Source organism: Tachysurus vachellii, chromosome 25 (assembly GCF_030014155.1).
Source record: "Tachysurus vachellii isolate PV-2020 chromosome 25, HZAU_Pvac_v1, whole genome shotgun sequence".
NCBI lineage: Eukaryota > Metazoa > Chordata > Actinopteri > Siluriformes > Bagridae > Tachysurus > Tachysurus vachellii.
In genome coordinates this window covers 2431710-2502211 of record NC_083484.1, presented here as the reverse complement: position 1 = coordinate 2502211, position 70502 = coordinate 2431710, and the positions used below count along the sequence as shown (strand labels likewise).

General features: G+C 39.9%; 6 protein-coding genes across 10 annotated transcripts in view; 2 read left to right on the top strand and 4 right to left on the bottom strand.

The window, feature by feature from the left end:
* Positions 1-971, bottom strand: part of naa50 (N-alpha-acetyltransferase 50, NatE catalytic subunit) — a 5260-nt gene extending 4289 nt beyond the window's left edge. The window contains exon 1 of one of the 2 annotated variants that reach the window (XM_060861572.1): positions 780-971. In XM_060861572.1, the coding sequence (XP_060717555.1) occupies positions 780-787 (8 nt within the window). In that variant the 5' untranslated portion in view covers positions 788-971. The remainder of the gene's footprint in view (positions 1-779) is intronic. The other variant, XM_060861571.1, reaches the window with a different exon arrangement.
* A 1393-nt stretch (positions 972-2364) lies between these two features.
* On the top strand, positions 2365-12485 carry atp6v1ab (ATPase H+ transporting V1 subunit Ab). Its single transcript, XM_060861737.1, has 15 exons — positions 2365-2521; positions 5955-6051; positions 6194-6322; positions 6462-6676; positions 7475-7612; positions 8090-8241; positions 8849-9011; positions 9099-9207; positions 9300-9422; positions 9785-9899; positions 10047-10110; positions 10199-10402; positions 10926-11020; positions 11113-11284; positions 11890-12485. The coding sequence occupies exons 2-15, from the start codon at positions 5970-5972 to the stop codon at positions 11980-11982; spliced, it is 1854 nt and encodes a 617-aa protein (XP_060717720.1). The 5' UTR covers positions 2365-2521; positions 5955-5969; the 3' UTR covers positions 11983-12485.
* Positions 12486-14269: 1784 nt separating this feature from the next.
* Positions 14270-26095, bottom strand: flt3 (fms related receptor tyrosine kinase 3). The gene is made up of 25 exons (XM_060861133.1): positions 26068-26095; positions 25460-25642; positions 25132-25238; positions 24559-24689; positions 24309-24427; positions 23495-23618; positions 23264-23397; positions 23044-23177; positions 22437-22575; positions 22136-22313; positions 21956-22053; positions 21114-21219; positions 20814-21010; positions 20633-20730; positions 20392-20524; positions 19674-19778; positions 18742-18852; positions 18483-18636; positions 18229-18323; positions 17120-17229; positions 16635-16757; positions 16039-16150; positions 15815-15914; positions 15060-15165; positions 14270-14974 (listed from the first exon to the last, which is right to left on the bottom strand). Exons 1-25 carry the CDS (start codon positions 26093-26095, stop codon positions 14825-14827), a joined length of 3075 nt encoding a protein of 1024 aa, XP_060717116.1. The 3' UTR covers positions 14270-14824.
* Positions 26096-26709: 614 nt separating this feature from the next.
* Positions 26710-40669, top strand: pan3 (poly(A) specific ribonuclease subunit PAN3). Of its 2 annotated transcripts, XM_060861294.1 has the most exons (18): positions 26711-27331; positions 28605-28726; positions 30373-30445; positions 30533-30603; positions 31025-31169; positions 31283-31512; positions 31602-31706; positions 32292-32349; positions 32602-32763; positions 32851-32967; positions 33504-33605; positions 34470-34635; positions 35885-35972; positions 36113-36252; positions 36434-36563; positions 37560-37624; positions 38222-38360; positions 38439-40669. In XM_060861294.1, the coding sequence occupies exons 1-18, from the start codon at positions 26965-26967 to the stop codon at positions 38577-38579; spliced, it is 2421 nt and encodes an 806-aa protein (XP_060717277.1). In that variant the 5' UTR covers positions 26711-26964; the 3' UTR covers positions 38580-40669. The 2 variants fall into 2 exon arrangements, with proteins under 2 accessions (XP_060717278.1, XP_060717277.1); XM_060861295.1 differs by lacking the exons at positions 37560-37624; positions 38222-38360; positions 38439-40669 and having other exon boundaries at positions 26710-27331; positions 36113-36272; positions 36434-36564.
* flt1 (fms related receptor tyrosine kinase 1) lies at positions 40562-66741 on the bottom strand. Of its 3 annotated transcripts, none has more exons than XM_060861290.1 (30): positions 66433-66741; positions 63968-64064; positions 63373-63584; positions 62251-62375; positions 60073-60235; positions 59848-59984; positions 59547-59718; positions 59333-59450; positions 59071-59240; positions 58823-58970; positions 54742-54862; positions 53768-53876; positions 52454-52765; positions 51034-51180; positions 50604-50735; positions 49984-50087; positions 49319-49454; positions 49140-49244; positions 48945-49058; positions 48641-48729; positions 47045-47159; positions 46837-46934; positions 45779-45901; positions 45585-45696; positions 45315-45414; positions 44635-44740; positions 44465-44562; positions 44022-44088; positions 43826-43917; positions 40562-43081 (listed from the first exon to the last, which is right to left on the bottom strand). In XM_060861290.1, the coding sequence occupies exons 1-30, from the start codon at positions 66488-66490 to the stop codon at positions 42919-42921; spliced, it is 3843 nt and encodes a 1280-aa protein (XP_060717273.1). In that variant the 5' UTR covers positions 66491-66741; the 3' UTR covers positions 40562-42918. The 3 variants fall into 3 exon arrangements, with proteins under 3 accessions (XP_060717273.1, XP_060717274.1, XP_060717276.1); XM_060861291.1 differs by having other exon boundaries at positions 62251-62371; positions 66433-66476; XM_060861293.1 differs by lacking the exons at positions 40562-43081; positions 43826-43917; positions 44022-44088; ... (15 more) ...; positions 53768-53876; positions 54742-54862 and adding an exon at positions 56001-57507.
* A 2570-nt stretch (positions 66742-69311) lies between these two features.
* The window catches only part of LOC132840477 (suppressor of tumorigenicity 14 protein homolog), a 12909-nt gene continuing 11718 nt past the window's right edge, over positions 69312-70502 (bottom strand). Inside the window, exon 19 of the mRNA XM_060862148.1 lies at positions 69312-70435. Within this exon, the coding sequence (XP_060718131.1) occupies positions 70268-70435 (168 nt within the window). The 3' untranslated portion in view covers positions 69312-70267. The remainder of the gene's footprint in view (positions 70436-70502) is intronic.

The following is a 70502-nucleotide window of genomic DNA, read 5'->3' as shown; positions in this document are numbered from 1 at the left end:
ATCCAGACACGCCCACTTCAGGTTTGCGTTTATATTACAAACAGGTTTCAAATAAAATCTCATCAAATTTGACCAAGTGATGTTCTTATTGAGTTCATTGTCCGACTCCTAAAACCTCTCATCTGAGGATGTCTTACTCTCAGGGAGTTTAAGAAGTACATGCCTCATTAACATGAGTTAATTTAACTTATTAACTACAAACTCACTCATTTAACTCACATTTCTTCCTCATATCTCTGAGCGAATAATCAGTGCTTAGCGTTAGCTTTCTGGCTAACTGTCCTAGCTAGGTTAGCCACGTTATTATGAACATAATGTGTTAGCTTTGTTCCGTGTGAGCTGCTTATTATTCATAATAAACCCATTTAAACCTCTCTGAAGACTTAAACCACTGATGAACAAATGTGCCATGCTAACCATGCTAGCTTTGCACAGTCTGACTCAACATTTTTTACATTTACTTTCGACCACAAGCTAAGCTAATTTTACTACTGTACAACCCCAGACTTGCACTTAACCCTGAGTTGTTTATTTATGTGACCTAAAGGGATCGTTGTGAAGTCTAACAGAACGTTCGGGTTTAAAATAATCTGTTGTTAGAATTTCTCGGCTTGGCTTGAAATTCTTTCGCAGGTAAGTTAGCGTTAGCGTTAGCATTAGTGTTAGTGTTAGCATCGCTAGCAACTCCCCCGCCCTCCCCTGCTGAAAAAAGAGATGAAGGAGGAAAAACTTTTTTTGTGACGGCTTAAAGGTGGATAAAACCACACGCCGTTACTCACCCTTTCATCTTTATCTCAACTTATTTGTGGTTTAAAAATCACCGAGGTCGTCGTAATGTTGTCCAAATACGAAAGAAAGGGAAATTTGTGCTAACTTTGGGCTACGAGCAACTCTCGGTGCTGTTCCCTCCACATGTATGTTGCTAACAGACTAGCAAATGCTGCTGCTGTCAATTTGCTCGCCAGTGTGTTTTTCCCACAACCGTATTCGGGCAAACTCCGCCTCCTATGATACAATTGGTTAAATCCAGCTGACCGCTTGATCTACTATTGGTTGAACACTGACTAGGCCTTGTGGTATGACTTATTAACCAATCTCTGAATTAGAGGCGGGGTTTAATGAAAATGGGTAGGAGAATTAACGCAGCTCCGAGGAACGGCAACAAACAGAAAAGACGGCGTATGGACACAGGAAGTGACGCCAAATACTTTTAATTAAAAATTAAAAGTCCCTAAAGAAAACTGTTACAGGGAGTTTGCAATTTATAAAATGATAAATTACCTGAAAGCCTGAACTAAAAAACATGAAATCACTTCAGTTGTATTATTAGAATTTAGTTATTTAATTTGGTTTGAAAAACCTACACCGAAATAGTAATAACACACATCATTTTGACCCAATTTGTTTAATATTGAACGTTGTTTTTTTTGTTTGTTTGGTTTTTTGTTTTTTTTACAACAAAGTTTGTTTCTAAAAATGAATGGTTTTATGCGTGTGAATTAATTATGTTATTTTACCTATTCATAATTTATACCTTTCTCATTCTGTCTATATTGTATCCCATCGTCAAGCATTGTCTTGTATAGTTTGTATAGTATTGTGTATGTCTGTATGTCTCACAAACTGCTGGAACCAATTTCCTTGTGTGTGTCAACACACTTGGCCAATCAATCTGATATTGATTCTGATTTTGATTCTGAACATATTTACACCCACGTACACTAGAGGGCGCTGCTTATATCAGTATTTACGCTTGCTCAAACTAGAGGGCGCTGTGTATATCTGTACATGCGCTTCATCAAACTAATGGTCGCTGTGTATATCTGTACATACGCTTGCTCACACTAGAGGTCGCTGCACACAACCGTATATTCGTTTGCTCCCACTAGATAGCACTTCTTATATCTTTATCTACGCTTGCCAACACTAGAGGGCGCTGTGCACATCCATATTTACATTTGGGAACTCTGTGCCAATCCGTTTTTATATTTGCTTACACTAGAGGGCGCTGTGAACAGCCGTATTTACAATAGCTCACATTAGAGGGCGCTGTGCACATCCGTATTTATATTTGCTTACACTAGAGGGCGCTGTGAACAGCCGTATTTACAATAGCTCACATTAGAGGGCGCTGTGCACATCCGTATTTATATTTGCTTACACTAGAGGGCGCTGTGAACAGCCGTATTTACAATAGCTCACATTAGAGAGCGCTGTGCACATCCGTATTTATATTTGCTTACACTAGAGGACGCTGTGAACATCCGTATTTACATTTGCTTACATTAGAGGGCGCTTGTGCACATCCGAATTTATATTTGCTTACACTAGAGGGCGCTATGCACAATCAGTATTTACACTTGCTTACACTAGAGGGCGCTGTGTGTTCCTGTTCCTGTTCCTTAAGCACCGTCGAGTGAATGAAGTCAGCTGATCTGTTCTCTTAGTCGCGTTATTTTTCATCTTTTTTCACCTGGCAGACGGAATCACGGACTTTCTCCGATCTTTCACATAATTTCAGGTATTTTATCTTTATATTTCAACCGCTTACGATCCCAGGATTGTTTTTATTTTCAAAGCTATTCGAAAGTCGTGCTGTTATTTTGGCCTAATTCATTTAGCTCCCAGGTAGCTAGCATAGGTAGCTAAGCTAAATTCATCTATTCCGATAGAAGGACAATTTCTCATACTAAACAATTGGTGTCACGTGTTTCTGTCACGCATTCACGTGTATATGTGAACGCAGTGTGTTCTGAGGGCTGTTTTTGTGATGCTGATTCGTCCCTTCTGTAACCTTGAGAATAAACGAGCTGCACCTTCGTTTTCACGCGATTTCATTCATCCTTTGCTCTAATAAAATACTTCTCTTTTTAATTTCGTGCCAGAATAAAACATGACAGCAAATAAACAGCAATAAACCTTAGAGTCCATCTGAGCAAAGCATCTTAAGGTTTTTAAATAAATAAATAATTAAATAAATAAATAAATCCTACGCATTTTGATATATTTTAATGATGTAATCTTATTTATTAATCTATTATAGTAAATAAATAAAAACATTCAGATTTGTTTTGTTGGATGAAAATCCTACAGCTGATGTGATGGTCACGTGACTGCAGAATCCCCCCTCGGGACCCCCCCCCCCCGCCCCCCTCCCGGGGGTTCAGTCCTGATCCGTGTTCACACCTTTAATCCGCATTTGTCCATTTCAGTCATTTTTTTAATCAGCATTTCAATCTGCATTGACAAACTGTTTGTAACTCCAGAGAGCAGCTGTGCTCTCAGGGTCCTGCAGGTCACATGATGTTCTCCAACTTCTTCATTTTATGACCTAATGTTTGCCTGAAGATCATAAAAGGAAGATCTTGTCTTTTTTTTTTTTTTCCTTTTGTGATCAACATTTTATTTATTTTCCAGATCTGTATATTAATATAAGCATCATAATGTATTTAAATTAAGATGACTATCTTTTAAACAGTAGTTTGCCTCTCTGTGAGAAACCGTTATTAATACTGTATACACACTGTAATAAACTGGTTATAAACACTGTAATACATTCAGTCTATCAGTTACAGGAGTCATGCGCCTGCTGCCGAGAGCCACAACTTCCTGTTTCTGTGGTCTTTTCAATTTCAGACAGTAAAATATTCACATTTCTGTTATCCATAAGTATCTTTGGTCTCTCTCTCTCTCTCTCTCTCTCTCTCTCTCTCTCTCTCTCTCTCTCTCTCTCTCTCTCTCTCTGAATGCTCAAAGCTTTGAAAAAAAGACAAGATTCCTACAAGGTCAGAGTCCCAGTTTGGTCGCATGAGATCGATGGGGTTTAATCTTAGTAACTGTTATCAGGACTAGAGAGTGGATTAGACTAACTGGGATTAGATTAAACCAAATCTGGGATACAGTTAGTTTCATTGATCTGTGTAGTAATTTGTATTTTTTTTTGTCATACACTGCTTACTTTTGAATATCACAGAACAAATCAGCCCAAACATTTGATTAAATAATTTGATATTAAGTGATTAATTCTCCTGCTCCAAGAACAAAAGATCTTCAGTCGTCATGTACTTCCTTCTTATGGAAGCTTCTATACAAATGTCCTTTACTCTGAGAAACTCCAGGCCATTGAGATAAAAGGAATGGAGCAAATAAATTTACAGGAATTTTAGCCTAAAACAAAGAGGAGGATTTTATAGTTTGGGTTAGAATGTTCTGTATGTTCCACGTTGGAGTTTGGAGGAGGAGAAGAGAGCGTTACTTGAAACTTGTTACAGAAAACGAGTTGGTTAATTTATTTTCAAGAATAATTTTACAGAGTGATGAAATCTGCTCGGTCCAAACGTATAACTAGTCTCGTTTCTCCTCACAGCCACTCGTGCTGAAGTGTCACATCCACAAGGACTTTCCAGAATTACTCAAGCTCTTATTTACTCCTCCTTCCTGTTTCATCAGTCAGTCACAAGCCGTGCTCATGCTCATGTGACCCTGCTGTAGAATCGCTCCGGATACAAGGACTGTCACTAAACCCATGAAACCTCTGTGATGAATTTTATTTTGTGGAAACTTTATTATTAGGGAGTTCTGTATTTCTGGGCTGTTTAACAGTGCAATTGTTCAGGGTTGAGATTTCACTCCTTTCGCAGATGCTTCACACTTTTACACCAGAGGCGTGTTCTCGATTCTGATTGGTCAGAAAAGTGATTCGTTAATAAACAGATTTTGTTAAACTAATTAGCTGTTGTTTAGTAAATAGATATGGTAAAATTGTTGATATGGTAAAGTTTAAAGTAAGGAGTCTCCAGTGTCGGTGCTTTGTAACAATCAGCACGGCTTTTCATTAATCGTCTTTTATTCCATCAAGACGTGGAGAACGTGTTCTTGCGGATGTTTAATTAATCGCAGGAATGAAGGAAAGGAAAAACGCAGGCTGCTCACATGAACGTGACTAACACGCAGCCTCGAGTCGACTCTTAAAATATCTGTCAGTCTGGTGTTGATGGAAACGAAGAAACACCCAGTGGTGCTCTACTAAAGATCCTGAAAGTTCAGCTGTTTGGAAGGAAACAGACACGTAATTCATTTTATGCCTGAAAAGATGGATGGAAATGATCTTTCCTATGAAGGGAGAGATGATGCTTATTGATCTGTAACTGAGGAATCGAGAGTTATGAGGTGCTGAGATTACAGAAGAGATTATTAATGTAATAATTCATTTCAGCTTAGTGATTAACGTCTTGGATTACTGATCGAAAGCTGGTGAGTTTGAATCCAAGGGCCACCAACCTACCACTGCTGGGCCCCTGAGCAAGGCCCTTAACTCTCAAATGCTCAGTTGTATAAAAATTGACATAAATGTATTGAACAATGATACATAGAGGCTTTACGTCATGTCTGTGTTTAGACGTGTCATTATATTTCTATACATTTTCACATTATAAATTTCACCATTCAGGCTCAGAAGCGAAAACATCCGAAAGGAGATAAAGTGTGAGTTCGACAATGATACAGCCGTCTGTGGCTCAGAGTCTGAGAGAGCAAACTAGTCATGTTTGCTAGGTGGGAGGGGCTTAGCCTTTCCCCGCTGTCAATCACAGTGACTAGCCAGTCATGAGTACCTGTGAATTGATGTACTGTATGTGGGAAAAGGGCAGACGGTGTTTTCTTTAAAGTGAAGTCTAACGTTAAAAAAACATTAATATGAGGTTTTCATGGAATTTCTACAAATCCGAGATGGTGGAAGCGATTGTGATGTGTTCGTGTCTTAATTTGATTATATTGTATTAATTTGATTTTATATATGTATATGAGGGAATTGTTTCTGAAAGCATGTGTTGTGTTGATATGAGAAGAAACACATGGTGGAGATGATGGTCTGAAGACACAAGTCTGATCAAACGTTATGACTGGATCACAGAAGGTCCTCCTTACACTTTGTGGTCTGATATCTGTGGTCTTAGATACACACGTTGAACATGGACTTCTCCAAGCTGCCCAAGATCCGAGATGAGGAGTACGAGGGAGAGTTTGGATATGTGCATGGTGTCTCCGGACCTGGTCAGTAAAAAAAACAAAAACTCCAATATTTCTTTAAAAATATTCAAGTTGATTGATCTGACCGTCAGGATTTACATTAAAGTGTATAGACGTTGCTTTGTTCTATAAAAGCCTGGTGTGTATCTGTGTGTTCATCCCTCAGTGGTGACGGCGTCCAGCATGGCCGGGGCTGCGATGTACGAGCTGGTGCGTGTAGGCCACAGTGAGCTGGTGGGAGAAATCATCCGTCTGGAGGGAGATATGGCCACCATTCAGGTGTACGAAGAAACCTGTATCCTTCACACACGGTCAATTAGACTCTTTTATTCAGAAGTCTTGCCGGAGCATCAGAGCTGCTACAGTGGATCTTAAAGTAATTAAGGTCAGTCATTTGTTCAGCATGGTGAATATTTTTCCTGAGCTGTGTTCAGCCGGCGTTTCTGTTGGTGACCCGGTCCTGCGTACTGGGAAGCCCCTCTCTGTCGAACTGGGACCTGGCATCATGGGCTCCATCTTTGACGGTATCCAGCGTCCACTCAAAGACATCAACGATCTGACCAAGAGCATTTACATCCCCAGAGGCGTGAACATTGGTGCCCTCAACCGTGACAGCAAATGGGAGTTCTCACCCTCCAAGAGTTTACGGGTATGTACTGTACTCTGTAAGTCAACATGTTTTTTGATTGACAGTCTCTCAAAATGCATAATAAGGTCCTACACCTTAACCCTTATCAAGAAATCCTTATATTTGTTTATACAAACTAGACACCCCCCTAAATTTACATGTCCCCGCCCCTTTTCCTTTCAGTAAATGATCTGACCTGCGTCTGCATATTAGAATATAATTCTCTCTAATGTATGACTGAGGATTAAACAAACAAACAAAATTCTCCAAAAGGATTTCATCAGCATCATAGTTTTTTTTTATGATTTAAGTTTACAGTAGTTTAATTTAAAGAAAGGTTAATAAATTCTAATTTAACTTCAAGAAATGGTTTAAATACTGTAATATTGAAAAACTAATATTTAAAGATCCAAGAAAAAATACATGTAAGTGAGCTGAGACTTGATGCGACTGGTTCAGTTCACTCACTTTAAACTGGACGACTCTAATTAGAGCCGTATTCAGAGTTGTCTGTATCAATAATTAAGCGTATTCAGAGTCGGGTTGCTGAAGCTGATACGCTCACGCCTTTAATAAAGTCCAATTGGAGCCTGAGCCTGGACAACGACATGTTTGTTTACTGCCGTGATGTGATGGTATAAATATTTATCTATAAGAACTGAAGGCCATGACTGTTAGAGTTACTGCAAGACTTAATGATCACATAGCAAATAGCACACAGTTAGACCTCAATAAGCTCTTTATTTCTTGGTTCTTATTTCTTTAGTGCTGAGGGTCGAAACTATTTGAACAGATTCATTCTTCTGTTTTCTTTGACAGGTCGGGAGCCACATAACCGGAGGAGACATCTACGGTCTTGTGCACGAGAACTCTCTCATTAAACACAAAATCATGCTGCCACCTAAAAACCGAGGGACCGTCACCTATGTGGCACCACCTGGGAACTACGACGTCTCGGTGAGCCGTGTGGCTGTTTTATTTAAACGATAAAGTAAACATCAGGGGGCACGGTGGCTTAGTGGTTAGCACGTTCGCATCACACCTCCAGGGTTGGGGGTTCGATTCCCGCCTCCACCTTGTGTGTGTGGAGTTTGCATGTTCTCCCCGTGCCTCGAGGGTTTCCTCCGGGTACTCCGGTTTCCTCCCCCGGTCCAAAGACATGCATGGTAGGTTGATTGGCATCTCTGGAAAATTGTCCCTAGTGTGTGATTGCGTGAGTGAATGAGAGTGTGTGTGTGTGCCCTGCGATGGGTTGGCACTCCGTCCAGGGTGTATCCTGCCTTGATGCCCAATGATGCCTGAGATAGGCACAGGCTCCCCGTGACCCGAGGTAGTTCGGATAAGCGGTAGAAAATGAGTGAGTGAGTAAACATCGAGTCTGTATGGAGTATATATATGACACGCAAACGTATATGTATGTTGGTGTGTTTACAGGATGTGGTGCTGGAGCTGGAGTTTGAAGGAGTGAAGGAAAAGTTCACCATGGTGCAGGTTTGGCCCGTGCGTCAGGTCCGACCCGTTACTGAGAAGCTACCCGCCAATCATCCTCTGCTCACCGGCCAGCGAGTGCTGGATGCCCTTTTCCCGTCAGTGCCACACATAAGCATTAAAAAAAAAGTCTGTGAATCAAAGACTCTGTCAGTGATTTAACTGGTCTGATATACCTACTTGTTTATTTGTTTCAGGGAGGAAATTAAATGTAGGATTTAGAATGAAAAGGATTTGCATTATTTATTAAGGATTCATTATTTGCATTATTTAAAAAACTCTTCTGACAGAAAGGCTGTGTTCATTAACATGAGCTGTGTGAAGCATTTCCACTGATCCTTCATTCATTCACTACCTGCCTGGTCTGAGGAACAACACTTTATATTAGACTAGTAGTTTATTATAGTTTGGGAAACTACATTTTTAGAAAATGTCACAAGCTAAAAAGAAACTAAAATAATAACTGTCTGTGGATTAAAAAATCCATTATCAAGTGGAGAGTTAGAGCTGTGGGAGGGGAACTGAGTCGTAGGAATTGTTTGTAATTTAAAAAAAAAAATCTGCTTCAGATATCTGGATCACTAAACATATGAAGATTGCAGAGTGTGTGTGTGTGTGTGTGTGTGTGTGTGTGTGTGTGAGCACGCATGAGAGAGCGTGTGCATGTGTAAGAGCTGTGTGTTAAAATGTCTACTTTACTGACAGGTGTGTTCAAGGAGGCACTACCGCCATCCCAGGGGCTTTTGGATGTGGCAAAACCGTGATCTCTCAGTCCTTGTCCAAATACTCCAACAGTGATGTCATCATCTACGTGGGCTGTGGAGAGCGAGGTAACGAGATGTCAGAAGTACTGCGAGATTTCCCTGAGGTGAGAAACAGCACAGCAGAAGCTCGCTCTGGAAGCTGATTATGATGGAACTCTGTACGATGGTCAATGCTCTGGTTTGTCTAACAGCTAACCATGGAGGTGGACGGGAAGGTGGAGAGCATCATGAAGAGAACCGCTCTGGTGGCCAACACCTCCAACATGCCCGTGGCTGCTCGAGAGGCATCTATTTACACAGGTATCGGACCCAGCAGCTGGTTGGTCGTTGGTTTAGACTTTCAGTGTTTTTTATTTTTGTCTGTGTGTTTATTTTATTTGTCTGTTCTTCAGGAATCACTCTGTCTGAGTACTTCAGAGATATGGGTTACAATGTGAGCATGATGGCGGACTCCACGTCACGATGGGCTGAAGCTCTCAGGGAGATCTCCGGTCGTCTGGCTGAGATGCCTGCTGGTGAGATGATGATGATGATGATGATCATAACCATAACACATGATATAGTATTTAAAATGTCACATTGCTTTACATTATGTGTCAAAAAATGTGAAGGGACAATTAAGAGTAAATAAATAGCCAATTATTAGTTTGTTTGTTTGATACCCTGTGGCATTATTTGACTCTTTTTATTTTATTTATATTTCTTTCATGATCCTATATGTTTTGATTCCGGGTTTAACCCTTAATTAATCTTTTCATAGCTTTCTTCTAAAAAGGAGAGTTAATTACAACTTAATTTTTGTTTAATTTTAATTGCTAAACGCTCCTACAGGTGCAAAATTGTTTTAATGGTGTGTGTGTGTCTGTGTGGTTAACAGATAGTGGTTATCCTGCCTATCTGGGAGCTCGTCTGGCCTCGTTTTATGAGCGTGCCGGCCGTGTGAAATGTCTCGGTAATCCAGAGAGAGAAGGCAGTGTTAGCATCGTAGGAGCGTAAGTTATTCTTATAGCAACATAAATTTGTATTAAGTCCTCTAATGATAAAACTATGATGTTTTATAGCTGTATATTGTACAGGCTGAACTGATATTTGGTCTTGTTGTGGTTATTAGAAGAATAATGAGGGTGATTTTTCTGCAGTGTGTCGCCCCCTGGTGGAGATTTCTCAGATCCTGTGACGTCTGCTACACTGGGTATTGTACAGGTAACAACTCAGTGAACTCATTTTTTCATTCCTTCACTACAGTACCACAATTTTGCTTTCATAAACACTTGTTTTTTTTTCTTCTCAGGTGTTTTGGGGTCTAGATAAGAAACTGGCCCAGAGGAAGCATTTCCCGTCTGTAAACTGGCTGATCAGCTACAGTAAGTACACACGACCACTGGACGAATACTACGACAAGCACTTCCCAGAGTTTGTGCCTCTGCGCACTAAAGCTAAGGAGATTCTGCAGGAGGAAGAGGACCTGGCTGAGATCGTCCAGCTTGTTGGCAAGGTGAGGAAGATCGCATGAATCTGCAAGTTTTAAACATGAAGAAACTCTTTCAGAAATGAGAGAAATTACTACAACATGGTTTGAGCGCGTTGTGAAGTGAAGTGAAGTGACGTGACATACGGCTAAGTACGGTGACCCATACTCAGAATTTGTTCTCTGCATTTAACAAATCCAAAGTGCACACACACACAGCAGTGAACACACACACACACCGTGAACACACACCCGGAACAGTGGGCAGCCATTTATGCTGCGGTGCCCGGTGAGCAGTTGGGGGGGGTTCGGTGCCTTGCTGTGTGTATGTGTGTGTTTTGGATTAAAGAATGGATCAGTGTTTTCTTAATATCGTAAATATCGTTGCTTTTTTTTTTTGAGCTGGTAACAAAAATAGGGACTTTTTGATAGATAACAGAAAAAAAATACACCGTTTTGTTTATTTTGTTCCAAACACATTACTTTCAGTTGTTTGTACAGTACATAGAGCGTAAAATGTACCTTATTTATTTATTTATTTTTGCACCAGGCTTCCTTGGCTGAGACAGATAAGATCACCCTTGAAGTCGCCAAGCTGATTAAAGATGATTTCCTGCAGCAGAATGGTTACACCCCATACGACAGGTTTGTCTGTCCATGTAAAGCATTGAACAGTTACATGGTTTGATGTAGGAGCTCAAATCGACCTAAATTCCTATCGATTTCTTTCACACCAGGTTCTGTCCATTCTACAAGACAGTGGGCATCCTGTCAAACATGATCGCTTTCTATGACATGGCCCGGCACGCGGTGGAGACCACGGCTCAGAGCGACAACAAGATCACCTGGGCCATGATCCGTGAGCACATGGGCGAGATCCTCTACAAGATCAGCTCTATGAAATTTAAGGTGGATTTTTATAATTATTCTTCTTTATAGACGTTCGAGTTCTAACTCACTAATTCACAAACAGTCTTTTAAAAAGATAACCGATGCCTTCGAAATATCGATGGGTTTTTATTACGTTTTCTACCACATTGCTGTTGAATTCTCAGATCTGATGGTTGGAAGATAGAATCCAGCAGCTCAGAAATCAGTAATAATAATAATGATAATAATCTATGATGTGGTGAGTTTTTTTTTTTTTTTTTTTTTTTTTTTTTTTTTTTTTTTTTTTTTTTGTCTAAACACTTTGAGAAAGTTCTGTGTTCTGGTTACTCTAGAACATGTAAAGCTCTCCTTTTTTTCATTTGCACAAACACCACAACATTAACTGTGTCTAAATCTATTAAAAGATGATGCAATACAATGACATTGTATTACACCACCCCAACATTCATCATTTTCTTATAACATCTCAATCCTTTTTTATTTTTGAGAATAAAACGAAATGTTATTACATATCAAGATGAACTATTTTCATATAAATATTCTATATTTATATATTCATATAAATATATAAAAAGACTAAATGAACATTGATCAACTTTATCAACTCTTGCTCTTTCCCTCAGGACCCTGTGAAGGAAGGAGAGGCGAAGATTAAAGCAGATTACGCGCAGCTGCACGAGGACATGCAGAACGCTTTCCGTACCCTGGAGGACTAAGTCCCTATCAGCTGAACGCAGCTGTCGTTCTCTCTCCGACTTCGCTCCATCCACCGACATTCCACTTCTTTCTTTTCCCCCTTCCTTTAATGGAGCAACGGTAGAAGAAAGCGTTCTGTCGTCAAGAACCTCCTCCATTTTGTGTGTGTGTGTATGTGTGCGTATGTGTAGTAGTTGGTTGTATTTGTGTTTCCGTAAGTGTTTCAGATGTGTTTTAAATTTTTTCGTATACCGCTCTACTGCCTCATCCTCATGTGTTGATGTATTTTTTTTCCTCTGATTTATTTTTGTTCTCTGTACAGATGATTTGAGAGATGTGTTCAATTAAACAGAGTTAATATTTATTGGGTGGAACGTTGGTGGTGATATTTTGTTCTGTTTTAAACTCTATTATCCCATAAGACCGGTGTGTAATATATTTGCAGCGTCACACTTCTCTCATGTAATGCTTGTGTGACAGTGTTGAAGTCCTGCAACAATAAAATACAATTACAAATGTGTAAGTACTCGTGTATGTGAATGACTAATACATCAGTACAACTATGTATTTCACATTATTTGGATTACTGTGAAGATATCGGTATAAAACATGATTAAAAATAAAAGTGCAATAACACTACAAATCACAGAAGTGTAGTCACTAACAAAATTGCTTGTCTTTCAGTCGTAATGATATTTAAAATTCCCTTTTCTTTACAATAATTACTATTCTATTATTTCCTTATTGTTTCCTTATATAAGATCTATATACTATCTTCAGTTAAGGCTAAAAGATGATATTGATACCATATTTTTTTTTCTTTTCTGAGATCCTAAGTGTAATTTATTCCTAAGATGCTGCCTTAATTATATTATTATAATTAAAAGATATTTAGTGCTTTTTGTTTTCCTTTGATAATACATACTGATAAAGTTTTTCCTTGTGTCGAAAGTTTGGTGTTGCAGTTCCTCTGTCTTGACCATGAGAATGTGCATAATTTCAATTTCAGTTTTGTGTCTTTAAAAACTCCAGTTTCAGGTACTGAAATATACTGAAATCAACTTTTCATCGTTAGTCACGATTTTGCCACAAACAAAGACATTTCTCTCCATAGGCTTGTGTGTATGCTTACAGACTCACTGATGACCCCTAAGTGTCATTTAGGAAATGTAAAAGCACATACTGTACATTAAGGGAAGAACCGGGAGGTGTCTTGATATTGTACAGCACAATCAAATCGAGTGCTTGCTTAAATTATTAGTGCTTGTTAATATTATGAACAGCAGCTATGTTAATTCTTCTCCACTGCTTCTCTCGTTCTACCCATCCCGTGAGATCCAGAAATTGTACCAGCTCAGATCGCCTTCCGTGCGATGAAGATTTTGGACCTACACTGAGATGAGGCCGACTCTGTGAGGATCCTGAGGGATCTAGAGATTTACCAGCTCCAGTTGGACTCTGCTATACTAAAGAGGAAATTCCAACTCCATGTGGTCTTTGAGGACAATAATCTCATCAACCACATCCTCCAGTGTCACCCAGATGAGGTTCCACTTTGAGTTTGGTTCCTCTCAAGGTTTCTTCCTTTACCCTCTAAGGGAGTTTTTCCTCGCATCAGTCACCTGAGTCACCTCAGACTTGCTCATTGGGGATAAATACATACACATTAAAATATATCTAATATTAATCTGGATTTTTTTTGTATTATATTAATCTTTATATGGGGGCACGGTGGCTTAGTGGTTAGCACGTTCGCCTCACACCTCCAGGGTTGGGCGTTCGAATCCCGCCTCCGCCTTGTGTGTGGAGTTTGCATGTTCTCCCCGTGCCTTCGGGGGTTTCCTCCGGGTACTCCGGTTTCCTCCCCGGTCCAAAGACATGCATGGTAGGTTGATTGGCATCTCTGGAAAAATTGTCCGTAGTATGATAGTGTGTGTGTGTGCCCTGCGATGGGTTGGCACTCCGTCCAGGGTGTATCCTGCCTTGATGCCCAATGACGCCTGAGGGGCTCCCCGTGACCCGAGGTAGTTCGGATAAGCGGTAGAAGATGAATGAATGAATGAATTGAAATGCTCACAGTGTTTTATGGGTATTAACACACAGTCCCACAGAGCACCTGGTCTGAAATAGCACTTTTTTCTATTCTCTATAAACATCAAAGGATTTTTTCTTGTACCTGTTGGGTACATCCTTTTAGACACTAAGCTATTGCAGTGCATTGTAGAATCTCCTCTATGTTTTGTTTTTGTTTAACCTTCAGGTGTGTAAAAAAGAAGCAAGCAGACTAGTTGACAATTAAAAAAAAAAAAAAAAAGCACTGTGTCTGGGTTTATTGAAATAAAACCAAGCAAATATACAAAATGTTTACATTCACGGTTACAGACTAAGACAGATGAGGCCAGTGGAGAACACCATACAGTGAAAACTGGCAAAATAATGATTCAAAACAATGAATGTGTCACCAGATTTCCTGAATTACATTATAAAAATAATAAGTTTTAGAAAAAACTGACTGGAAGCATTTAATTTCATGTTAAAAGTTTGAACTTAATCTTTAAAATTCTAAAATAAAATAATGATATTCATATTTTTCTCTTTTTTTAGTTTTTTTTAATGTTTATTTTTTTTTTTTTTTTTTTTTTTTTGTATTCATTTTATATAAAAACTTCATAAATTTAATACATTTATTTAGACATCCTAGAAGTTGTCAAACCTTTTGTAAAATGCAGAAATTACTGTATTGCTAGAAGTTTGTATCTATTCCCGAGTATATATTCTGATAAATGTTGTGTATTATAGAAATGCTTTTGAGAATTGAGCGTAGCTTTGCACGGTTTTTAAAGGTGAGCCGTTATTTCCACGCTATTCTGTGACCGTGGTTTCAGTGCTGCAGGACGAATCTGTCACTGATGACTGACGTGTGTATTCTTTTACTGTTACAGGTTCTGAGGTCCGCAGTGTATTCTGGTACATGGAGTGACTGTTTTTTTTCCCTTCGACGTTATGGTAGAGCTGCAGGAACACATCAGTGCCGTTAGAGGAAAGATAAGTTTACACTGAAAGTAAAATTTGGCTTAATTAAAGAATAATTAAATACCCGTTCTTCAACATCACTCAGCTGATACTCCATGAAAGCCACGATTCTGGAGAAACAGGGTCTGTCTTTGGGTTCCAGAGCCCAACAGTGGCACATCAATTTATACCTAAGGGAGAGGGGGAGAAAAAAGTGAAGGAGGTGTGGCCTGTTTGCCTGTCAGTCTCTATAGGGAGGTGTGGCCTGTTTGCCTGTCAGTCTCTATAGGGAGGTGTGGCCTGTTTGCCTGTGAGTCTCTATCAGGAGGTGTGGCCTGTTTGTCTGCCAGTCCCTGTGAGAAGGTGTGGCCTGTTTTCCTGTCAGTCTCTATAAGGAGGTGTGGCCTGTTTGCCTGTCAGTCTCTATAAGGAGGTGTGGCCTGTTTGCCTGTCAGGCTCTATAGGGAGGTGTGGCCTATTTGCCTGTCAGTCCCTGTAAAGGGGCGTGGTCTGTTTGCCTGTCAGCTCCTGTCCGATTCCTCCAGTGTTGCTACATATTAACTATCACTAGACTAATATTATTACGAATGCTAGTTATGGCATCATGTTATATTAGGATAATTATCAGACAAAGTTTAATTAAGCGAATAAAATACCATGTTAAAAAAAAACAGAAATGAAATGATTATATTATATATGACTATTAGAAAATTAGAAAATGGTGGTCTAATGGTAGATAGGATAGATGGATAGTCATGCACCTGAATCATGACGTATTGCATCACATTTTTCACTCACTTCTTCTCAGTAATTTGAGAATAGGTACAGTCGGAGACTTACACAGACTCAGAGGCGTAATAAGGGCGCTCCATCTGAAAGCCTCTGTCGATCATGGCGTAGAAGGTGCTATCCACTTTTATACCAGGATACGGAGTCACACCTGATCACAAACATCACTGAAATGTCATTTAAAGCATATTTACTGAGTCAAGTTTTACTGTATCATCTAATGTCTGTTAGCTGTAGCTTCATGCTTGGTCTTATGAATGTTGTGAATGTTTTACCAAGAGAGAAGATCTCCCAGAGCAGGATCCCATAGGCCCAGACGTCACTCTGCATGTTGTACAACCCCTTAAAAATACTCTCCGGTGCCATCCACTTCACTGGTAAACGAGCCTTTAATGAACAGTGTCAAAGCGAGGGCTAAGTTCACAGTGTGTGGTGAATTAAAGGTGAAAGGTCACCACAGATCAGAGATGAATTTGAATTCATATTCAGAAAACATATTAGTTATAATTAGTTATATTAGTTATTATAATACAGCTCAAGTATGGTCACTGGTACACTGATATTATAATAAATGTAAACCTAGAAACAATTGTAATACAGAAATGTGTCCATTTTATTAGGAACACCCATACATCCATGCAGTTATCCAATCAGCCTCTAATATTCACTAGATACTGAAATTCCAGGAGTTTCTGAAATATGTACAGCTCATCTTGTACCAAGTCATCAGACATTTTCTTAATTCCTATGATTTTTTTGTGAACATTAACTGAAGCTCTTTGGAGTCATATACTTTGTTTTATACAAATTAATCCAATATTTTGTTGTAAAGTGCCAAAATGACAAATCAGCTGCCTGTTGAAATACTTACATTTCCTCTCACTACGTAGTTAGAGTCATTTTCGACATCTCGTGCCAGGCCAAAGTCACCGATCTTCACCAGTCTGTTCTGCGTCACTAAGATATTTCTGGCTGCGAGGTCTCGATGAATACACTGGAAAAGAGATGGCGTTTTACTTGATTTCTGACATAGTCAGGTTTACCTGAAGACAATGCTGTCGAGTCTGCAAGCTACAGCACAATGTTTGCTGTAAAGTCACTATCAGTGCTTCATGGAACTAAATGCAGATCTGACTCCTGTTCTAATATTAACTGTGTATTGGGTGATGAGTTCTGAAAACGGGAACAAAATCAGCATGCAAAAAGTGTGTGCTTGAAATCTGTCTTAATGGAGAATGAAGAAGTGTGTTAAGAGTTCAAATTGTAGCACATGCAAAGTGCTAGAAGCAGAAAAAAGTAAACGATTCAGTTATTCAGAATTCTTCAGGTGCTGATGTAACTTAATCCGCAACATACATTTTTAGAGGACAGGAACTCCATGCCCTTAGCCACTTGGTAGGAGAAGCTCAGGAGGTCTTCATAAGTGAGTGTCTGAGGATCCTCATCATCTTCCTTTTCAAATGAATCTAGAAATCAAATTGGAATGATTTATAATAAGAATCAGAATCAATAGCTACAATATGACATAGATGTTCAGTACATGGAAATTAATGGGAACAATGGGATGTTAAATGATGCAACCTAACGTCTGAAAATTTCAACATAACGGAAAATTCCATGCACAGTCAGAAACTTATTTAATTTAAACTCTTTCTACTCTTTAGTAAAAGTTGTTTGTTCTCTTTTAATCTCTAAATCTGCAAAAGTTGTCCTTTTAGACCAAGTTGTGGTTTCGCCATGTTAAAAATAATTTGTTAGGTCTGATAGCAACTAATCAGTAGTGGAGTGGTGTGATGCAGACTGACGCAAAACAAAGTTGCTGTTATTACTGTCATTCCCTTAACAACCTCTCTTTCTCTCTCTCGATACTATTAACAATAATAACAATAAACAGATAATTATGATCAGACTGCGGCTCGTCATGCTACTGAGACTCTTATCGTAGAAAATCTTGTTACGAAGTGCTGACACTGTACAATTAAAATTGTATAAAAAAAATTGTGTAATCGTATCAATCAGATGAATATAGCAGCACTGTGGTAAAAGAGATGGATTAAAGAACTGTGTAAGATCTTGTTTGTGTAACGGCTGTAGATGTAAATTCACATTATTTTAAAAATGAACTTTGAGACTTGTTTTCTAAGTGAGATTTGCGTGAACAGGTTTTCGGTTCTTTTCTCGGTTCAGGGGAAAAAGCTTTCTTTTTTTTTCTGTGGTCATTACTTGGTGTTCATGCCACGGATGTGATGGATAGAGGTTCGAGAAAACACTTTAGATATAAAGAAAAACATAACTCAAGGCTTTAAAGATAAAATATACAAAAAAGGGGAAAAACATTGTCCGGTGAGGGGGTGTCACCTAAAGCAGTTCTAATTAAAAAAGGGATTAAATAGTCTCTGAATAGTCTCACAGGTTACAGATCCAACAAGTAGATCCAGTGCTTAAAGGAGACAAAGCTACGTTACCCTCATTAGCTTCCGTGGAGCTAAGCAGTGCCTCTTGTTCTTTGTTGATCGGGGACATGGGAACGTACAGGTTATCACCAGACTGAACAAAGTCACTGCAAAGACACACAAAGATGAGACCGTGATGCGTAATACAAGAAACACCATGTACTCTAAATCTGTCCAAATTCAGTTACATTTCCTCAAACAAACATTCATCTCTGTCTGCTATGCTTCTTTATTCAAAAGGTCAGTGAAAAGCCTCTGCTTTCAACCTGGAGTTTCTCTTCCGCTGATAGTTGTACAGGCTGCTGAATCTGTCCTTGTTGAAAGCGTCTGTTAAAGACTTGAAGAAGTGTTCTCTTTTGTTTTTCAGGTAATTCAGCAGGTCTCCATAACGGCAGAATTGAAAGATCAGGTAAATGGGACCTGTTAATCAAATGACCTTGTATTAATTGCTATCGATTTATTTTTTTTATCGATTTAGTTTATAGTTCATGACAGGAGCACTTATTCATTGCCTGGTTTCTGTACCTGTGCCTGTGCAGGCTCCAAGCAGGTTCACAATGTTCACATGATGTCCTATGTAAGTTAACATCTTCAGTTCAGACATCAAGGCTTCTTTCTCTACTGCTTGGTGCTTCTCTACACAAAACACAACACCAGGAATCGTTAGATAACATCGGGAACTAAAAACAAAGAACGATTTACTTTAGTTCAAGTCCCTCTTGAGAGAATGGAAGGATATCAAACACACTCAGGAGAGACCAGTGTGTATTATTTCACTGACAATATGGCAAACAAGACATTATTATTAATATCATCCATCCGAACTTTCATTTTCTGAACCACTCCTATGAAGGATGGTGGGAAACGTCCCCCCAAACACTGAGATCCTTTCACCATTCTGAGTGGAACAAGTAAAACTCTTAAAAAGGCCGAGCTCCTTAACAGAGATGGTGTGATACTGATACTGAAACCTTGAATATCAGCTATCAGCTGATATGTTGATACCCGTCTAACATTTATTTCCTTTAAAAACTGCTAAGCTTTAAAATAAGTTTTTAAAACAACCAATAAATAAATAAATAAATAAATAAATAAATAAATACTACATACAGTATTACAAATCTAATTCCAATCTTTTCTATTTTACAGAATCAGATTAATTTTATTGTATTGTGTTTTATTCTCTGATATCCAATTAACAGATTTGAGTATAAAATCAGTTCACCCTCTAGACCTGACCTAGTCTATGACCAGTAGTTTAGAATATAGGTTTGTTGTTTTTATTATATAAGTACATCTTGGAAATGTGATTTTCTTTACCATTAATGTTAGCAATGTTACACATGTTTTATTGAAATTTTCCAGATCTAGTGATGGGATGCTGACTGGCAGCATCTTTTTTTGCATTTTTAATGCAAAGCCTGAAAATAGGAAATGCCCAGAGACACATAACCCACCTTTTAGCATTTTCACTGCGACTTGCATGAACACTCCAGGCTTGCTGATCCCATATGCTGTAGCCTGCACGACCGTGCCAAAAGCTCCAGAGCCTAACACTTTCCCTGAGGAGAAAATGATTCAGCGTTACTTCACAGGTTCTTCATTTTTCCTACATTATATTCAACCTAATCTCTATAGTGAATGTGTGATGACTAGAGACAGAAATCTTCTAGGGGCAATATATTTAAAGAAAAGTTCTAGACAAAGTATTTTTACACACAAATGAATAGTTTATACTGATTGAAAATGCACCATAAATAGATTTCGATAGATCGAGACTTCAGAGTCAGTGCTTTTGTAACAGAGTGAGGTAAAGTTGTTCTTTTTGCTTCACCCACGGGACAAAATAGTTGCTTGTTAAAATGTGAAACTTTCATTCTTAAACTTAAATAGTATTTTAAAAGTAATAGTTTCTTTTTTTAATAAACGTTGCCTTGTTGCTGTGTTAGTAGAGGAATTAAACACTTTAGGACATGCTGTTGTAGAAAATTAATGACCCTCTGAGATTATAACAGTAATCCTTCACCCCACTGTTGATTATTGTATGATTCCCATAACAAGACGCCCTCAAGTGTTTTATTCCTTACACATTACCCGTAGTACATGTATTATAAGTGAAATGTTGTTTTTCTTAGGAATGCATATAGAGATTTTAATTTGAAGTCTTTCATGTACCCAGTTCCAGATTCTCACGAGGAAACTCCAATTCCTGGTTATATTTAAAATCTCTGAAGTCGATGTAGATGTAGTCGTTATCAGAGGGTCCAACCACCTGAATCATCTGGATCTGGGTTTCATAACCAGGCTTCTGTTGGGTTTATAAAGACAGCAGAGTGATGTAAACGAGTGATATGTATACATTCGTACAGTGGATCATTGTGAATGTACATGTGGAAGTGAGGACGGGGAGATTTACTTTTTTGCGGATGAAATGAAACAGGATGATACTGAGCAGCATGAGGGTAAGGACAAGCATGCTGCAGGTCACCACCAGGAATAAAGAAATTGTTGGAGCTGAAACACAGAATAAAGTCAATAAATCTGACTCACTGCTGTCTAACGGAAAGGTGGGTTTTAGAAGTGTGGCACAAACTTACATCTTTTCACAAGAATTTGCTCACTGCAGTATGAAATGATATGATTATTATTATTAATACTGCAGCATTTCACAAAGCAGTCGTTGAAGTCACTCAAAGGCCGAGAGACAAACAAGTCCTTCTGGCAGAACTGTTCGGAGTCGGAGTATTCTGGAGAATCAGTATACGTCTCTTTCCATGCCGAAAGATCCCTAAAACTTTTTTTAGATTCAGTAATTTAGTAAACACAAATGACTTTAGTGCTTAACACATAGACAAGTGGATTTCCTCTGAAACGCTGTAGTTATAGCTGGGACTCACTCAGCGCTTGAAGAACAGGTCATCCAGGACACGTTTACAGGAAGGACACTTCTGGTCTTACAGGTGACTTTGGCCAGGTCTTGGTGTAGCAGAAACTTAGGAGTATCTGTAAAAGGATGAATTATTTCAGAATTCCTCTGTAAATACATATTAAAGATTAAAGATTGATGGCCAACTTAATCTAGGATCAGTGATAAACAATAAAAGTACATGTTATTTAACACAGAAAACCTCTATATTGATATGGTGAAGTTTTCTCTAAATGGAGGTTTATTTAACTTTCATGAAAAAAGGAGTCTCCAGTCTCTGGGCTTGTTTCTGCTGTGGTAAAGCTGTAACTTTGTAAGTTTAGGAGTTGTCAAATGTAACCATAAGTGGATAAAAATGTATGTAAGTGTCGCTCTGCTAAATTGTTAAATTGTGATATGAGAGAAGGAAAACTCTTTCTGATGCTCTGAAAGAAAACTGAACAAAAACTGTAATTCTTCTTCATCACATATTTCAGTTAGTGATCAGTTTTTTAATTCAAAAGAAATTAAATTAAAATCCAGATCTGGATTATATGCACATTAGTTAGACATTAGAATAATAAACAAAAACATAACAAAACGCAAAAGAATTAACAGGAAAGTGTCTGATTGTTATGCTGATCTTCAGGGTGTGTGTAGGACAGTCGATGTCTCAATGTCTTTCCAGCTGTGTTCCTCACCTAAAATTCTTGTTAATTTCAAGGAATATAGTATTTTGTGTGTGCTTGATATCCCGGTGAGGTTCTCAGTCAACCGTTCTCCAAACCTGCAGATATTTTCAAATCCTCCTACTTTAACACCTTAACAACTCACCTGTCACACAGAGGGACAGACTTTCCGTGACAACCTTTCTACCAGCCCTCAGGTGGATCTGATATTGGCCCGGTTCTGGGTTACACAGCGTAAAAGTGCTACGGAGAAAAGACAGAAGTGGGATATAATAAACTGTGCATGAAAACACACCTGGAGTTAAAGTGCCACACGTAAGCATACCTTTCACCCCAGAGGTACTGAGTTTCACTGCACTGCACCACGATGCCGCTCGGGATGATCCAGTGACACTGCGCTTTTGGGTGAGAGAGCACCTCAGCGTGGAAGCAGAAATTCGCCTTGTCTTTCTCCTGGATTGTAACGGATTTGTTCAGCTTCAGTATCTCCAGCGTGTCGTTTTCTGGGGAGAGAAAACGAGCATCAAATATATTTAATGTTTGATCAAAGATGCAAACACTTGTTTCAAACTTAATCTACAGAAAGTTTATTTATTTTATTAGAGAATATAGTGTTTATTTCTTACCGATGACCTGAACCTTTATAGCTTTTGTTTGCTTGTCATTGCTCTTGCAACGGTACTCTCCACTATCTGCCACACTAACCGAGGCAACAGAATAATACTCCATCATATGGGTGTAATACAGTACAGTTAGTCCTGTGAGCTATAACATGCCAAAGAAAAGCAGAAAGAGAAATATCAGACAAACAGAAAATCATACAGCTGCTTGCATAAGTATTCACCCCTTTTTTTAAATTTACATACATATGAACTGAGGGAAGGTGACTGATCTTAGAAGGGACTTAAAAAATGACTTTAAATTTGATATAATAAATTGAATGGATTTAAATGAAGTGAATCAATTAAGACTCGTTGAAGGAGCTCTAAAAACTTTTTTACTGCTTGTTAAATAGATTAACATCTTGCAGCAGAGTGACATTCAATTGAATATGGTACAGTCGTGACTAAAGGAAGACACCTTCCAAAAGTCAGTGATTATGTAAAAACGGCTTTATTTCACTGAGAGTCCATACTGTGTACAAATGTTAACGAGTTCAAGGGGGTGAATTCTTATGCAAGCTAAAGCTAAAAAGATTTTTCACACATTTCCATTGTCTGGTCAACACGGTACCTTTGTGTCGTTGTTGAAGTACCACTTCACCTCAAGGTCGTCTTTTTCAGTTTTATGACATTGGAGTGCAAGAGACTGTCCAGTACGCAGCAGAACCCGAGGAGCTTCAGTTTTTAGCGTGCCATTGTCAAGGTCTATAACATGACATAAGGAATGGTACAATTATCACACACTAATCACCAGACACTGTTTATCATCTTTTACAGAATCGCGATCTTACCTTTATGATAGATGTAGGAACATTCCTCTCCGTGTGAGTTTGTAGCACAGCACTTTATATTAGAGTAAGGGAAACTGTTCAGTTTGCTCTCCGTCACATATTTTTCTGTCCGTTTTATCTCCTCTTGACCTTTGCTTTACCATGCAACAGCCACAACAAGACACAGTATGACTTGTTTAGAGTTTGTGGATTGCTCTGCAGATGATGATTAAGATTAGGTTTTAAACTTACCTAATATGCGATTCATCTTCATACCATGTAATGGTTGGCTTGGGATTTCCCTCAGAAACACATTGAAAATATGCAGTGTATTCTTCACCGCTGTTGACCGTGAGCTGCGGCACTGACGGCCTCCCTAAAAATGACCCAAAATAATTTCATATGAGGTAAATGCATTGAATGAAGAGTGGATTATTGTCCAGTCAAGGCAATGTTAAAAATGCTACATTAATACAGTGCTGTGCAAAAGTTTATGTAGCATTATTATTGCTATATAGGTTTTGTTTTGGAAATTGAAAATTGCACATTTTTCCAATTTAATCGATCATTTAATTTAAAGATTTATTGTTCATTTAGTTACATAATAATAATCTTGCCACATTTCAGATAAAGCCATAATTTCCTGAATTACTTTGTACTTTTGTATCTATACAGTCCAACAGCTAATTAAAACAAATATAACAGTTATATTTTCTTGACAATTAACTAATTCCAATATTTTTATATACTTTCTTTTCATCATTTTAAAAAATGTAAAAAAAAAAAAAATAATAATAACAAAAAAAGGAATTTATGTACTAGATACTGAAAACATTTCCTTTCAATATTTTACCATTTTCTTAAAATAATTTTGGATGATTACTTATTTATATTTATTATTTGCAGTATAGTGATTTCTTAATTTAAAAAATATTTACTTATTTTAAAAAAATAAACTTTCCTCTTATTATTTTTTATTATGCTTAAAACATCTCCAGAGCACTGAATATTAAAAACTTGGTATTTAGATTAAATGATATAACAGTGAAAATTTCTCTGGACTCACTTGCTGATGAATAAACGTGGACTGAAATGTTGGCAGTTTTGCCGTCTCCACAGATCACGGTGTAGATGCCGTCCATTCCTCTTTCAAAAGACTCGAACAAGAGCAAATTAGACGTCCCTCTGTGGACAGATACCACAGCACGGATACCATGACGGACAAGCACAATGAAGTATGAAGAACAATAATAGCAAAATGATGTAGCCTAGATTCCAGAGATGTGTTTAATTCGGTAAATCCTTCTTACACACACCTTTGTTCCCAGAAGCATTGTGTGGAACTGTTTGATGTTAAATGAACTTCAACCATCTGTCCAGCTACAACCTCCAGCAGAGTCATCTGAGAACCTTGAAGATACTCTTCAGACAATATGCACCTCACAGTCTGCCATGAGATAACACATACATATAGGATATCAGTACAGAATCATCTACACAACATTTTATCTTATTTATAAATGTCATGGAGAAATGAAGAAGGTATTGTAATTTTAAGACAGCTGTTGTAAGATCCACACTTCTGCATTTACGGATAAAATGTCAGTTCTGCTTTTATCCTTGACCCATAACTATGATCATTTACAAAATCTGTAAAAAATGGACCAGACTTTCCACCTTTAGTTTACAGTTACTGCTTCTTCTTTGTTTTGTCTCATTTTTTGTCCTTCAGGATTTTGCTTTGTTGTGTTCAACCACCTAGCGACATCCCCATGTTTAATAAATCCTAAATGTTTAATAAGTTGAAATAAATGAGCACAAATCCTAAAGCCCTGATCGATATATCTGAAAATATCCAAAAGAAAAGTTTTTTTTTTTTTTTTTTTTACAGTTTTCTTGGAGACACAATTCAGGCGATGCACGTCCCAATCTCGCATGTCCATCTGATGCAGCGTTTCAGTGCACACAAGTGCACTGAACTGCAGGAGCAGAAACACTATAATAAAACAAACATTTCAGAAAAACTAAATTTTAAACAAATTCAATCATATTCAATAATCTTTCATACTAATACTCCAATTACATTCACTCTTATAATAATTAGAAAAGACTTCTAGTAATAAGATTCTTAGTAATTAAGTAACTTCAGTAATTATGCTTTAAAATTTTATTTTTAGGTTATTTATTAGGTTAATTAATTATTTTTAGGTTTCTTACCCGTGAAATGTGTGTCTTGACTTAACTGCATTGTTTGAGCGCATAAAAGCGTTAACAGGCAGAAACTCAACCACAAAATAAGCTGTAGAGAAAAGAAACACCCAAAGACTTTCAGAGAAAAATGACATCCTCTAATTTGACAGGCTAGCTCTCTCTCTCTCTCTCTCTCTCTCTCTCTCTCACCTATTTATATCACTTGCTTCACACTGTTTTTGCTACTCTTTCTTTCCCTCCTCCTCTTCCATCATCTCATCGCACTCATTTTCCCCCTCTCTCTCTCTCTCTCTCTCTCTCTCTCTCTCTCTTACTTGAATACAACAGGGTTTTATGAGGAATCATAAATATTTTCCCAACATTGTCTTTAATTCATATTTTAATGTCTTCCTCTAAATGTGCTACTGTTTTAGGTTACATGTTAAAAATATTAGTTTATAGATCTATTTTTCCCTATAAATATAGTTTTATTTCCTACTCACAAGCCAAATATTTTCATTAATTTTCCTGTATCATGAAAAAAAGGAAAATTCCACATTCAGTATTAATGGAACTCCAAGGGCAGTTTTTGGGGCATAAAGAATAGATCACTTAAACTATAATGCCAGTGTTACATGTGTACACAGGACAGTGATATGGCATGGACACCAAAACACACCTAGTACAGTGTAATAATAAACCAGATTTTTGTTTGCTTGTTTGGTTTTCATTACATCTCCAGTGACATGGTACAGTGGTGCAGTTTCCCTTAAGTGTTCACATGTATTTTTTAATTTGTATTGTACATTTACATAAAAATGTGACCCGACTTCTTCTTCTTCTTCTTCTTCTTCTTCTTAAGTAAATTCTATTTCTAGTTCTTAATTCTTCTAACTCGACACACAGTGTACATTTGATAATTTCTTGTAATGTTATTAGTATTAAATGAATAAAATTCAACAATCTTGACGTTATGATCCCAGTACAAATTACATGTGAAATAATTTCCTATAGTGGACAGAGATTAGACATTTTAAACAGGTCTTAACCACACTATTTATACACCTGCACTTAAATTGTAAATGTATGAATAAAAATAAATAAATAAATATATATTATACATTTCATATGATTCCTGCATGTTTAATAGACACAATGCTTGATGAATTACTCGCTTGTTTGTTTGTTTGTGTTTTAATTGAAACCCTACAGAGCCCTGGCACTAATTGCAGAGTTACCCACAATGCACTGCGGCGGTGGTTGGTGCTTTAGCTGAGCTCGAAAACAACAACAGCGTGATCTGATCTGAACAACAGCCGCCAAGCTGCTTTCTTTCTTTCACTCTTTTCTTTTTAAACACTTAAACGTGCACACTGATTATTTCCACAGCGATGGCCGCCTGACGGTTCGGTCCGGATTATACGGTTGCTATTTCTTGCCGTTTCTCCACACATTTGGCTGGGATTAAAGTGTTTATGTTTCCTTATGTTTGAGCGTCTTCCGGCGGCGGTGGTGGCGGCATTAGCGGTGCCATGAATAGCGGACTCCCGGTCTCGGCTGCTCCGCTCGGCGGTGTCGGAATACCGGGCGTCAAGGTGAAATTCTGCCGCTATTACGCGAAAGATAAGACTTGCTTTTATGGCGACGATTGTCAGTTTCTGCATGAGGATCCGACCGCGGCGAACGCTGTGCACGGCGGAGGAGGAGGAAGCAGCGGAAGCCCGGTGACTTTAGCCCTCGCCGGCGGGGCAGTGAGCACCGCGGCGGCGGCTGTAGCAGGGTATCAACTCGCTGGGAACGCAGTAGCGGCGTGTTCGAGTGGAGCTCCATCGGGTGTCTCCAAAAAGAGTGATGCCCTCGGGCCTGCAGGAGCGGCTCTGGACGGCCAGTTGTTGAGCAGTAAGTTTAAGCATTAAGGACACACACTGAGTGAGGCCTAATGACGCGCCATTCTGTAGTGTCGAGACCTGCCGGGCCTCAGCCGTGCCTCAGCCTGGCTGCTGTACAATCGAGGCCGGGGATTCATCTAGGCCTGTGTGCTGTCCTGACACAACAAAATCAAACGATATGAGGGAGCCGTATACTGCAGTTTACTTCTCAAACGAATGGTAGTGGTGTGTAAACATCCAGAGAACTGAATTTGTTTCTACATTAACTGTGTGTGTGTGCACGCGCGCACTCTCAAAAAAAAAAAAAACACGAAATCAAACTGCACGAGCTGTCATTGTTTCAGTGCAACGTTTTATTGCAAGCATGATTAAAAAACCGTGTGTTTGCCAATAGATCGTTTGTTCGTACATTTTTGGCTTTAGACTAACATTTTGTTCGACTTGATGACTTTTTACCGCGCAATCGAACAAAGTGTCAAAAACATCAGACATTTTGTGTGTTTGTAACCGTGTGACGGTCAAAGAGCCTTTTCCCATTCATTTGTTGCTGCAGCGTGTGTAAACCTGTCGCTCTTTTAACTAAAGGCCAAATATAAGTGTAATTATTACATTATTTCGAGTACATGGCGGTGTTTTGTTTTTAAGAATGAACGCGAAAGCTCAGCGCGTCAGTTGACTAAACTGCTGACGTCAGAGGCAAGCAGGCCGCTGATTGGCTGATGAATCGTTTGGCAGGTTTCGAGCTGTTGCTTCACCACTTTCTAACATGAGCACTCACTCTTCATATACAGTTATAAATAAGCTGATACTACTGATACATAATAAGCTGATACTCTGAACGGGAAACGTTTTTAATAGCATACTCTTTGCATAATGTACATATATATATATATATATGAGTGAGAGAGAGAGAGAGAGAGAGAGAGAGAGAGTATATGATCAGAATTAGAATCAGAATCAGGTTGATTTCCAGGTGCTGGAGGGTCTACATCATGTGCCGGAACTTGTGTTGGTGCATTATGCACACACTGTTATTACTACTTACTGTGCTCTTAACAAAGTAGGAACATGTTTCTGCATCTTCACATGGATGCTTTAGACACATGGGTGATTTGACACTTGCATGCATGCCTTGATTCTTTGTACAATGCAGAATTTGCACTTTTCAGGTTATTAAAAAAAATGCATCCTTTCCCCCCGAACACAACCTGAGCCAGCAGTCTGGTGCAGGTACGATCACAATGAATGTAGTTGTTTAGATTTTGACGTGTGTGTTGTTTCAGTCACAGGGATGGATGCTGGAGCGCTCAGTGATGCAAATCTGACCAACTCATATTTCAGCAGCAGCTTTATTGGAGTAAATGGGTTTGGAAGCCCAGCAGAGTCCAAATACTCAATGATGCAGGTGTGTATGCTGTATTTTATTTCTATATCCACAACCTTCTTTCAAAAATACTTGTACAGCCTTTGTCAATAGTTTGAAATATTATACATTTTTCTCATGCTTGATGTGTATATCTAAATCTGTACTGTAGTAATGTTAAGTTAAATGTTTTATAAACCCATCTGCCTTAACATAAAAACCACTGACTGGTGAAATGATTAACATTTGTTATAATGGCACCCGTCAAGGTGTGGAATACATTTAGAAGTATGTCAGCTTTCAGATTTTTAATTTGATATGATGGAAGCAGGAAAATGGGCAAGTGTACAAATCTAAACAACTTTGCCAAGGGCCAAATTGGTGATGGCTGGGTCAGTTCTTCAAAACAGCAGGCCTTGTGGAGGGTTCCCAGTATCCAATGGTTAGTGTGTACCAAAAATGGTTCAAGAAGAGATGCACTGTAGGAAGAAGGCAAGCTGGCAGGAGAAGTGGAATGCTCTGGGCAATATTCTGCTAAGAAACCAACTGTGGGTAACTGCCACCCACATCATACAAAAGGAGACTGTCGGCGGAACCACCTACTTTTACACCGATAACACCCCTGTGCATTATTGGTGATCTTACTTTGTCTGATGGAGCACCTGTAGAACATGTTGGACATTCAAATCAGATCCATCGAGGTCCCACCTCACAATTTAGAGCACTCGCTTCTGCTGGTAGAATCTTTGTGCTAGATACCGCAGCAAACATTTAGAGGTCTTGTAGAGTCCATACCTTGATAGGTCAGAACTGTTTTGGTGGCATAGCTTCATGTAAGTTGTGTGTTTTGTATAAATATGAGTATAGTTTGTGTACCAGCTTTTTTCATCTTTCATTTAGTTTAAAAAAAAGTTGATCAGAAAAGCATGGCACTGAAGTCTAAATGAAAAGCCAAATCATTTAGAATGTTATTCAGAATTCTATATTTCTTTATTAATCAGATTATTTCCCCCAATATGCTTCATTTCCGAGCTGAACATAAAATAATCTGGGGGGCAAAAAAACCCTGTGGTGATTTCACCCTTCACAAGCTCCTCGTTTTCCTGCACAGTGCTTATAATTTCCACCTGAAATCTTCTCCTGTTTTATTCAGCATCATAACCATCAGCATCAGCATGTCCAGCTGTCTGTAAAGGGGAAACACACACTGCAAGGCCGCACATCTCTGTCTGCTGAATTCTTTTTAAAGTATTAATTAGGGGAAGTTTGTCTTAAAATACACACAGATCAAAGTAAACAGATTTTTATTTATTTTATTTTTTTTGTTCGTTCTTGGAGTTATAGCAGGTTGTAAATCAGCAGGTTCAAATAGAAAATGTCTTGCACAACATGTTTCTATATGAAGATCAGTTTCAGGGTGTAACAACAACTCTGCTTCATCACACACCCTGTTCGTGGTTCCGTTCCTGTTGTATCACCTGTCATTGGACATTAAGTATGTTTAGTGATGAGCACAACATTTCATAAACACTCTGAGGAACACAAACATGTAGCTCGGTTAAAACGTGCTAATCTTGTGACGTGGGCTATAAGGTTAAGTAGTAAAAGTCAACAAAGTACTTTGTGAACACAAAACACTCACTCGGACCTCAGACTGATGCCTATTAACCGTGTGTGTTTGTGTTTAGAGGATGACCAGTAGCAGCAGCTCCCCGAGTCTCCTTAATGACGGTGCCAAGAATTTCAGCCACAGCGCTCATGGTGAGCTACAATCTGTTGCTTGCTGTTGGACTCTAACGCTGTTTACTGGCTTTGAAGCGTCTCTTACTGTGTGCTTTCTTTCTGCAGATCCTGTAAGTTCCCCCAATTCCTCGCTGTTTAGTGACTTTGGTGCTTTGGGTATAGCACAGAGGAGAAAGGTAAGCGCATTTAATACGATGGGCCTAAAACCTTGACTTTTTTTTTCTTACACTGTTGGAAATCACGACCCAAATATATTAATTTTTAATGCATTATTTAGTTTATATAGTTATGTGTCTTAAATTAGAGGGTTTAATCCTGAAAAAGCAAGTCTATAAATAGCTGCTTCAGTCTAATGAACACACAATTTTGAACTGGAGTTAAGGAAGGTGTTAAGAAGAAATGTACAACCTTGTACAACGTTCTTCGTACGTAGTAGAGATGAACACTTTAGCAAAAAGTCCTCTTTCTTTTTCATTTATTTAGTATATACCCAGTGTTCTCAATCCAGAGCCTGATATCTGACACCATTGTGTCACCACCTGATATTATCACCATTGTTTTAATTTATTAGTGAGAAATATTTTGTTTTTCATGCAGGCTCCTAACCCCGCTGCCACGGAGTTCATCCCTAAAGGAGCACCGCGCATGTCCGCCATCTCTCAGGCGGCCGTGCCGACATTCCCCTCACCGCTATTCTCACATCCTGGTCTGGGTGGCTCAGCTGCAGCAGGACTTGCGCCTGGTGAATCTCTCTCTCCCTCTTCCTCTCTCTCTCTCTCCCTCTCCCCCATCTCCTCGCAAGAACAATTCACATAGAATTTCTGAAAAGTCATCTTTGACACTTTTCCTCCACAGGTATGTCTTTGTCTGCTGGCTCATCTCCTCTCCACTCGCCCAAAATCACTCCCCATACCTCACCTGCGCCCCGGCGCCGTAGCCACACCCCTAACCCCAACCCAGCCAATTACATGGTGCCCACCACGGCTTCGGAGCAAGCAGCCGCCGCCCACATCATACAAAAGGAGACTGTCGGCGGAACCACCTACTTTTACACCGATAACACCCCTGCTCCCATGGCTGGAATGGTGCGGTCCAGGGTTTTGTCTCCCTAAAGCTCTGGTGTTGGTAACTAGCTAATTTTTGCACAGAAATAATTTCCCTGTTATCATTTTAGGTGTTTCCAACGTACCATCTCTACCCACAAACAGCGCCTCATGTGGCGTACATGCAGCCCAAAGCCAACGCTCCATCCTTCTTTATGGCTGACGAGCTCAGACAGGTATTCACCTCTTTGTTTTTCTTCGTTCTGTTACCTGTAGCAGAGCTTTTAATGCATTTGACGTGTCCATAAGCAGTAGACAAACCTGGAGAGAGTAACACTGGGTTTAAAACAATAACATGGATGTATTTTATTGTACATTCACTCTAGCAGCAGTCTAGTTTTGCATCAGAATTTATGATGATGATCGGTAAAGCCGTCTGATTTCAGGATTCACAAAAACACTACCGCAGCAAACCAGTTATTATTTTAATAACTACGTTACACACCCTCAATAAGGGCAACAGTTGCAATTTCACTTCCTTCCATCTTTTAGTTCACATCCAATTAACTACCCAAGGTTTATATTTCCCTGAATTTCATTAATATAAGCTGTTATTTTCATGTGGTGGTGATATTGTCAGTATTATAATATTGTCTCTGGGATTTCATCCCATCTAAGTCTATTATCTGTATAGAGTATGTGGAAAAGTGATTGTGATGATGATGATAAGCTCATCTCTGTAGCACAGGAGACATGTATTAATATAAAAATCAACCCACTGACCACATCCTAACTCCTCCTCACTCTCTCTTATTCCTCAGGAGTTGATTAACAGGCATTTGATAACGATGGCCCAAATTGATCAGTCTGAGAACCCAGGTAGGCAGGATGCGAGTGTGTGTTAGTGCTATGAACGTTGGCCTTTGTCTGTGTGGTTTATGTCTCTGTCTGAACTGTCTGTGGTCAGTGTGTCTGGATTCACCTGGTGTCTGAATGCAACCACATCTGCTGTCTGGCATGTCTAAAGAAACCAGAAACTGTGTGTCTGTGATAGAAGGGAATGTCTGCTTCCGTTTTGTTTGAGGTTTTTTTTTCTATTTTCTATTTTTCTATTTTCATTCTATTTATTAGGAGTCCCATCTGAGGTAGACAGCTACCACAGCCTCTTTCCCTTGGAGCCTCTTCTGCCCCCAAACCGCCTCCAGAAAACCAGCAACTTCAGTTACATCACTTCCTGTTATAAGGCAGTCAACAGCAAAGATGACCTTCCTTACTGTCTCAGGAGGATACATGGTGCGAAATGTGATTCGAACCACAAGATGTACATACTGTTGTGTGTAACTGAGCATTATGCTTGACATCATGCCTGAATGTTTGCAGGCTTCAGGCTGGTGAACACCAAGTGCATGGTGCTGGTTGACATGTGGAAGAAGATCCAGCATTCCAACGCCGTCACTCTCCGTGAAGTCTTTACCACCAAGGCTTTTGGAGATCACTGTAAGGATGTGTGCTAACTTCAGTTCCTAACTGTCCTGAACAGAGTTTCCTAAACACATCACAGCACAGAGATCATGGTTTAAGGGTAGATTCCTAAAACAGTGCTTGGAAGAATCATGTCATCGCCTTTTTTAATGACAATCATTTAAAATAAAATGTGTTATAGGTTTTTGTGGATATCAAGAACATGAATTCATTTGTAATGGCAAAATAAGTACATAACACACACACTAAACTGAATGGGAGTTCATTTAATTAGGTGTAAAATTGTTTGCTTTTAACTTGAGATAAATTCATGCTATATAGTTTGCCTTTTTGAAAAGTACATTTTTTTTTTATTTGTTTTTTTTTTTTTGGGATATTAACTCCTGTCCTCCAATCAGTTCACACACTGGCTAAGTATGTGATATGTGATAACATGCATGATTTTGAGCCACAGCATTTTTTATTGTACCCTCATACACGGAGGCCTGTGATTGGTCAGTGATGCTGCGACTGAAAAGTGCTTCTACATATTTGTTTTCCTGCGTTCACAGCGTTGGTGTTCTCTTACGACTTCCATGCCGGGGCTGAGACCATGTACAGCAGGCACTTCAACGACCCAACGGCTGACTCTTATTTCACCAAGAGGAAGTGGGGTGAGTTCTCGTTCCAAACGAGAAATGAAAAACAAACCTGTTGAAAAACAACCGCCAAAAATACCGATGATCTAATTACTTGTACTTTGAATAAGTAAGCAAACCTCAGATCATCTATTTATTATGTTTAGCTCAAACCACCGGAGTGAGTGGGTGAATCCACCCCCCACCCCCACACACATTTTTTCATTGGTTGTGTGGAAATTTCACAAGAACTGTGGGATTTTATATTCCTGCTCTAGCAGCTCCAGGGTATGAGCATGAACAAGAGTGTGGTGGTCTTTTGTCTGAGAGCTCTGTTTGTTCTGGTGTTTATGAAGACATACTATTCATGCATTATAGCATGTTCAGAGCACGCCTGCAGGTAGGTGTGTGTGTGTGTGTGTGTGTGTGTGTGCGCGCTTGTAATGCGTAAAGCAGGGAAAGAGGAAACGGTGGTTGAACAGTTCCTGTGCCATGTGGGGTCTGGTACCTGCGACAGTACTAGCGATGGGGGAAGCAGAACTCCAGTTTCTGCACGCTATTCATCGACCGTGCTGAAACGAGAGAGAGGAGAATGTGATTTGATAACAATAATTAACGCAAAACCTGCTCACTGTATACAAGCTGTGCAACCAGATCACACAAACTGTGCTTTGTTGATCATTTGCATGTTGCAGCCTGATAATTAATAAATGACTAACACATTGAGTCTCATCTGATTATCAGATGAACATTAGAAGGATTTATAGCTCAGCGAGGCTGAATTCTCAAACAGTTCCTTTTCTGACCGCAGTTACAGCTCTGTGCCGTGACATGGTGTGAATCATTTTCACATGAAGTTCAGTAGATTGCTTATGTGTGTGTCTGTGTGTGTGTGTGTAGGCCCTCACGAGCCTCCTCCTCCTCGGCAGCATGCTGGGCTGCTGCCCGAGTCTCTGATCTGGGCCTACATTGTGCAGCTGAGCTCGGCCCTGCGCACTATCCATACTGCTGGCCTGGCCTGCAGAGTCATGGACCCCAGCAAGATCCTTATCACTGGAAAGACTCGGTAAACACACACAACCATCGGGCACCTGGATCCATCTTTACACCGATTACATCGAAGCTTCAATTAGTACTGAAATAAATTCACCTTTCCTTAACCATTTAACTAAACGGCAGATTCATGTTTTCAAAACGAGGATACAGCTGTTTTATTTTTCTTTCTTTCTAAAAAGTTTCTGTTTTCTATTAAGTGTGAATAGTCTGGCTTTTACTCTGGCTTTATTTAGCAGAATAAATGAAGTCTAGCTATCTATCGGCTAAAAAAGTCTCAAACACTGCAGAGAAATAAGTATCATGCTTTTTCCAGCACACTTTGATCTAGCAGTTGTAAAAAAAAAAAAAAAAAACACGATTCTTTTTCATTAATTTCGAGTTACCAGTGAGTTTGGAAACTGGAGTAAAGTTTGTAAGCAGCTTTAAAAATATATATAATTTATGTCTGGTATATACATGTTTTTACAATCATTTTTTTTTCTTCTTTGAATTAAATGAATGTTCACTTTTCAGCTGGTATATTTAATAGTTTCCGCCCTTCAGCCAACCCTTTAAATACTATGATTAGGCCGATGACACCCCAAACATACTGGTTCAATGGAAATACTCCAGAAGTCCAGATGTTTCCAGTGTACTGTCGAGGGCTTTGCTTTAACAGCTGTTGCGTTCTTGTTTTGCGAAACCGCTTCTTTATTTAGTTTCTGCTCAGCTGGAGCATGAGCTTCATGTCCAGGTGTGTGGGTTTTGGGTTTTTATTTTTTTTTGCCTGTTTATATTGTGGTCCTGGTTTGCAGTTTGCTGGACACACATGCATACATATACATGCATAGAGACTCGTAACAGCTCATGCATAAATGCGGTTAGCGGAAAAAAGCACTAAGACGTGTTAGTTTGAGTACGAATGCAGAAGTTTTATTTCAGTTTAGTTTTCTGTTCCTGAAAAACCGCGATGGAGATGATTAATGTTTATGTAGTTCAGGTGTAACTAAGGTTAGACACACACACACACACACACACACACACAAAGTAAGACAAATGTAAATGACTTAAACCAATTTAAAAAGTTTATTATGGAGCTAAAAATTTGCTGAACATCTGAATGATTTTAAAATGCTGTACAATTTCACCTTTTTATGTTCTGTTAAATTTTCTTGGTTGATCAGGATTTTGGTCACTTGTAGAGTTTAACAGAATATCGGCAGAACTATTAGAAATGATGTCTGAACTTTTATTTATTTAAAGATTTTCTTGTTTCCTAGGTTACGGGTGAACTGTGTAGGTGTGTTTGATGTCTTAACATTTGACAACAGTCAGACTAACCACTTGGCCCTCATGCCCCAGTACCAGGTAAAAACCCAGCATGCACCAGTGCTGCAGAGAAGCTTTATTACTCACATGCTCTTTGAGATCTATTAAATGGAAATACCTTTTTTTTTTTAATCTATCCACCACGTCCATCTCTATCTCTTTCTCGGTCTGTGTTCCAGCAAGCAGATCTGATCTCTCTTGGGAAGGTGGTGTTGGCGCTGGCCTGCAACTCTCTAGCCGGCATTCAGAGAGAGAACCTGCAGAAAGCCATGGAGCTCGTGTCCATCAACTACTCATCCGACCTCAAGAACCTCATCCTGTGCGAAAGCCCTTTACCACGTAGCTCCACACACCCCCACACACCTTTTTCCATGGATTAACGTTTGCAATTACACGTCCACGGAAAGGCTGTGGAACATATGTGAGTGTGTCTGGAAGTGGAAGTGTGCAAACATTGTGTGAATTGTATGCGTGTGTGTTTCTTCACTCTGGGCTTCCAGATACCTGCTAACGGAGCAGAGTCGCCTGCGCAGCGTCAATGACATCATGCCCATGATCGGAGCCAGATTTTACACTCAACTGGACGCTTCACAGATGAGGAATGACGTCATTGAGGAAGATCTGGCCAAGGTATGAAAAAGAGACCACTGTGGGTTAGAGGTGAAGCTGTAGCTTTCTGACACAGGACCCAAGTCTTCAGGCTTTCAGCTTTAACCAGAACATGACAAGCTGCATTGTTTTTGTCTTATTAACTACTAGAGAAAGAAGAAAAAGAGGGTTGTGTAAGTGTGAGTGTGTGTGTATACACATGCCAAAAACTGAGGGGAGGTGTGATTTACAGAACAATATCAAGTGTGTGAAACTGAGTAACAAGGTGCCACTTTTAGCACCCACATTCACACGTGCTTTTTGTTTGTCTCATTCAGCTATATTTTATGCATTATATACAACTAACCAAGAAACCTGGAGAATTCTAACAAAAAACAAACACCAATCCAACAAATTACCGGCCATGAGTGAGTTTTTCTTTAATTGGTCCTTAATTAAATACATGAATGAATTGAACTGAGTTCATTTGTTTCCTGAGCGCAGCGTGGTTTATTGGTTCACACAGTTGAATTGCATCTTGCAGCTGTACCTCGCGTGCCTCGATTCCCGCCTCCGTCCTTGGTTCACAGGTTCTCCACATGCTTCAGAGTTTCTTATATATTACAAACCTGACCTAACTTCCCGAGCCTGTGCTCCTGAATGGTGTCGCACTTTGGCTGCGTTTAAAGAGTTACCAAAAACGGCATTCACAGCTTTCTCTTCCATTTTCTATGTTGTGAGTCAAAACCAGAGAGTGACTTTACACTGAGGAAGTCGCTGTCGTATCATTTGGGAGAATTGTCGCTTGTGGCAGTCAGGTCCTGATCTGAGTCATGTGTTTCTGTTCGATCACTAGTGACAATGTAGAAAAGCTGTGTGTATGGAGATGTTTCTAACTCACAGGTGATTTGCTTGTGTACATATTTTTATTCCATTGGAGGAAAACCGATCCTTTAGGTCTAACATGACCCGTTATCTAAAAACCTAGCACAACCCCCTTCCCCACTCAAACCTCTGTCTTTTCTATTCCCTTCACAGGAGGTGCAGAACGGCCGCTTGTTCCGCCTACTGGCCAAACTGGGAACCATCAACGAGAGACCAGAGTAAGTCCTGTATCTCTCTCTTTTTAGGAAGCATGATACAAAAGGATTCAAATTAGGTACCTGCACCAGATCTAATCCCCTTAGATGCCCTTATCCAGACCAGCCAAAATCCCATAACAGCCGAAATGATATAATTTGTCTCTGACATTTCTGCACTGTGTCAGAGATGTTTACATTTACAACATACAGATGTTAGAACATCTCTAATATGATCGGTCACAAACTTAATCCCTACATGATATAGACTCATATCTTAACATAAAGTAAAGGTTTATAATAGACCAGATTTAAAAAGCACCCCATTTTTATTAATCGACAACCAATCACAGTCTTTAAAACAGGTTAAGCCCCGCCTCCTCTCTAAGGTAAAAGATGTTGTATTTTCCTTGCTCAGAGTTGCTCTGTGATTGGTCCTGAGTCACTCTTAAGATAAGATTCCTAGTTAGAAATGTTTAAGCTAAATCAGGCGCTCTCTGAGATCATTCTTAGAATCTTTATGAAACGAGCCCTGGTGTCCCTGGAGTTTATGAAAATGGTTGCTTTTGGCTCTTGTGTACTGTTCTTGTGTCGTGGAAAACCGTCTTTGTTATGCTGCAGATTCCAGAAGGATCCGACGTGGTCAGAGACGGGGGATCGCTACCTGCTGAAGCTCTTCAGAGATCACCTGTTCCACCAGGTGACTGAAGCAGGCACGCCTTGGGTCGACCTGAGCCACATTGTGTCTTGTCTTAATAAAGTAAGCATTTTTTTTTTTAACGATATCTGTTCATTTCTCGTGAAGTATGTGTTACATGATTCTTCATGTGCTTGACAGCTGGATGCTGGAGTACCAGAGAAGATCAGCCTGGTGTCCCGGGATGAGAAGAGTGTTCTGGTGGTGACCTACTCTGACCTAAAACGCTGCTTTGACAGCACCTTCCAGGAACTGCTGGCTGCCTCCAATGGCTCGCTGTAGCGCCCCTCGCAGGCATGGGGTGGGACTGCCTGAATCGGAGCACATTGCACTACAGTGAACGAAGACGGGCACAGCGCGAACGGCCAGACCGGAGCCAGCTGGTTGCTCACCTCCAGTCAGATACACTGTCCTAAAAGGAAGTTGTACTTTTTTTTTCCTAAAGTGTATTTTTTTAGTTTTCCTAAACTCACAGCTGCTGAATTCTGAACATGTTGGTGGCTGTGATGAATTTTTTTAGACTTCGGGGAACAACAACAACATCATTGTCGAAAAACTTTAAGGACAATTACCTGCTTTTATTTTTTTTTGTTTTTATGTTGTCTTTTTTCCCATTGGAGGATGCACTAAGAATTTTAAGTTTTTTCTTTTTAAAAAAAAATAATGAAAATCATGTAGGTTGTGTACAGAGGGTGATACAAAAAAAGGACAAGGTTTCCAATGTGGAGAAAAGCGGTCTCCTCCTTAGGCACTGCGAGTCGGGACAGACCACTTGCCAAGGGCACAGAACCCAGACCACGTTTTGCCTCCGCTGTCATTTAGATGAGACAAACCAATGTGCTTGTAAGAGAGGGGGGCGTGTGGGGTTGGGTGGCCAAATCACTACTGACCACTGTTTGAATGTGAGGCTTGTGGTAGTGTGTGTGTGGTGTGTTCCCAGTGACCCTCATCCCCTCCACGCCCCACCCCCTCACCAGCTGGTGAATCAAAGTCACATGTGATGTGTAAAGAGAAGGTGGCTTCATTACTGCCCGGGTTCTCGCTCTCTGTCCATGTAACTTTGGTGGCACTGACAAAGGGGTGCTTACTCCTGTTGCTGTGTAAGACATTATCAGACTTATGCAACCTCCATTCTTTTTTTTTTTTTTTTTTAAATTAATTAATATTTTCTTGGATGCTTTTTGCAATGTGACATGAATCAACGATCGCGAGTATCAATTTTTTTTTTTTGTTTTGTTCGTTTGTTGTCTTTTTTGAATCAGGCTTTTTAGGTCTGGAAAGGAACCAAAGAACTGGACCACATTTACGAAGGGAACCAGTTCTGCCTCTGTGGAATGTCCTCTCAATATGCCCCCTTTCTGTGGAGCAACCATTTAGATTATGCTCACATCACACACGCTCTCTTTCTCTCTCCATTACCCCAACCTGCCTTGTTTTTTGTTATTTTAACCCCATCATTGTCTTGAGGCTGCTGATCATATTTTGGACTGAATCGATAGGTCTTATCTGATTTCCAATCGGTTCTTTTCTTTTTCACACCCAGCTCTTGTGTGATGATGTATGATGGGATGTTCGAACTCTCACTCTGACCCAACCCACTATTAAACCCTCTGGGAAGGATCATGAAAGGGTTGGGGCAGTTTGAGGTTTGTGTTTGAATGGTTAACACATTTCTCACCTCAAGATCTTGTGGCAGCATGCTGGAAAAGCAGGAAATCCATCAGCAACCCGGCAGGTGGAAGGGTGGGGGTGGGAGTCTGGTGAGGGCAGGGGTTTGGGGGCTTTGGTGTGTGTGCGTGGGCGGTTGTTTTTGCACTTGGAGCGGTTTTGGCATTCTCTCAGGACGACTCGACGAGAATTAAACCAATGATTGAATGTGTTTTGACCTGTCATTGGTTTCCTTTCCAATCATGAGTCGAGCTACAGGGAAAATGGTCCGACGTGAGCAGGTCTGGTTGAGCCACAGCAAACATGGATGGAGCATGTTAAACTGAACTGATGTGAGGATGCTGGGTTTCCAGTTACATTTTTTTTTTTTGTAGTTTTATTTCTTTAGCGGTGAATCTGGTGCCAAGCCTCTCTTTTTTTTCTCCTTGTTTTTTTAAAAAAAAAAACAAAAACAAAACAAAATACACACTTGAGTCCTTCCAGTTAATCCAGCCAACACACAGCTAATTCTCATCATCTCACATATGACCCTGTTCTCCAATGAACACACTCCAGACAAATGTGCTAACCCTTACACACACACACACACACACACAAAAGATCTTAGTACTTTTAATGCCCTATTGTGTTTCATTGTCTCACATTTTGCAATATTTGTGTGTACAACAGTATTTTAATAAAGAATACAAAACTTTACAAAGTTATCCACTGTATTTGTTGGTCATGTGACTTACTATGTAATGCTGATTTTAGTAGCAGATACTATTCATCTACTCTCCAGTTTATTCCATCCATCAGTACATACCACACACAACTCATACAAATATACAAGAAATTAGATTGTTTTACGAGCCTATACATAGTGTGTGGGGAAAAAATTATAGTTGTATTTTTCAGTGTATAATTTATAAAATATGCATGGTGTTCTGAGTATTCGCTCCCCTTTAACTTCTCTCCACATTTTTTAGTGTTTATAACTTGGAACTGAAGCTGACTTTGTTAAGCTTATAAAAACCCAACCCTCGCTTATCACCAAGCTTAGACAACAGTGATGAAGCATGGTGCTGGTAGCATCATGGTGAGTTTTGCTCCTTGGCCTTCATGAATTACAAATGATCTTTAACAGTCTCTGAGGCCTTCAAGAAAACGGTGGACTTGTTTTGAGATAATGTGATTGGGCTGTGTCTCAATCAACACTGAAAAGGCTGTCTAAATTGCAAAATCCTTCCAATAACACAATGCACCAAAAAGACCAGGGTGCACTGATGCTCACTATGTTCCTGTAGTGGAAATGATGTCATGTTTTCTGAAGCCTCTCATAGAAAAAATATAGTGTCTGAACCTGTGTACCTGAAATACTGATTTACAAACTAGGGAGCTGACTGAGACACGGCCTCTTTAATTTCTGGTCGTGCAATGTGACGTAAACGTGACTGTTTTCCCCTGAACTAAAATCTTATTCAATCACAGCTGTCTGGATTTTATTTATAAAATAGAAAGGGTTTAGAAAAGTTGCACTGGGGTGAATACTTCAGAAGGCAGCGTACAAAAAAGCATCTACATAAATCCTTACTGTATTAAAAAAAGCAGATCTAAGGTAATGAGTGTAAATAAATAAACGTGTTGTAGACATCCAGCATTAGTTTAGGCAACACAGATTTGTGAAATTGTGATGCTCTACAGTTCAGTGGTTTTAGCTGCTCTGTGAATAGAAAATGAATCACAATTTGAATTTATTTCTCTTCTCGAATTCTCGTTCCTTTAAATCACACTTCCTTGTGTCTTCCTTTTTTGTAGCATCTCCTACTACAAATGTACTTAGCATGAGGTTGGCATGTGAGGAGTTACGAGGAGTCCAAAAAGCATTGATCAAGATTATTGAGAAGATTCAAGTGTAAAAATATGTAAAGAAATCGCTGCAGAAGCAGTTTGGTTCCTGCTTGGAGCTTTAAAGGTGTTTTTTTTTCTTTGGTAAAATATTAGGAAATAACAAAAAGGCAAAGTAAAATGAGGAATAAAATGATTATTGATTTTAAAAGGGAAACAAATTACTTAAAAGGCTTAAATAAGTTGGTGTTTAATTTTGTGTGCAGATTTCTGTGTAGAAAAAGCGATGTTACTGTTGATATATTCATATTTTTAAAAGTGTTATTTCAATGCTTTCTATTTTGAAATTATTTTAATAATCTGTATTTTAAATAACTGAAATCTCGATTCAGTTAAATTCATTCATTCATTCATTCATCTTCTACCGCTTATCCGAACTACCTCGGGTCACGGGGAGCCTGTGCCTATCTCAGGCGCAATCTGGCATCAAGGCAGGATACACCCTGGACGGAGTGCCAACCCATCGCAGGGCACACACACACACACACATTCACTCACTACGGACAATTTTCCAGATATGCCAATCAACCTACCATGCATGTCTTTGGACTGGGGGAGGAAACCGGAGTACCCAGAGGAAACCCCCGAGGCATGGGGAGAACATGCAAACTCCACACACACAAGGTGGAGGCGGGAATCGAACCCCCAACCCTGGAGGTGTGAGGCGAACGTGCTAACCACTAAGCCACTGTGCCCCCGATTCAGTTAAATAACTGATTAAAAAATAATAATAATATAAAACTTTTTGAGATAAAAGATTTAGGATTTAAACCCTTAGATTTAAGCACACTTAATTAGCAAAGATGTCCAGCCTTTCTGGAAACTTCTAACAATTCATAATCCATTTCTTTTTAAATTAGAAGAGCTATTTAATAGGCCTGCTTAAAAAAATCCTAATTACCTATATATGTTTATGAATAATAATAATAATATTTATAAGGATGAATGTGCTAAATGCAGATATTAGAATAATTGTTAAATTGTTTAAAGCTAACGAGTCCTCGAGTCACCTTTTTTGTCAAGTTATACACTCACTAATTGAAGAGTTAGTCAATTAAGGAGTGTGTTAAAGAGAAGGGCAGAGCAGAGCGGTGTTGTAATCAGGAGGAGACGTACTACACGGGACACCGGTGTCATCATTTTCCCCCCGGCCACAGGGGGCGCTGCTTACACAGCGGAGGGCTGAAGTGGGGGACATTCTCTCCTGGTGCTGGCTTTTCATGAAGAACCTGCAAAAAGGAGTGAAGTCTTTATTGTTATCTCTTAAGGCCTGACATCACATATCACAGAAAATATCACAGACACTCCAAACTACTTCCTACGAGTAAAAACACATACGTTCTGACTTTCTCTGAGAGCCGTAGTCATGTTCCAGACGTGGATCTGAGTCATTTCACGCTCAGTTCTGAATTTTGCTAGCTAACATCAAAAAGACATCAAAGCGGAAATTTTCCTTCATGGGGGGCACGGTGGCTTAGTGGTTAGCACGTTCGCCTCACACCTCCAGGGTTGGGGGTTCGATTCCCGCCTCCTCCTTGTGTGTGTGGAGTTTGCATGTTCTCCCCGTGCCTCGGGGGTTTCCTCCGGGTACTCCGGTTTCCTCCCCCGGTCCAAAGACATGCATGGTAGGTTGATTGGCATCTCTGGAAAATTGTCTGTAGTGTGTGAGAGTGTGTGTGTGTGCGTGTGTGTGTGTGTGTGTGTGTGTTCCCTGCGATGGGTTGGCACTCCGTCCAGGGTGTATCCTGCCTTGATGCCCGATGACACCTGAGATAGGCACAGGCTCCCCGTGACCCGAGGTAGTTCGGATAAGCGGTAGAAGATGAATGAATGAAATTTTCCTTCATCATTTTACATAAATATATATCCAGAAGCAGAAAAACATCAGATCACCAAATTGAAAACAAGAAAAATAAATAAATAAGAAAGATAGAAAGCCCACTGGACCGGCGTATCCAACCCGCCGCTCTCACCTGGTTATCTTCTTGCTCTTGAACTTGTCAGTCCATTTCATCTGGATGAACTCTTCAGATGGGAGAACCATGCCACTGTCAGACTGGGAATCCTGCAACACATTATTATTACTTCACAAAATCTTCAGGAAAAAAAACAGAAGGTGTAAATTAATGTAATACTAATAAACACGTGTGTATAATTTGCGACGCGTACATCCTGGACTTCTCTGTTCAGATCCTCTTCAAATGTCGTAATAGCATCGATTCTTGTGTTGATGTAACTGGAAAAGACGAGAGAAAGTTATTTGATGCAGCAAAATTCCCTGACTGTGTATGCAGTCATGTGTGTGTCTCTCATGTGGGTTTGTATTTGCTGTTCTGTTCCCATCTGAGGTGATTAATAACCTTTTATGCTCATAATGTTTAATGCTGAATTCTCTAATCCGATTTTTGTCAGAAGGTGTTGATTAATTATCCCCATCAACACCTCTAACATTCCCTAATACTTAAATGTGGCTATAAACGGTGAAAGAGTATTTAACGAATAAACAATTATACACATTGTCAGATTGCTGGGAAATGATCGACTTCATGGCCTGAAGAACTTCAGGACACGTCGCTCTATTTAGTTTTTTTTGGTCTTGGTGGAACATTTACCTCGGGGTTCCTTGGTGTACATCTCTGTAATCCAGATGCTCAGATCCACTGCTCTCTCCTGACAATAACGTGTTCAATGGGATGTAATCCTTCCCCTCCTTGAAGCCAGAAAGAATTCATTAATACACCTGAGCTGGTAATAATATCTGTATGAAGTTCAGATTGAATACCTGTTGCACCCGGGCCTGGAGAAGGTCTCCCAGTGTTCCCACCAGCTCGCTGAAGCTGGGTCTGTCTGATGGGTTTCTCTCCCAGCACGCCAGCATGGTGGTGTAGCTGCAAAAGAGCTTCATTGTTATCTCATCTCTTTGTGCAAGGGCTGTGAGAGATAATCAGTTCATTTCTAACGTCATGGTTATGCTCTACAGGAATAGATGCTTGTCTTAGGACAAAAATAAATTCCTTTTTTTTCAGCATGTTAAGGTTTATCAAGAAGGTACATAAAGCACAAGGAAATCTGAAACTGTGTGATTTCTGATTTTTATACCAAAAACTGTTATATTAGGTATTTTGCCATTTCATAGTTCAAATCTGACTGGCCAGTTGCTGGTTTCTATGGTAACAGCTTGTTGTATGGTGTATAAATTACATAGTCTGTGTTTAATAAGAAACAGATATGATACGGTGAACATCTATAAGTTTTCTTGGCAGATTTATTTAACATATTTTATGGATTTATTACAACTACAAACAGATAAACAACGAGAATCCACTCTGGGGTTATTTATATCAGCAACCGCTCATCGTGGATTATATTTCCTTACCCCACATACCCCAGAAGGTGGCTTTCATTGCTAGTGAGTTAAATCGCTAATAACAGAATGTTTTTTCGAATGTCTTGTCTACTCACAGTTCAGGGGTGCCGTACTCTGGGGCACGCATCCGAGTTCCCTGTTTCAGTCTGTGGCAAAACTCCTCGTCAATGTTGAGTCCTGGATACGGGGAAGCCCCTGAACACCACGCACACAAGATACCCAAGTGAGCTTGTGTAAGAGGACAAGATGTGCTGTTTTACACATCATACTGCTAATCTTTAGACACTTTAGATCTTCTAACACCAGGATGAGTGATGTGCTATAATAAAAACTAATTTAATGCTTTAATTAAGACTCAGCTGTACCAAGTGAGAAGATTTCCCAGAGCAGAACACCAAAAGACCACACATCACTCTGAGTGGTGAAGACCTTGTCGAAGATCGATTCTGGAGACATCCACTTCAGCGGTAAGCGAGCCTGTGAAGAAAACATTATGTGTTAGCTTCTGGTCTGTAGACAGTAATCATGAGGTCGATGCAAGGATTATGGATGCACTCACATCTCCCTTGCGCACGTAATCAGGATCTTTGTAAAGGTCTCGAGCCAGCCCAAAGTCACAGATCTTCACCACGCTGTTTTCAGACAGAAGGATGTTGCGAGCAGCGAGGTCTCTGTGTATACACTGACACACAGTTTAAAACACACAAATGTATAAGGGGCGAGTCCATAAATTACGTTCAGTCAAGTGTAAAAGCATTTGTCTCTTGAGGGCTGATCTGTGGTCCAACTAAATTAAGAGAGAGAGAGAGAGAGAGAGAGAGAGAGAGAGAGAGAGAGAGAGAGAGAGAGAGAGAGAGAGAGAGAGAAATAGAGAGGGAGAGAGGGAACGAGAGAGAGAGAGAGAGAGAGAGAGAGAAATAGAGAGAGAGAGAGAGGGAACGAGAGAGAGAGAGAGAGAGAGAGAGAGAGAGAGAGAGAGAAATAGAGAGGGAGAGAGAGGGAACGAGAGAGAGAGAGAGAGAGAGAGAGAGAGAGAGAGAGAGAGAGAGAGAGAGAGAGAGAGAGAGAGAGAGAGAGAGAAATAGAGAGGGAGAGAGAGGGAAAGAGAGAGAGAGAGAAAGAGATAAATAGAGAGGGAGAGAGAAGGAAAGAGAGAGAGAGAAAGAGAGAAATAGAGAGGGGGAGAGAGAGGGAAAGAGAGAGAGAGAGAGAGAGAGAGAGAGAGAGAGAGAGAGAGAGAAATTTATCTCTGACTGTCATCAACTAATTATTTCAAATACTCTAGTTGAGTTGGTTACCGACCCTCAAGATACGAAGGTCATACAAACTAAAGACTTAACTCTTCATCCTACACTTAAACAATAATAAAAACCACTCATGTACTGTTTTTGTTGCTCTCTAACAGACTTTTAGCCTGAGAGTTCTCTTATACACTGACATTCTCATACTACCATGAGGAGACACTTGCATAAAAAAATGCCTCAACTGTAACTTACATTTTTGCTTATTAATTTGTCTGCATTAAAACAAACTAATGATGATGCTCATGATGATGCACCAGAATCAATCAAGTGTAAAACAAATATTTCATCTAAACACACACAGGCACTCTTGTACCTTGCGTGAGGTGAGGAACTCCATGCCTCTGGCCACCTGAAAGCTGTATGAGATCAGGTCCTCTAGGTGTAAAGGAGTGTTCGAGCACAAGACAGAACCTGAAAGAGACATGAGACAGAAATGAAGCGCTAAAGTATCCTGCGCTGGTGGAATAAACACAGACAGTTTTTCATGAACAAATGAATAAATGTAAAAGGAAAATCTTCACCCTTGTCTTCCTCGTTTTCCTCTCTTCTCTCACCCTCTAACTCAGAGCTGACTTTCTGACCCTCCACATGGCTCTTAAACTCGTCCTGATGTCTGCTTTCCTCTTCTCCTGTCACCTGAGATGGACCAGCAGAGCATCAGGAAGAAAATATGGCACCTGATATGAATGGAACTGTTGATTTATTATTATTATTATTATTATTATTATTCTTATTATTATTATTATTATTATTATTATTATTCTTATTATTATTATTATTCTTATTATTATTATTATTATTATTATTACTATTTATTAATTAATTAATATTTTTTATTAATTTGTTTATTTTTTGTTATTATTATTATTATTATTATTATTATTATTATTATTATTATTATTATTATTGGGGGCATGGTGGTTTAGTGGTTAGCACGTTCGCCTCACACCTCCAGGGTCGGGGTTCGATTCCCGCCTCCGCCTTGTGTGTGTGGAGTTTGCATGTTCTCCCCGTGCTTCGGGGGTTTCCTCCGGGTACTCCGGTTTCCTCCCCCGGTCCAAAGACATGCATGGTAGGTTGAATGGCATCTCTGGAAAATTGTCCGTAGTGTGTGATTGCGTGAGTGAATGAGAGTTTGTGTGTGCCCTGTGATGGGTTGGCACTCCGTCCAGGGTGTATCCTGCCTTGATGCCCGATGACGCCTGAGATAGGCACAGGCTCCCCGTGACCCGAGATAGTTTGGATAAGCGGTAGAAGATGAATGAATGAATGAATTATTATTATTATTATTATTAGCTGATTGTGATTATATAGCTCAGTGCTAACACACTAAACATATATTTTTTAGCATGTCTGTATAAATCTTATTACGAGAGCATTATGTTTATCGCTAAATAAACTCCATAGCTTTGATCAAATCACATCCCTGAGCAGAGAAGAAGTAATCATTGTACCTGAAAACATTTACACAGAACCCACAGGCTTATCTGACCTAGTTAACATTAGCACTGACTGTTATGATAATGCTGTTTATTTTATGTTCATATGCAAGCTTTTTATCTTATTTAAATCTTAAAAGTGCAAGTGTTGAGGAATGAATAAATGATATGAGTAAACTGTGTGGGGTGTAAGAGAGAGAGGCCTCTTCTCGGGGACTGTCAGTAAACAAGTTTAAACCAGACCAGAAGTGAAAAACTGTCAGCCTGGAAATTGAGTTTGTGGTAAACAGAAAGCGAGGCTTTTTTTAAGAAGGAAATGAGAACAGGACACTGAAAAAAAAACTTTTGTGAAAACTTAAAATGCAGTCGTACACAGCGGAGTCTTATCAGGCTGCCTGCAAAGACATAACAATGCACAGAACAGCAAAATCCAGCAGGTGACCCAGACAATGTTGAACAAAAACAAAGAGAAACATCTGAACAGGACACTGTGTATGTGAGTAAAGACTAGTGTGCGTATGTATGTATGTGTGTGTATGTGTGTGTGTACTGTATGCGCATGTGTGTGTATGTATATGTGTGCATGTGTGTGTGTATGTGGTTGTATGTGTGTGTGTATGTGTGTACATGTGTGTGTGTGTGTATATGTGCATGTGTGTGTGTGTGTATAGGACCAACCCTGTTGAGCATGAACACATCTCTCTTGCTCCGTAGGTATGAGGACAGGTTTCCGTACTTGCAGTATTCCACTATGACCATAAGAGGCCCTGAGGATGATGATGATGATGATGATGATGATGATGATGATGATGATGATGATGATGAACATTACGATTTATTTCGATTACAAAGTTTCATTAATGTTCATTAATAAAATAATAACTAATTACAAAAAGCTTAGATTTGTTGGTGTTGCTACTGGACATTATTTTATTTATTTTGTCCTTTCACATCTAACACATGAGGCAGAAGAAGAAGACACCTCCTGGTCTTGTGCAGGCTCCCAGGAGATTCACTACATTCAGGTGATGTCCAATATGGTTGAGGATTTTCAGCTCTGTCATTAGCGCCTTGTGCTCGCTTGGCGTGGCGCCCTCTGTTGGGGAAGCAAAGAATTTCATGTCTCATGACCTTCATCAGGTCTTCAGTAATATGTTATACACAAAGTGTCTGAAACCTTTGAGCATCTTCACAGCCACTGTGGTGCAGCCGGTTGAGTTGGCAATGCCGAAGGCAGACGCCTGCATCACTTTGCCAAATGCTCCTCGTCCAAGTGGCTTTTCTGTTGGAAGAGAAAGTGTGTATCATCATCAAACTCATCACATACTAAACCCGACCACAGACACAAGCACGTACCGAGCTGAAGACGCTCCTGTGGGAACTCCCACTTTTCAGCGTCATACTGCAGCCTATCACAGTGCTCATCGAGAGGCCCCTCCCCCTGGTGCAGGATGATTGGCAGGTATTCTGTCTTACTGTTTGATGAGTTTGGCTGAGACACAATATTTGTCATTAAGCATGAATGAACTATTCTAGCAAACATTTATGCTGTATATTAATAAAAACATATATATTTCAGAATGAACAAAATAATCCTTTAAATATCTTTTTTTCACCAGACACATTTCACTATATGTCATACTGTGCATGTTTATGTATGTGACAAATAAAATCTGAATTTAAAAGTCTACATTTTACATTTTCTTTATGTTTTCAATAAATTTGTCAAAATGGGTCAAACACATTCAGGCAAAATACATACTGAGTAGATCTAAAAGATATCTGAAGTCCAGAATACAAAAAGAAATTCTATATTTAACAAAATCGTCTCTGCACTACGCTACAACATCTTAGACCTGACTAGGGTCTTAATCTTTTCTTTTTACATCCAGATTAATAACTGTACCACGCCAAACTGCTCTGTTTGGTGGAATCACTGTGTCTGAATATTGTTGAGTTACTTCAATGCAGTAAGTTCCCAGCGCTCAGCTTTTAGAAGTGAAGGCCTGATAGCTTCTCACCTGTCTGAGCTTGCGAATGAGAAGTGTTAGGAGCAGCCAGAAGAGAGTAGCCACCACACAGGTGCAGGCTAATGTGGGGATCTCCAGAGAGAAAGACTCCGAATCTGCAAAACAAACAGATCAGCTTCAGCTAAAAAGGTCAGAAACTTCAGCAGATCTTCAGCATGAAGATCCTGCACCATTCTGTCATTTCTCAGTACAGTCTAAAGAGGGCAGTCATCAATTTCATTAGTGCTTTGTGTCACTGGCACTCAGAAACGAGCCTCACCCATTCACTCATTCATCATTAATTCTCATTCTTTTATTTTTTTTAAATAGATGTACAAATAGCTAAACAGTTTATGGGTTGCAAACCAGACGGTTTCCGTGGGAAATCAAAAAGGGAGACGGCTTCCTTCCTGACCTATCAGAACACGACAACAAAAGCTTGTTCTCTCTACTGCAAGCTCGAAGGCATCCGTTCAGAGTTTGAGACGGACAGAGACAGAGTGACGGTAACTAAACATAATAAATCGTGCTCATTTACCTCACTGGATGAGGAAGGCGAGCACGTTTACAGTAAACACAAGAGCATTTACAGGAAACAGTCAATAATAGTGGTACAAATTCTGCCCTCTTACTTTCCACTGAAATGTAAGCCGAGCTCTCTGCAGATCCTCTCTCATTGGTGGCCTCACACGTGTACATGCCCTCGTCCTCAACAGTGATGCGGTCAATGTGAAGAGTTCCATCATCCGGAGCCAGCATGATGCCTGGGGCATAAAATGCATCGGTCTATAAGTCAAAGGCACTTGACTTGGTTTAAGGTGAAAGTCAGGAATCAAATGACAGATTTTTAGAAATGTCCATTAACAGTGAAATGTTTGGATTGAGCTGTTTTGCTGCTTATGAAGCAGTTGATGCAGGATACAATGAAGCAGCTGAGGTTTAAGCTTCTTGCTCATGGACCCAAGCGTTTCAGCTTGTTTTTTTTTTTATTGTGAATTGAGCTCACAACATTCCAATCAGTAGCTTAATGAGCTAATGCGACTTCCTGGATTTCTCTCTCACCAGACACCTGCTTGAGCTTCCTCCCGTTCTTGTACCACGTGACGAGAGGTCGTGGCACTCCACTGGCATTACACTGAAGAGTCACAGAGTTGCTGATGTTCACGCTGCAGTCGCTGAGGTTCTGCAGCAGCACCGGAGCCTCCAGAACTACAAGGGGGGCACAAAAAGTCACAGCGGTGTTATGTTTTGTCTAGCAGAATATCCACAAATTCAATTTAAATATCGCTGATGTCTCACGAGAGGAGGCAGTGATGTCAGGCGTTTGCATATTTCTGTCACTACTTCTGTCAAGTAGCCGTACTGGACCACATTAACAAAGCACTGAGTGATTTACAGATCACTGAACAGAAAGCAAGCTCTATTTCTTTCATTACAAATTGTGATTTGGGAAGTTTGACTCTCAGCCAGTGGAGCTGTGCCATTTGTTGACAAATTTCTGGTTATTTTAGCAACACATTTTCACCTGACTCGACTAAACCAGGACTTCCCTGACAGCTGGCTGCGTGCCGGCATGTCGTTTTTTTTTTCAGGAAAACTGTAATACGTGCAACACGAACATGTTCCAGTTTCATCGTAATTCTAAAGTTCAGAATAGCACATTTTTATATCATGATGCAATGGGCTACTTGCGTCTTATTTCCTATACATCTTAAGTAGGATTCTTTTGTGCAGCTATATGACACATCCTCATTTGTGCAGAAGTCACTTTTGAGGAAGTCTTTGTGTTAAATAGTGCCAAATATGACTAGGATAGGAGAATAAAGAAAGGGTCACTTCACAACAAGCTAATTGTTGTTCCGAATGTTTTCCTCTCTGAGACAATTGATTATTGTCTCTTTTCTTGGTCTTTGACAGTTGCTGATTGGCTGATTGTTCTCGGCCCCCGTGAAGTACTCTGTAGATGAGGCACTATGGGAAGTAGCATTGTGTGCTCTTCCTTCTGTCCAGCTCGCATTCCCACGTGAAAGAGGTACTGCTTCGAAACAGCCTTGGATTGAACGACTGCAGGAAGCTTACGCAACTCTGTTCCCAAGGACCCTCGCTCTTTTCTCTTTCTTTCTTCCTGTGTTTCCTTTTCTATCTTCCACCCCCCTTCCCCACCCATTTACTCAATCTATAGCTCTTATGCGTGCATGTCTGTCAGCACATCCTTACATGACTCATACAGGAGTATTTGTTTGTTTAGAGAACAATTTAAAAGGGTTTCTAAATAGCTGAGTGTTTCCGTGCTTTCTCAGTTTTTTTCAAGGGCATCTGGTGGACGGCACACAGAAAAATACAACTACACACGTCACACACGGAAAGTCCATCTGACCAAATTGGAGTAACTAAATCAGATTTAAGGCTGACATACTTGTTAAAAATCTACATTTAAGAATTTGGTTACACTGGATACACAGTTTAACACCAAGACACACACCTGCAACTGCCACAAGTGCATCCTGATGGGAGTGCTGCCCCGTGACCAGATGTGTGGCAGAGCAGCGGTACATCCCAGAGTCTTGCGCTGTCAGGTTCATCAGCGCCAAGCTCAATGTGAGCGAGTATTCTCCCTCCGTCAGCTCTCCAACCAGAGGTGGACCATCCACGTTACTGGCTGTGCTACCTATCATTCTGTGCCAGGACATGTTGGAATACAGGTGCTTATTGGCTACACAGGACAGGTGATAATCTCTGCCCTCTCTTGGCCCCTCCACTGACTCCCCAGAGATGCTGAAGCCTCCCTGGATGTCTGTGATGGGTGGGATGAAAAAGAAGTCATTTAGAAATACGTAATAAAGACAGCTAGCAGAAACACAGACTGTTAACCGGGACAAACAAAATAAAGTACAGCATCATGAAAAGCACTTTGTGAGAGCTGACCAAGCCGATCTTTTTTCAGAACCTTTGATGACAATGTTGAATAGCCATTGTCGGTAAAAGTAGCAAAAGAGGCCACGTGAAAAGAGCTTTTATTTACTTTAGCTATTTGAAATTTCCCGTGGAAACTGCTCGAGGTTTTCCTGATGGAAGATAATGTTTATCTTTCCCAAACACCACCAGAAATCTCCAAATAAAGCACGTAAGGCGGCATTGGGAAAGCAGGCTGATAAGGAGCACAGGTTCCTGTTCACCTCCCTAATCACCCTGTAGTCATGGCAACAACACACATGTCCGCTACAGCCTCTGTGGCTGAAATTAACATGACGTGAAAGCAAAAAAAATCAGGCAGAGAAAGAGAGAGAGAGAGAGAGAGAGAGAGAGAGAGAGAGAGAGAGAGAGAGAGAGAGAGAGAGAGAGAGAGAGAGAGAAAGACATAGAGAGACAGACAGAAAGACAGACAGAGACTGAGAGAGACATAAAGAGACAGAGAGAGAGATAAAGAGAGAGGAAGCAAGAGAGAGAGAGAGAGAGAGAGAGAGAGAGAGAGAGAGAGAGAGAGAGAGAGAGACAGACAGACAGACAGACAGAGACTGAGAGACAGAGAGAGAGAGAGAGAGAGAGAGAGAGAGAGAGAGAGAGAGAGAGAGAGAGAGAGAGAGAGAGAGAGAGAAATGCACATAGAGAGATGCAGGTTGATGCAAAGAGCAAAATTAACTAACAGCTTTGACTCCCAGCCCTGATCTACTGCATGTGACATCCACTGTAATATTTAACGTTATATATCCTGCCTGCGATGTAATGACATTTCAGGAGATCTGTGGTAAAAGTAGCTGCAAGTGTTTTGTTCAATTGTTTGAGAAACTAAAAATACCTGTAACATAGAAGCGGATGTCCAGTTCATCTGTGCCCATTGAGTTGGAAGCCACGCAGCGATAGATGCCAGATATTAAGGCCTTGCCAACTGTTAAAATACCTACAGTCTGAGAACACACACACACACACACACACACACACACTAAATTAGCTGACACTTTACAAATTGCGGTTATATATAAGTCTTGAATGGAGAACATCCACAAAGCAGATAACTTTTTAAAGTAACAGGATACTTCCACAGAATTATTTAGCTCCTGTGTTTCACCTTTTTAGAAAGAACCATTCAGTGGAGTTACTAATTCTATGTATTTGTCCTGTATATAAATAAATTAGCTGCATTTATATGATGATTTATAGGGTGATGTGATGTGCCCTGATGCACAGTGACGATTTGCAAGATTATTTTCCAGTTCTAGTATATATTCCCTTTTGTTTTCTCTTTTTTGTAGTTACAAAATATCACAGTTTGTCTTGTTTTCAAGAAACCAGAAAGCGCAAACTGCGGTCAATAATCAACAAACAATAATCTGACCAATCAGAATCCAGAACTTAACAGCACTCTTATAATTTAACAAACGCAATGTCCATTACATCAATGCTTTTCTACAGGACCTTTAATTCTGACACTTTGTGCTTTTTTTAGTATGACTTCATGTGGATTTGAACGTTTATTACGTGGCATGAATACTTCCCCCCATGGTGAACTGCCCCTGCAGCTGACATGTCCCTGAACTTCAAACAGGACACGGCTTATTCATTCACAGAGATGGAAGATGACTCAAGGATGAAGTGTTTCTGTTAACAGTACTGTTTGTACTTTGATGTACTCGTAGGCGGTTTATGTGGAACAGCTAACAAACAACCGCTCCACCGTTTCCTACTTCTACAGAATCAGACACTTCGGTCGGCTTCCTAAAACGTGTCCATCATTCCTCTTCCAAAGAATATCCATGCATTAGTTGTTCTCACCTTATTCTTCCCCTGCAACACTTCCTGTGTGTGTGTGACGCTCAGGACGGGATTGTAGGTGGATGTGCCTGCTGTCTTCTCACTCACTGCAGTCCAGGACGAGGAAACCTGCTCTTTGCATCTTAGAGCCGAAAGACAGAAAAGAGACAAGAGGAAGAATGAGGGACAGGACTTTGTTTAGCTGGAAAGTGACCCCACACCACACAGGTGTGAGACACAGCTGCAGCATCGGGAAGAGGGAACTCCGGAAATATCTCATCCTCCTCCTCATCATCATCATCTCCCCTGGGAATTGCAATTCTTCATGAACAGTATTATTCTCGGTTGTCAGCGGATTTTTTTAAATTAATTGGAATGCAGTGAGTGTATATCAGGATTAGAGCATGGTGGTGGTGATTGTGCTTGTGTGGTGTACAGTCAGGACATGGTGTTTTGTAGCACACGAGTGTCCTTGTTCTGTAATTAGCCGTGTCCACTGCATAGACGTGATGTTTTCTGCTGTCTCCGGTGTGTAAACTTCCTCTAACTAAATCATCCCCATGGATATCTGTACATTCCCAAAACTTGGTTCTTATCCTGTGCCAAGTCTATTATATCTCTGTGGTGAAGTGTGTGTTGTGTGATGTAAGGTTGCCGTGTGATATGCTGGGTATCCGTGTGTGTAACTGTAACCCCCGCCCCACATCGCCCTGTCCTGCCCTGGCTCAGACTCCTCTCTCTCTGATTGCTCTTCCTCTTGGCAGAGATAGTGAGTGCCCATCTCCTGTGCTCTGGTGTCCCACCCTGATCATGACACCAGCATTCCTCACACACTCACCCGGCCACACACACACACACACACACACACACACAGTTCTCTCCCACGCCCAGAGACACATGCACACACTAAAACCGTATGGACTAACACACATTTCCCCCCTTTAATCATTCTTTTAAAGATAGACTTATCCACAATTCATACACACACACAAACACACACACACGTACGCACGCACGCATGCACGCACGCACGCACGCACGCACACACACACACACACACACATTCTCTGTGTGCCTGAGTACAGTATTAGAGCATGCTGATTTGTAGCTACCCTGCATCCCTAAACCTCATTAAAAACTTTACAAACAATAGAAATTCAAATATGTCAATGTTTTTTTTTTTCATGAGCATCAGTTTATTTGGAAGAAGGTCAGTAATTAGGTTAAACCTTCTATCAGTGAGGATTTGCAAAACTAAAAAAAAGACCATATTGTACACGTAAATTTAATTTTTAATATAAAACCCACATACATTTGATAATATCACAGAATTTAGACAATACTTGACATTTTTATCAGCCATCTTACACACCAGGCAATTATTTGCATTTATCATAAGTACGTTAGTGGTATAAAATTATTAAATATTAGGTTTATATATTACTCATAGAAAATCTGTATAAAAAGGATAAATCACATTGGGATAGACCCGTAAAGTGAGAAACCTTAGTCTTGCACTCAAACACAGAACCTCCTCTCCCTGTGCCCCCCGCCCCCCACCACACACACCACACACACACACACACACACACACACACACACACACACACAAATATACATACAGATACATACATACATACAAATTTTTAAAAAAATTGTTTTTTCAACACAAATCATGGCTATGTGGATTATTCAGCTTTGCCATGATCAGGAAATCCTTTACATAGAAATCTAGTGACACAGGATGATATTTCTGGCCCATGAAGCCCTACACAGCAGGCGCTCTGGACCAGCTCTAGAGATAGTTCTGGACGTATTGTGAAGTTCCGAACAGCGAGCACTTATATCCACCACTCTTCAAATGCTCACGCTGACATATTGATCCTGAATATGAACATGATCTGAAATCACAGCTTTTTTGTGGATGCTAGAACTACAACAGACAGGCTGGGGCTTGGAGACAGGCATGGTTCATACATCCATTATAGTACCACTCCAGAACATGGAAAAAAAGCAAAAAAGCAGCTCCAGAAAGGGTGGGCGGTGTGTGGATGGAATTGCACTTTTTTTGGCTCAAAAATGTCTGAGATTTAAGAAAAAAAGATATTCAGCATATGGAGGTGTAGAGAATAAATTAGAAAGCACTTCCATAGTATGTGTATGCATGACCCCTTCCTCCTGACTGCATCTCGTCCTTACGGTGTTGGTGTTTTCCCAGCATGCACCAGTGCAGCTCTGACTCTGAAGCAGCTGCCGTGGAAACAGTCCAGACTCTCACAGGAGGGTGCCATGGCCCTGCAGGGCAGTGGTGGTGTCATTAGAGGTGGTGGGGTTCAAGGATACTTTTGGTGACTGGCTTGTTGATTGAACGCTACATGAAGTGTTGGGTGGAGGGGGGGGTAGGTAAGGATGGCGGGTAGGAAGGTGGATGGAGATGCTGGTCGAGCTGGGGGTGGTGTGGGGGTGTGTGGAGGCTGTGGGATGAGGAGTTCTCAAGAATAGATCAAGCCCTTGAGGAAGCGGACTGTGCCACGTTTGAAGACGCAGGGACAATCACGCTGCTGGGAAGCCGCCTCGCGTCGGGGAGGAAGCCAAACAACGAGAGGAAAAGCACTCTGATTTTCGCACAGGAAGTCCGTCTGCGCCTCCTGCCCGGCTGAGATAAGAGTGCTGCTGTTCCCATGGCCGAGGCTTGAGCCTGTTCAGTGCTAGGAGGCCAGCCCGGCCCACAGCACCACTCTCCCTGCGCCTCCTCCGCCTCAGCGTCAGGCCAGCCGCGCTGGGCTGCTACAAAGAATAAGGGCCTCGGTCAGGATCCTGCCAGTGATCAGCTCTCAAAACACTTACAATAACACCACTTAAAAACAATGGCATCTTTTTTTGGTCACCTTAATATATAACAAAATGTATACCATATTGACAATTTACTCAATTTAAGGTCCTTTTACTCTTGCAAAATGAGTGAATTTATAAAACTGTGTGTACTCTATGGCACCAATTTAGACTACAGTCCATTTTTTTTCTTATTTCATTGACATATTTCTTTTACACCATGTTCAGGATGCAAAATTCAATAGCATGGCCAAATATGAGGCAAGACAAAAGTCTTGAGTCACCCTCGATGAAAGTGCAATGACATGTAATAAAGGAATGTACTTTTCTAAAAAAAAAGAAAAAAAAAAAAAAAAGAAAAAAAAAGAGAAGAAATAAAAGGCAAATTAAAAATTCTGCACATTGATTAGCAGATCAGCAATACAAGCATTGATCCGGGTATGGAATAACTGTTTTGGAGCCAATATTTGGAGCCAAAAATAGATGAACAGATAATAGCTTCTCAGCCTTTGTCTTAGTAGTGTGTGTGTGTGTGTGTGTGTGTGTGTGTGTGTGTGTGTGTGTGTGTGTGTGTGTGTGTGTGTGTTTCTTTTCTGGTGAATAATGCTGGCTTGGCTTTTCTCACGAGAATGTGGAATAGTTTGTGTATGACACATTAGTAAAGCCATGACAGGATGCGCCTGACCAATCAGAATAATAAACAGGCTGCATTCTGCAAGGGAAGTTCATTAAATCATGGCGTTTGATTTAGAAACCAGCTAATCGTCATTGTAAGCAAGGAACTCGTCTCTTTTGAAGTTTTTTTTTTGCACTTTTAACTCTAGGATACACTGAGTTCTATGACTGTACCAGGCACACATTCATGCAGATACACACATACACACACACAATTATTTGTTCACTCAAGAATGAATAGACACACACATGAAAGAGCTCCTTAACCATCTGTTCTTGGGGCTAAAAGGAAACCCTGTCTGAACTCTTGTTGAAATAGACAAAACATGTCTCCATTCACAAACAAACAGACACATAAATAAGACACTGTTCCTATAGGCAAAAATAGACTAAAACTATCACCAGGTACAGTGTGAAAAATGGCCATGGTGTTGGGAATCTGCTTCTTTGTGTGTCTAAGAAAGTGGTATATAGAATCCATCCAACAAAAATACAACTTCAGCTAATGTGCTGTGCTGGCTTAATGCCCACGTATGGTACGTGCACCATTTTCTGTCGCATTAGATGTATTTGCTGAGGATAGTGTGGCACTTACAGGCCTTTAGAAGGGCAACGATGCCAGAGCCATTGAATCTGAGGCAGTGGGACCCCATGAGCAGTGCAGCGGAGGACTTGCCTGCTGGACCGTGGTACGGTTGCTGTGTCACGCACTGCTACAGCTTTCTCCCCAATCAGAGGCTTAACTGTTAGTTGAGAGAAATTGTCACAGACCTTAAGTTCACAACTAAGCACATAACTTAACCACCAAATAAATAACAGTGAAACTCGTAAAAACAAGCTTACCATTTACCACAAGTGAGAGAGTCAGGTTCTGATGAAGACCAAACTGCTGGATTCGAGTGAGGATGGTATAGACCCCTGCATCCTCTTCAGCAACATCTCGAATCACCAGAGAATAGCCGTCTGCATGATAACGTGAACACTGCTCTGCTGCTACCATCCCATCTTTCAGCCTGGACATTGATCAGACAAAGAAAACCTTATTCATTTGAAAGCACAACCATATGTCTATAGTATGTGGTATCTCTGTTTTGCACTGTCTCACCAAATGACTTCAGGTTCAGGGAATGCCCGTAATTTAGGGGACAGGCGAAAGGATTTCTGCCCTGCATATGCCTGTACCAGTGGACCATCTCTATGCTTTAACTTGATGAAGGGATGATCTGAGAAGCATATGACCCATATGTATATTAGAAACTTATATAAAGAGCTGACTCATATAAATTTAGCACTCTTGTAATGGGATTCTTAAACATTACCATAAACTATAACTGAGGTGTTGACTTCCCGCTTTGCTGGTCCACTTGTTACATGGCACATGTAGATACCTTTATCATCCTTGTGAAGTTTATGGATGGTGAGAATACTGTAGAACACCACATTGGTCGTGCTCTGGGTTATACGTCGACTGATTGAGGCTCTATTATTGGCCTTAAGAAAGAATCAAGACAGAAAAAAATACATGAACTTTAAGATTTAAGATGCTTCTTTTCAAAAACAGATTACATTATGTCAAATATTAACGTTAGGTCCCGCTCTGTTATTATGAGTTTGACTTGCCTTTCCAGGGTAACTCCAGTTGATGTTCACTCTTGAGTTCCACTCAGCTGTAACAGTGCAGTTTAAGGCCAGCCTCTCTCCTTCTAGAGCCTGTACCACACCAGTGCTGTTTAGATATACCTTTTGGATCTTATTCACTGGAGAGATTGAACCAAAGGTACAAATGCGGTTAATTTGCAAGAACATTATTAGCCTGTGAGTCATCTGTCAACACTGTTATCATACCTGGTCTGTAAGTCAAAAATTTGTTGGTGTATTTTGTCCCATTGATGATGGTTTCGCAGGAAAACAGACCAATGTAGAAGTATGTGGGGCTTCGGATAACAAAGCCCTTTCTGTTATTCCAAATGATGTTCCTCTGATCGGTGCCAAGTATTCGGTCAGGAAACTGTAATGATTGGAACATGAATCATTCAGTTTTACAGGAACCCTTCGGCTATTAATATGACTAAAAGATAAAGTAAAAATTAACTACAGTTAAACAAACTATTTGTGATATCTTGCCAATAGCACTGTTTTTTTTAAGTTTTGCTGTGTTAAGTCAGATCTGGTAGCAAGGTAGAGTCTGCCAAAGATTCTTGGATAGCTATATTATGATTTTGTTTTCTTCCAAATCCAGCGGAGGAAATGTTTACTGGAGGAGCTCTGACAGCTTGGAAGTGCCCTGCCCTTTCTCAAGGGATCAGGTGGACACCTCCTTCCCAGTGTGAACAGGTCAACACCATGTATGTTTTAGCTAAGCCCTTTTCAATGTGTTCCCATACAGGTCTTACATAGCCAATGTTTCCTGTTTTAAGTTCTTACAATCTACACTCATAGTATAAGATGCCCACTCCACCCCTCTTCTAAAATCTCTTGTACAGAGCCTGAGAGTGTTGAGGATGTGGAAACGTGACTCCAGTCCATCGCTTCACATCCTGTTACTACAGGATATAGACACTGCGGCTGGGGCCCTCAGGTCAATATCTGAAAGGTTCCCCTGACCACTTTCACAGCTTCTGTGAGAGTTTGGCCCCTGGAGTATTGTTCCCCATGCAAGAGGTGCGAGATTAAAGATATTTGTCTCCAAATAAACCCTTTCCGGAAAAGAAACACTCTAGTAGTGTGTTACAATCCAAATTGGAGTGGGAGATGGAGATGGCCTTGTATTTTTAGACTGATTACCTTTGTGACTCTGTGCATAGGGTCAAGCAGAACATAAACAGAGCAAGCTGAAATTAAATGGGAAGCATTTTTCAGGCCAACAGGAGGAGGGGGATTGTCATATCGATGGCAGATCCTAAAACAGCTCCCATCCTGAAAGCAGAGCCAAAGGGAGCGTGAAGGGAACTGGTCATTTGCTCCTTTCCGCTCTTGTCCACTCATGTCCACTTTTTTTGCAACAATAGCCATAAATGGCATTAACAACTCTCCCCTTGGAGAGATACCTTACAGCTTGCACAATAGATTTAGTCATATTCATTATTTTAATTAAGGTCTAATAATTAGCTGAGTTGATGCAACCAGCTGTAGAAGACATCACGATTTCCCCAGGTACAAGGCCATTAAGGTGTGGCAACTTAGACCCCCATGTCCTGTCTACATCTCCTGGGTTTATATGGTGCCAGCAAGACGGAGGAAGCCGGGGGCGCCACTCTTTCTGCCTGCTGGCGTAAGACAGGTATCTTTGTCACACTAAGGCCAGTGAAGGACTCACACACTCCCAGTGACATGCATCCTCCCGCATGCGAACAGATCCATGCTCCTTCCCTTGAGCAGGACCAATGAGAAGACAGGAACACCGGCAGTGGCTAATTCATGAATGGACATAGCTGTCAGGTAGCAAGGGATGGAAGAAGATTACAGGATATGGTGGTCAGAAAAGGATGAGATTGGAAAAGGAACTGTTATGATGAATATGGGTGGAGAGGGTGAAGAGTGTAGAGACTAAGGTTCCTGAGGAAGAATGTGACCATGAGAAATTGTGATGATTCCATTGAGTTACTGGGTGGAGGTTAATGTCAAAATCAGTGTTTCCAAGCATGTTTATTGCATTGCGTAAACTTTGCACAATCGTTTCTTAGACATTTATTGGCATGAAAAACGATTGTGCAAAATTTACGCAATGCATTAAACATGCTTGGAAATACTTGGAAAATTGTTTTGTAATTTTAATAGCTATTAGTGGAAAACAGAAGCATAAAAGAAAAGAGGAAGATACTGGGTGGAGAACCCTGATAATACTGGGTTCAGAAGCCTTTCCTAACAATACAGTAATTATGTTGATGATAATGATGACATATGGATGGTGGTTGAGCGAATGTCTTGCACGTACAGTGTGATAAGAGTGGATAAATGTCAATAGGTTCAATTGGTAATTCATTTGTATGATGTCTTGGAGATATTCATAGTAAAATTACTCACTTTGACCAATGACACTTTGGTGTTAGGGTTAGTGACCCTGCAGGGGAACACTAGGTCTTGTCCTTCTTTCATGTAGACCACGTCTGGGATCTCTTTCTGCACCTTTACAAATGGCTGCTGGCTATCTGAAACCCAAACACTGGGGTCAGGAAAAAACATATACACATTCCTTTGAGCACTCAAACTTAGTTACCTAATACCACAAACAGAATTTGATTGCGGATAACAATTCAGAGTCAGCAAGATATGTTGTTTGCTAGCTATCAAAAGCCTTGTGTGTTGTTTGTAGGCTTGGTTGCACTTTCTTTTGCAGCTAGAATCATCTTGCGGTATTGAAAGAGCTTGGGTGTTGCTCACTCCATTGTTTGTTACTCTAGCATTATTAAAGGAAAGATAAAAAAAATCTCTGAACATTTTAACAAAAGTACCCCAAGGACTACTGTATGCAGGCTTCCTTGATGTGCTTTGATTCCATATAAAAGAGGGAGGGAGAGGATTAATGGACATGGTCACAAGAGCAATTGATGGCCCTCTGTGGCCTTGTTAGGGGACCATGGGCTTATTTTACTGACTCAAGGTCCTTGTTTCTTGGATGTTTTTGCTGCTTCATTATGTATGGTGATGCCTTCTTAAAGCAAATCTCTACTGCCCCTGGATGCTCCCTCAGATTAATACCCATCTCTTTCACTCTCATTTACAAGCACTCATAAACACTCAGCCCTCCTTTGCCAAGGGAGACATCCTATTCCCCCATCCCTGTCCCTAGCCAGACCCCCATGAGCAGCACAGGATGCAGACAGAGAGGCTGAGTGAAGGAGATAAGACCTGCTGCCTTGGGAAAGGCTGCCCAGAGGCTGTGCCTTTCGACAGCTGATGCTATTTCTGTCACCCCCTAAGGTAACCCTTAAATGAAAGTTAGAGGTTATATATAGACAAAAAATGGGGAGATAGTGAGAAACCATACCAGACCTATTAACTTAGTAGAATTTGCTGTTCTGGGAGAAAATGCTGTTTAGATATTACTGGCTTCCTTTTGCATCCTGTTTAGCTTTAAGTGGTTAGTGATTACACCAGGTCCTGGAGCACTAACTTTAACTGTAACTGGCACATGGAGATTCTTACCTGTGATGAAAACGTAGACAGAGGTGTTTTTGTGCTGCTTGTGGGAGTAGCGGCAGCGGTAGGAACCTGTAAGCTGGGCTAAGGCAGGGCTGAGGATAAGGCGGCTGCAATACTGGTTTGAGCGCTTGCCACAACGAGTCTCTTCTACACGGGCACTCGGATGGCTCTTGCTCACACCCGAGGGGAACACCCACTCTAGCCCCCATCGCCCCCTGAAAAATTTATGTTATACTATAATTTAATTATAATACTTATAATAATACTATAATATGCAAGTTGAGTTTTGTCAAGAAGGATGAAGATGGTATACCAATGCAACCTTTTAAACAACATTTTAACTCATAATCATCTTATCTTGGACTGTGATTTAACATTGGTTTCTGGAGTCAGATTTACTGGTGTGTGCAGTATGGCTTCAATCGCCCCTTACTATTTTGGGGAATTTTTTTGAAAAATTCTTTCCTTAATGCATTAATTAATACTGAATTAGTGCATAGTTTACTGGCCTAAATCCACAACCTTTCAATAGTCTAGTTCTGTACAGTCTGTCTATGTCCAGACTGAATAGGCCTATGAAATACTCTGGGTTTGTCACCTGCAGTTCAGCTGGAGGATTTGGTTCTTCTCTAGGATGATCTGTCGCTCAGTAACATCCAGCACTGGAGAGCTGAACCTTCCTTTAGAGTCTGCATCTTTCAGTTGGAAGAGAAAAATACATCTTTAAGAGCTTTTATGCTGGGACGCAAAAAAAAACAACAACACATACATCCTGTAAACTTGTTTGGAACTGCCATTTCTAAGTAAATCCACCCCATTGTCTCTATGTTTGTAGGGATAAGATATGAAGAGGTAATGAAATATGTACAATATATTTCATGACTCAGGGATACATTTGAGTAGTATATTACTATTATTATATCACATTTAATTTCAAAAGCGATTATGGTTTAATCATTTCATTAATTTTGATGTGAACACTTCTATGCATGTGTATGCAGTAATTTTCTATATCACTGTACTGCTGGATTCATGAACTACAAAAATTAAAGTGTTTTGAAGTTGAAATCACAGCAACCCACAAGCCAACAGTGAATAATGAAAATGAATAGATGTGGCACATGTGATTAGGTTCAGATCAATCTGTTTTCTTATTTGAATGTACACTGCATAGAAAGATTGGGGTTATGAAGCACAATGTGTTCTCAAACACAGTCTGAACACATCCTGGTCTGGAGCATGCTGGTTGCTTTGTCTATGCCAAACTCACAGCATCATTTCCTTGCCAGCATTTCTTACATGGCGCCTATATGCTAAGCTGCTGTTTCAATTTAAAGAAGGAAGCTGACTCAATTAGTTCCACACGACATGAAACCAAGGCAATATAATGGCTGGATGCCCAGGTCTCAATCAGCATATTCCACACACCCCAAAGCGAGCCTTTGTTACTAATTACATTGTAAAGGTCATAGAAATGGTAACATAACAGTTTACATTTGCTGCCTATTAAATCAGTATAAGGACCACAGGATGGGAGGGAAACAAGTATAATTCTGTATATTCTCTGTCAAGCAGATACAATTTCCCTGCACTACCACACCTGAGTCATAACACTGGGCAACGACCAAGTTTAAATAAATGTACAAGTGGAAAAAATCAGTTAAAGGTTACGTTCAGAGACCTGAGCTGGTCTCTGCTATTGTTCCATGATATAAAAACAGCAGTTGTGTGAACAAATTTGGTGTCGTTTTGTCCTGAATGGGTTTTTTCCAGAATTAAATGAACAAAGGGGCAAATGGCCTTAAAGACTCTCATCGAGTGGTGTGTTAACACTACTTATCATATTAAATAGTAAGAAATGATCAAATAAAAATAATAAAATGCATATAATTAGTTGCAAAATGAATGAAAATGTATCCTCTGTAAACTTAGAGTGTATTATGTATGTAAGTCTATTCTTCTTCTTCTTCTTCTTCTTCTTCTTCCTATTATTATTATTATTATTATTATTATTATTATTATTATTATTATTATTATTATGCACCTTACATTTAGGTTTAAAGCATATGCCCATTTATCTATGAGCTGCAGTCATTTACAAACAAATAGCAGTTCATAGTTGATAGCAGCTTGATTGAAAGTTTTTGTTAATCAGTCTCTCGGAGATAAGTTGATTCACTCTCACTGAGCACTAGGATAGAATTGAGGTTGCATGAATTATTTCGCATGTATTTTCACTTGCGATTGCAAATTAGAATTTTGCAGAAAGAAAAAAAAAAGCTAGCTGACTAGAGGGCAAAAACAGGCGTGTAAAAGCGGGGGAATGCCGCAGGGGGAATTTCGCCCTCCGTATTTCCTTCCCTCGGGGGTCTGTTTTATTCATAAGCGCTGATTAGCTGCGGCTCCTACACGCGCACCTCCAAAGTTTCCTTGCGGTGGTCGTGACCCCGCAGTCATTTATATTAGAAAGTCATCAGTCTCAGGAAATAAACGCCCTCTGTGACTGAACTGGGGCCAAAACAGGAGCACAGAGCTTTCCGTTTCATTCTTTTAAACATTTGATAAATGGGTTTATTTTAATAATAATAATAATAATAATAATAATAATAATAATAATAATAATCTAACTCTTGGGTTTTAACCCCTATTACACTGGTATAAAGTCTTTATTTTAAATAGTGCATAGTTACTTTTGCAGTAGGATTTTAATTAAAGGAGGTAAAAAACTTTTAAATGTCGGATCCCGTTATATAGACAATAAAATGCAAAGAAGTTGCTGTTAATAAATAATGTCATTATTTACAGTAAAATGTGCGTGTGTTTGTGTGTCTTGCTTACAGTCTAATAATTATATCAGTAACATTTAACCTCAGTGTTTGTTAACAGAAGATGTTGGTTTTATGCATTAATAACTCACTAACAAACTGGTTTTACTGGGAAACAGGAAGCTATACATGCTTCAGTAGCATATATTCTGGATAATATTTGCATACATTAAGTTTTATTATTATTATTATTATTATTATTATTATTATTATTAGACATTTCTTGTGAAACACCCACCTTTGGTCAACACACAGCTCGTCAGTCCACACAGCATCACTAAAAAGATCTCCAGCATCTTGGTGACAAAATGTTCCTGTTCTCGTAAACCAGTTCAAATTTTTCCACCGAGATATTTTTGTTATAACAAACTCTTTTCGGTCCTCCGGTTATAATGAGCAGATTTGTGGCGCGCGCGCACGGTGGAAGCAGTCAAACTGAAAAGCGCTCCGTTCTGGTGAGGTGCGGAATCGCGTCACTTGTGAACTCCTCACACATGCATGCACACACACACACACACACACACACACACTTTCTGTCTGTCGCTCTCTCTCTCTCTCTTGTCCATTGTGGGCTGTGCACTGGGAATTTATTCGTTTCCCAGCTGTACCGTGGTTTCCGGTAAGCGCGCGCGCTCGCTGACACTCGTCAACGTGACCGGACCCGACGCGTGCGTGAGCATTCGTTATTTTTTATTATTTTGTGTTACTTTTTAACTATCCTACTATTCCTTTTATTATTATTATTATTAAAACAAGACTTTTTTTCACTTTTATTGTCCTGTTTGTGTGTGAATTCTGCATTGAAGTCGCTTTTAATAAAAAAAAAAAATCCTTATTTTAATTTTTATTGTAATTCTTATTGGTTCTCCATGGTGTCAAATTTTTTACCTTTCACTGATCACATTCACTCACAAACAGAACATTTATACTTGTCCAGATCCTAGGAACATTGTGAGGAATAAACACCAGTCTATTGCACCATGCACACACTCTCACACACTCATTAACACAATCCTTCACACATACTGGGAATGTAGCTTTCCCAGTTCACATAATGACATGTTTTTGGGAGGTTAAAGGAAACCGGAGAACCTGGAGGTAACCCATACAGACATGGAGAAAACATGAAAAACCCATGATTGATGGTGACCTTAGCTCAAACCCAGGAATCTGAAGCTGTGCATCATCACTCCAGCCCCACAGCAGATTAGTCCACAGCATCACTAACGCTGAAATGGTGACAGAGTTTATTTTTCAGGATGAACCATTGCAGCACCTCACTGGCATCAGTCACACCCCTTATATACACTGAATCTTAAATGGTCTTATTGTATGATGCTGCGTCCACGAAGGGTGTAAAATGTATTGAATTATTTTAAATTATTAGCAGACGTCCCTTTTCTTACACTTCTCACATAGACACAGCTCCTGTCTGCTCCCTTTATAAGTTATCAATTTAATTTCAAGTAAAATCTACTTCCTCTTGAACAGGTCCGTCCCCAAGAGGGGCATTAGGGGGGAGTGCCACCACCCACCACCCACTCCGCCCAATTGACTCGACGTGCCCCCCAAATGACTCATCATACGCCAGAACATACAGAATGGGGGGCATTTCATTATCATAGGGGGCACTTTTTATGATCTGAGAAACAGACAGTCACCCATATTTATTATAATTAAAATAGACCACGTTCAATGGTCTAAAACAAACACAAGACAATCATGTTCTATTCAATTATTCAAATACTTTTCCATATGATCAACGTCTCTGTATTGGTATATACTTTATTAGCCATTGCACAGTGAACACAGTGCCATCTAGTGGCTTTCTTAAGTAGTTAAAAGCGCATTTACCGTTTATGTGAACACATTCCACTTAACCATACGGTAGATGCTCTTTTAACTACTCAAGAAAGCCACTAGATGGCACTGTGTTCACTGTTATTTCATGAATACTATGCAATGACTAATAAAGTATATACCAATACAAATGTTAAGAGAAAATTTACAGAGAAGTTGACCATATGGAAAAGTATATATATATATATATATATATATATATATATATATATATATATATAACATACTGTACATATACTACCTATTTATCTGCACTTGTCTATTTGCACAATTGCAACTCTTTGCACTTCTGGTCATGTACAGGTACACAGCATTTCGTTGCAGTGTACCTGTACTATGCAATGACAATAAAGTTGTCTCTCTGTCTGTCTATCTATCTATCTATCTATCTATCTATCTATCTATCTATCTATCTATCTATCTATCTATCTATCTATCTATCGCTCTACAACAAAAACCTCAGCAACACCCCAGTAAATATTCCTGTTTACTGTTGTGATTAATGAGCAATGTAGTTGCTGTAAAAAATGATTAAGACTTTTTGGACATCCCTGGTTTACTTTTTATTATTTTTGCTTGGTTGATTTTAATAGCTCTCTAAACGCAGTTCCTTATTAAAATATGAAATAATCTTACTTTAACAGTGAAATGAAATAGTAACAATATGTATATTATTTTAGTAGCTGAGATATAGAGATATCTGGGCAGCTGCTAGTCGTTACCGTACGACATTGAATATGGGACATTGGGGTCATTTTATACGCTATGAACAATACAAATAAATGAACAAATAAGTGAATTAGTAACTGAGTCTCAAATGTACAGAAAAGTTGAGTATCTACAGAAAAGTTGAGTACAGTTGAGTATCTACTCTGAATTTACATTTATGGCATTTAGCAGACATCCTTATCCAGAGTGACTTACATTTATTTCAATTTATACAACTGAGCAATTAAGGGGTTAAGGGCCTTGATCAGGGGCCCAGCAATGGCAGCTTGGTGGACCTGGGATTCAAACTCATGACCTTCCGTTCAGTAGTCCAACCCCTTAACCTCAGAGCTCCCACATCCCCTTTGTGAAATGTACTCTTTGCAGTGAGTCCACAGGGAATTATTATATAAATGCCATAAGAGTTTATTTAATTTATATAAAAAAATCCAATTATTGAACATAAAACAATACGGGATTTCTTTTATGTATCCCTTTGCTTTTTAGACTTATGCATGCATACAGAATGACATGGCAACAAAGTCAAACTAGTATAGCACCTCTGTTTAATATAGGTCTAATATTTCAGATGTAACAGAAACATAAAGTGTGATCGTTTGATATCGATTTCAGGTTGTTCAGCATATAGGAAATAAGGAAATAAGGACAATGACCCGCAGGAAGGTGTAGTCTTTCCTCTCACCGACTTTCATGTGGGATCGAGTAACAGCAGTAATGCTAAAACAGCCAAACTGTGGAGTCTGTAATCAGTTTAATAAACCTGGCGTCTCACTTTAATCATCTGAACCCTCGGTTTAGCAATAAACTCTCTAAATCCTCCTACATTTAAGTTGTGCACGTGACAGAAAATCGGTCATATGTCTTTAAAAATAAACACGTGTGTAGAATATAAGCGTCATTATCTGGGTAGCTAAATATTGCTAACTAAACAAAAAAGCAAAATATACCTTATTTGATCTTTTTTACCCGCATGAGTCAGGGGATTATTATTATTATTATTATGAGAATTAAATGACTAAACCAAGGTAAATACTTCTACAATGAATCAGCAAATCATCTGGTTGTGTTTCTTCCTTCATGATTCTTTGGGACGTATGCTCATTATGATTATTTTACTTGTAATCGATTTCACAGTAGTATAATTATATGGCCTTTTATAAATAATATTTATCTCATGTAAGCTGTTAATAGGATTAAATGTATGGTACTAGTGATGCAGCATATGCTGTACTCTTTGCAAATCTTGTTCGAGGCTTTGAATGTGTGCACTGTGTGTTTTGTTCATGATAAAAAAAAAAGAGCATTATTAAACAGAGACGTATGAGGTGGTTAAAGATGAGGCCTGGACTGAGAGGGGTCCTTCTTAAAAACTTGACGGAGTACGCTGTATCACTACACACCATGGCGTCCGGGTTGGTTGTCTGTGAAGAACGACAGAGTGTGTGCAAATCATGAGGAAATCCAAGCTGTTTATTTCTCACGCTTCACACCTGGCCTTTAGTCTGCTGGTGGATCCAGTCTGTGAACTTGATGACCTGTGTGTAAACCCCAGGCCGGTTTTGCCGTGCGCATCCCTCTCCCCAGCTCACAATACCAGCCAGAAACCACCTCCGACCCCTTTCTAGACACACCAGAGGCCCTCCAGAGTCTCCCTGAATGGGTACACATGTTAACACAAATGAAGAGCAGGTAAATACGTAGAATCTACACACACATACA

Coding starts and splice junctions, on each gene's coding strand:
- atp6v1ab (XM_060861737.1), top strand. CDS start 5,970: ATGGACTTCTCCAAGCTGCCCAAGATCCGAGATGAGGAGTACGAGGGA. Junction 6,323..6,461: donor TCAGGTGTACGAAGAAACCT/GTATCCTTCACA, acceptor AGCTGTGTTCAG/CCGGCGTTTCTGTTGGTGAC. Junction 9,900..10,046: donor AGTGTTAGCATCGTAGGAGC/GTAAGTTATTCT, acceptor ATTTTTCTGCAG/TGTGTCGCCCCCTGGTGGAG.
- flt3 (XM_060861133.1), bottom strand. CDS start 26,095: ATGCCATATCACTGTCCTGTGTACACAT. Junction 21,011..21,113: donor ACCTGTTCTTCAAGCGCTGA/GTGAGTCCCAGC, acceptor ATCTAAAAAAAG/TTTTAGGGATCTTTCGGCAT. Junction 20,525..20,632: donor TTCATTTCATCCGCAAAAAA/GTAAATCTCCCC, acceptor TAAACCCAACAG/AAGCCTGGTTATGAAACCCA.
- pan3 (XM_060861294.1), top strand. CDS start 26,965: ATGAATAGCGGACTCCCGGTCTCGGCTGCTCCGCTCGGCGGTGTCGGA. Junction 30,446..30,532: donor TTTCAGCCACAGCGCTCATG/GTGAGCTACAAT, acceptor TTCTTTCTGCAG/ATCCTGTAAGTTCCCCCAAT. Junction 38,361..38,438: donor TTGTGTCTTGTCTTAATAAA/GTAAGCATTTTT, acceptor TGTGCTTGACAG/CTGGATGCTGGAGTACCAGA.
- flt1 (XM_060861290.1), bottom strand. CDS start 66,490: ATGCTGGAGATCTTTTTAGTGATGCTGTGTGGACTGACGAGCTGTGTG. Junction 52,766..53,767: donor CATCCGCTTCTATGTTACAG/GTATTTTTAGTT, acceptor CACCCATCACAG/ACATCCAGGGAGGCTTCAGC. Junction 47,160..48,640: donor ATGTGTTCATGCTCAACAGG/GTTGGTCCTATA, acceptor GGTCCATCTCAG/GTGACAGGAGAAGAGGAAAG.